We start from the raw sequence: 69,965 nt of genomic DNA, 5'->3' as shown, positions 1-69,965 counted from the left end.
TCGGAATCTTCCAAAAGCTGAGCCTTCTCCGACTTATACATGACCACAGCAACTATGCTAGCTCAACATATATAATGCACTGGCTACAAATAGGTTAACCCCCTCTCACTTTTTTTTTTTATTAGAAGAAAATATTTTCCTGTTCTGTTAGGTTTCCAAAAAGTTAGTAGACTTGTTGGGATCTGACAGTTCTTGGTCCGTTTTTTGTATAGATAGAATTATAGGGGAGGGGGGGGGGGGGGAGTCCAGTATATTGTATATAATATTGTTTCTTCTTACCCAGGCCTTAAAATGATTTTGCGCTACTGCATTCCAAGGATTTGTTGTCTGCTTGGGGGGATCTCCTCGTCCCCCGCAATCATGTCCAACCATCAGAACGTTGTGTACGAAAGATTCTTGACATATTTTTTTTCACTTTAATTTTTTTTTCCCGTTAATCATCGAGTTCGCCACAGCGCCAGAGGAAGTGAACGCAAATTTTGTGGAATTGTAGCATCAGTAGAAATCACTGTATTGTATAAAGTAACCAGTCAGGTTAGAGGAGGAGGTTTTAGCACGAAAGAAGATCTCCTAGAATTTTTTTTTTTTTTTTTTTTTTTTTATTTAAAACTTTTATTTTAAAAAAACTAAATACATTTCTAGTTTTCTATAATGAAGATCCCTTAGAATAAGAGTTTTTGCAATCTAAAGGGCGTCCCAGTGGGACCCGGTTATTGAATCCTGACGTCCAGGTTTCCTGGAATAGAGACGCATGAAATATATGAAAGACGGGTTTTAGCGATTTGTGTGGACGACCAGCGAGTGGATGAGAAGGGATTTACCTTGAGGATTTTATTCTTGCTGTAACCATCTTGTACTCATCCAATGAATGGACCTTTTAATCTTTTCATGCAATAAAGGATTTACTTTTTAAACTTTTTTTTTTTTTCAATGTGAGATCCACAAGATGTCTGTGGTGTGTATAGGACTCTGCTGGTGGGGTCACTGTGAACATACATTACTGATCCTGAGTTACATCCTGTATTATATTCCAGAGATGCACTCACTATTCTGCTGGTGGGGTCACTGTGTACATACATTACATTACTGATCCTGAGTTACATCCTGTATTATACTCCAGAGCTGCACTCACAATTCTGCTGGTGGTGGTCACTGTGTACATACATACATTACTTATCCTGAGTTACATCCTGTATTATACTCCAGAGCTGCACTCACTATTCTGCTGGTGGGGTCACTGTGTACATACATTACATTACTGACCCTGAGTTACATCCTGTATTATACTCCAGAGCTGCACTCACTATTCTGCTGGTGGGGGTCACTGTGTACATACATTACTGATCCTGAGTTACATCCTGTATTATACTCCAGAGCTGCACTCACTATTCTGCTGGTGGTGGTCACTGTGTACATACATACATTACTTATCCTGAGTTACATCCTGTATTATACTCTAGAGCTGCACTCACTATTGTGCTGGTGGGGTCACTGTGTACATACATACATTACTTATTCTGTACTGATCCTAAGTTACATCCTGTGTTATACTCTAGAGCTGCACTTACCATGTTTCTCCAAAAATAAGACCTAGCTTTGTTTTGCAGGCTTTTTGGAGTAGACTTGAAGCATAAGTCGTTGCAGACTTACTCTATCCCACCTACTGGGGTGGTGGTGTTAGTGGTAAGAAGATGCACAGTATGTGGGCCAACTACAGAGTGTGGAAGGAGGTATACAGTAGAGGAGCCTAACAATGGGATATACAAGTATGGCGGCTAACTCCCATATAGAGTGGGGCTACAGTGTAGGGGCATACTGTGTTTCTCCCCCAACCACCAGGACGGGGTCCACTCGTGTCCAGCATCCTAGTGCCCGCAAAACCACATTTTTAAAAATTCCTCCTTTCCAGAGGTGGACAGGATGTTCAAAATAGAAAAACTACAAAATGTGTATTGTCTACAGAGCCTCCGCTCCTCCCTCTCGCTGAAGACAAATCATCCTCTGATGTCACAGCAGGTTTGGTTGGTCTCTGAGCTCTAGCCCCACCCCCTGAGTGATGTCATCACCTCTGACCAAACCCTCCAGCCTACATCGCCAGCTCCTGCTCATACATATATATATATGTTTATTGGGACATTTTGGAAGCGTGCAGTGTGATCACAGCAGGCTGTCTTGTGCTGAATGATGCCACTGGCAGAGGAGCAGACAGGAAGTGACTGCAGCAGGTGCTGTAACCTCAATATTTGTGCAATAGATTTCAGTGAAATTAGATGTTCTGCAACAGCTTTGGGCGGGAAACTGGAAGGAGTGCTGGGGAAGGGTGGGAGGACTGTGAGGAACATGAGGGAAAGCAGGGCATTCTGGAAATTATGTACAGAACAACTGCTCAAGAAGGAAATACAGAACTAAGACCTTAAAACATGGAATTTTGGTTTCAGAACTAGGGCAGACGGTAAGCAAAGCTGCTCTGGGCTTCTGCGGCAATTTTATTAATCTGATGTCAGAGTGCCCCTTTAACCCCTAGACGACCCTGGACGTAGGGTTACGTCATGGAAGTCTGTCCCCAGACGACTCATGACGTAACTCTACGTCCTGGGTGTTTCTCCCGCGGAGCGCGCTTCATAGGAGGTGGGGGCCGGCTGCAGTGAGCAGCCGGGACCTCACCGGTATTGACACGCTGCAGCGATCGCGCTGCCACGTGTCATTAACCCCTTAAACGCCGCGATCGCCGCGGCGTTTAAGTGACCGGGGGAGTCCCCTGTCACTTACCGATCGGGACCCCCGCAGTGTGACTGCGGGGGTCCAGATCGTTGAAACGGACCGACGGAGGTCTCTCACCTGCGTCCGTGTGGTCCGATCGGCGCTCTGGTCACTGAGCCTGCACAGTCAGGCTCAATGAGCAGATCGCCGATAACACTGATTAATGCTATGCCTATGGCATAGCAATGATCAGTGTAGAAATCAAAGTAGTGAATGTAAAAGTCCCCCAAAGGGACTTCAAATGTGTAAAAAAAAAAAAAAAAAAAGTTCAAAACACTATTACACTACCCCAAAACCCCTCCCCCAATAAAAGTTGAAATAACCCCCCTATCCTATTATATAAATAAAACATAAAAATAAATAGATAAACATATAATATACCGTAGCGTGCGTAATTGTCCGATCTATTAAAATATAACAAGCGTCATTGTGATCGGTGAACGGCGTAGACGAAAAGAGGGAAAAAAGTGCGCGGATTACCGATTTTATGTTACATTATATATTAAAAAAAATCAATAAAAAGTGATCAAAACGTCCGATCTTCACAAATATGGTATTAATAAAAACTAGAGATCATGGCGGAAAAAATGACACCCCATACAGCCCCGTAGGTGAAAAAATAAAACCGTTATAAGCGTCACAATAGGCCCATTTTATTAATATTTAATTGCCAAAAAAAAGGATTTCATAAAAAAATATATATAACATTAGAGAATCTGTGTAACCTGCATATGGTTGTGTTCGGACTGACCTATAGAGTAATAGTATAATGTCGCTTTTACCATATAGTGCATTACGTAGACACAGGAACCCCCCAAACGTTACCATATTGCATTCTTTTTTACGATTTCACCTATTTATATCTTCATAAATAATATATTTGGAATTCCATCATACATGTTATGGTAAAATGAATGACACCATTACACAGTACAACTATTCCTGTAACAAACAAGCACTTACATGGCTTGTAGATAGAAAACTGAGAGTGCTGGAGCTCTTAGAAGAGGAGGAGGGAAAAACGAAAACACTAAGATCAAAATTTGCGCGGTCCACTGGGTCATTTTGGGCCTGGTCCTCAAAGGGTTAAGCTGTTGAGTATGGAGCTGTCTTATGGTAACATTCTCTCTGTTGCCCATAGCAACCAATCACAGCTCAGCTTTCATTTTACTAGCGCGATGTAAGAAGTAAAAGCTGAGCTGTGATTGGTCGCTATGTGAGCTGCTGGTTGCTCTGGGCAACAGGGAATCCTCCCCAATATAATAATAATAATATGGGCGAGAGCTCTAGTCTAGTGAGAGAGATGCGGCCCCTGACCGGCTGTTTTTAGAAAACTACAATTCCCATCACGCCCTGGCAACCAAATGCTGTCAGGACAATATGGGCGTTGCTGCAGCTAGGGAGCCACAGGTTGGAGATCATCTCTCTAGTGAATTATAAAGAGGAGCCCTCGCCTCATAGAAAGGGATCTGTACCGTCAGATCACCCCGAGCTTCCCCCCACATCAGGAGAGCCCGATGGAAAAGTCCTCCGTAGCTCTATAATGAGCATGAGGAGGGTAAATGGACCACTACATGTGACACGGCGCGGAGGGGTGTTCCTGCACTTCTGCATTCCTGATGCGGGATGCCGGCGAATTGCATTGTGGGTAGTGTAGTGTGTATAGTGCTGGCGTATAGGAACCTCCGAGTAACTAAGACTCCATTTCCCAGCATGCCGTGCTGGGCGCTCCGGTGATGAGCTCCCCCTCCCGGTACACTTCCTTTGTCTTTTCTGCCCGTTGCTTCGGCTCATCCTCCTCGGAGGTGTCATGGCGACCGAGAATCCCGCACAGGTACCGAGCGCCTGAGGTGTGGTGTGTCCGGTGTGCCGGCGGCGGCTGTGAGGAGCCAGCGTCATGTATGTAACGTACCTTAAGCGTCACAGGTGACCTGCTAGAGATGGCATCCCTTCCCCCATAAACGTGGCATCCCCCACAGTGTGTGATTCCTCCACATCCCCCATAATTATGTATGATCCTTTCCCATCCCCTGTGTGTGTTATCTACAGCCCCCCCCATAACAGTGTCATCTACAGCTCCCCCCCATAACAGTGTCATCTACACATCCCCCATAACAGTGTCATCTACAGCTCCCCCCATAACAGTGTCATCTACAGCTCCCCCCATAACAGTGTCATCTACAGCTCCCCCCCATAACAGTGTCATCTACAGCTCCCCCCCATAACAGTGTCATCTACACATCCCCCATAACAGTGTCATCTACAGCTCCCCCCATAACAGGGTCATCTACAGCTCCCCCCCATAACAGTGTCATCTACAGCTCCCCCCCATAACAGTGTCATCTACAGCTCCCCCCCATAACAGTGTCATCTACACATCCCCCATAACAGTGTCATCTACAGCTCCCCCCCATAACAGTGTCATCTACAGCTCCCCCCCATAACAGTGTCATCTACAGCTCCCCCCATAACAGTGTCATCTACAGCTCCCCCCATAACAGTGTCATCTACAGCTCCCCCCCATAACAGTGTCATCTACACATCCCCCATAACAGGGTCATCTACAGCTCCCCCCATAACAGTGTCCTCTACAGATCCCCCCCATAACAGTGTCCTCCACACATCCCCCATAACAGTGTCCTCTACAGATCCCCCCATAACAGTGTCCTCTACAGATCCCCCCCATAACAGTGTCCTCCACACATCCCCCATAACAGTGTCCTCCACAAATCCCCCATAACAGTGTCCTCTACAGATCCCCCCATAACAGTGTCATCTACAGCTCCCCATAACAGTGTCCTCTACACATCCCCCATAACAGTGTCATCTACAGATCCCCCCATAACACAGTGTCATCTACAGCTCCCCCCCCATAACAGTGTCATCTACAGCTCCCCCCCCCATAACAGTGTCCTCTACAGCCTCCCCCATAAGTGTCCTCTACAGCTCCCCCCATAACAGTGTCCTCTACAGCTCCCCCCATAACAGCGTCCTTTACAGCTCCCTCATAACTGTCTCATACAACTCCCCCCATAAGTGTCATATACAGATCCCCCATAATAGTGTCCTTTAATGATCAGTCATAACAGTGTCCTCTACACATCCCCCATAACAGTGTCCTCTACACATCCCCCATAACAGTGTCCTCTACAGATCCCTCCAGAACAGTGTCATCTACACATCCCCCATAACAGTGTCCTCTACACATCCCCCATAACAGTGTCCTCTACACATCCCCCATAACAGTGTCCTCTACAGATCCCTCCAGAACAGTGTCATCTACACATCCCCCATAACAGTGTCCTCTACACATCCCCCATAACAGTGTCCTCTACACATCCCCCATAACAGTGTCCTCTACACATCCCCCATAACAGTGTCCTCTACAGATCCCTCCAGAACAGTGTCATCTACACATCCCCCATAACAGTGTCATCTACAGATCCCCAACAGTGCCATCTACAAACACCCCCCCCCCCCCCCCCCATATTATTGCATTCCCATGCCCAAAGTACATAGACTGTACCTGCAGTCTGGGCGCCACCTCCTGGTGATGGCTGCGGTTGCTGAGCAGTCATGTTATAATCTTATTACAGTTCTTCTCTAGGCTTCGATCAAACTGGAAGCTAGCCAGACCTTCTCCATTTAATTGCTGATGCCTTGCCGGTCCGTGCAGGAGGAGGAGACATCCTGGGGACCGCCTGGAACTCTGTGATCCAGCCTAGGTAATAGGCTGTGTTCCGGAATTCCAGGCGGTCCCCGGGATGTCTCCTCCTCCTGCACAGATCGGGAAGGCATCAGCAATTAAAGGGGTAGTGCGGCGGTAAAGAATTATTGACAGAATAACACACATTACAAAGTTATACAACTTTGTAATGTGTGTTATGTCTGTGAATGACCCCCTTCCCAGTGTCCCACCACCCCCACCCGTGTACCCGGAAGTGTGGTGCGCTATACATACCTGTCACGTGCCGACTCGTCTACGATCTTCAGTCTGCGATGTCGTCTTCGGACGGCCCGGCCGAATCCCTCCGAGCGTCCTGAGTGCTGGCCGCCCTCTGCCGCGTAATCGGCTGCTCAACCGCGATTGGCTGAGCATAACTGTGCTCAGCCAATCGCGGCTGAGCATCTGATGACGCTGAAGAGGGCGGCCGGCACTCAGGACGCTCGGAGGGATTCGGCCGGGCCGTCCGAAGACGACATCGCAGACTGAAGATCGTAGACGAGTCGGCACGTGACAGGTATGTATAGCGCACCACACTTCCGGGTACACGGGTGGGGGTGGTGGGACACAGGGAAGGGGGCCATTCACAGACATAACATACATTACAAAGTTGTATAACTTTGTAATGTGTGTTATTCTGTCAATAATTGTTTACCGCCGCACTACCCCTTTAAATGCGGAAGGTCCGGCTAGGTTCGAGTTCGATCGAACCTAGCTTTTTCCGCTGTTCGATCAAGCCTATTCTTCTCGCCCATATCTTTTCACTCCAGGTCTTGCCGACATTTGATGATGTTGCCACCTTTTTTTCTTGGAGCGATTGGAGGCGCCTGAGCCCGTTTCAGAGGGATCTCTACAAATCGGTCATGGTGGAGAATTACGATTCCATGCTCTCCTTAGGTAAAGACCCTGTGAGCCACATGTGTGGGGATTTGATGATCATTTAGAACATATAAGACGCATCCACCATGCATCTTATCCTCTAAGAACCTCCACCTTTCCTGTCTCAGAGGCCATCTTGTTCTGTTTGTAGGCGATGAGGACCACAAGCCAGAGATTGTGTTGAGAATAGAAGATGATGAGGAACCATGGCCTGGAGCATATCCTGGAGGCCGAGGTAAGAGACACTTCTCCCAAATGGCTGAATCTTTGGCGAATTCCATTTCCATATGGTAACTACTTTTATTTATGTCATGTAGTGGAGACGCTGAAGAAAGAAGATGGAGCAGCTCATGACATCCAAAAGATTGGTCAAAGTCTTCATATGAATTATGAGGTTACTGATCACCTTATAGAACTAGAGCACCAGATCCAGTCACAGTCTCCCCACCATACTGAGATGTCTGAAGGGAAAACTCACATTTGCAGCCGCTGCGGTAAAAGCTTCAGCTGCTATGAGGATGTGGAGAAACACCGGCAATTGTGTGAAGAACACCATAAGGATGTGACCAATCGCCTTAAGGCTCGACAAGAGCTGAGAACGTTCCATTGCTCAGAGTGTAATAAAACCTTTGCAGCATGTTCTGCTCTTCGAAAGCACCAAAAGACACATTCCGGGGTGAAACCCTACAAGTGCTTGGACTGTCACAAAACCTTCAGTCAGAGGTCTTCTTTAACCAAGCATCACAGGAGTCATACTGGGGAGAGGCCTTATTCCTGTCTGGTGTGCTCAAAGGGCTTCATTCAGAATTCAGACCTGGTGAAACACCTTCGCACTCACACGGGAGAGAGGCCATATCAGTGTTCAACCTGCCACAAAAGCTTTGCAGAAAGTTCTGCTTTGATAAAACACAAGAGAACACACATTACAGATCGACCCCAGAACAGGAGTCAAACTAAACGGGTGCAGACGCAGGCAGGGTTACCAGGCAAAATCCAGAATGGAGAGGCGGACTCACTGTACACGTGTGCAGACTGTGGAAAGACCTGGAGGCAGTGGACCTCCTTTGTCAGACATCAAATGATGCATTCGAGTGAGAGGCCCCACAAGTGCAGCCAGTGCAACAAGAGTTTCATCCAAAAGTCTGACCTGGCCAAGCATTTAAGGACACACACTGGGGACAGACCCTTTCAGTGCACACAGTGCGACAAAGGCTTTATCCAGAAGTCAGACTTGGTCAAACATCACCGGACACATACTGGGGAGAGACCGTTCCAGTGTGCACACTGTCAGAAAACATTTGCTGAGAGATCTGCCTTAGCCAAACACCAGAGGACACACACGGGGGAGAAGCCTTACAGGTGCACAGCTTGTGGGAGAAGTTTTACTCAAAAGTCAAATCTCATACTGCACCAAAGAATTCACTCTGGAGAACGTCCCTACAAGTGCTCTCAATGTGATCGGACATTTATACAGAAGTCAGATATGGTGAAGCATCAAGGAGTCCACCAGAGGCAGCAGGGTTTATCTACCAGCCCTAAAGCAGACGAGTCTGCTTACAAGTGCAGCAAGTGCAGTCAGAGCTTCAGTCACTGGGCTGAATTCCAGAAGCACAACCTGGTGCACAGGGAACAAAGCCTTTTTCAGTGTATCGAGTGCAACAAGGACTTTATTCTTAAGTCAGATCTACAGAAACATATCCGCAGCCACAGAGATAAGCCCTACCCCTGCAAGATATGCTCCAAGAGCTTCATACAGAAGTCTGACCTTCTCAAACATTGTAGGACCCACACAGGGGAACGACCTTACTCATGTCTGGATTGTAACAAGACCTTTGCAGAGAAATCAGCATTAATAAAGCACAGCCGGATTCACACAGGAGAAAGACCGCATAAATGTGGTGTGTGCGAGAAAGCATTTATCCAGCGGTCAGCCCTGACCAAGCACATGAGAAGTCATACGGGAGAGAGGCCTTATGCTTGTGATCAGTGCGGGAAAGGCTTCATTCAGAATTCAGACTTAGTCAAACACCAAAGAATCCACACTGGGGAGAAACCCTATCATTGCACTGAATGTAACAAAAGCTTTACAGAAGGGTCTTCTCTGGTGAAACATCGGAGAACCCACACAGGGGTGAAGCCCTATAAGTGTCAGCAGTGTAAGAAGACCTTCACACAGAGCTCAGACTTGATTAAACATGGCTTGGTTCACATTGTAGAAGACCCACCGACTGCCACCGCCTTTAATGAAATAGTCATTGTGGATCCAGAGGATCTGAAAAGTGAAGCAATAGATAAGGGTTCCCCATATCGATGTGAAGAATGCAACACTGTGTTCCCGAACAGGCCTGCTTTTAGGAAGCATCTGAGAAAGCACCATACAGAAAAATGCTACACATGCAGTGAGTGTCCCAGAAGCTTTATCCAGACCTCTGATTTAGTTAAGCATTTGCGAACCCATACAGGAGAGCGTCCCTTTCATTGTACACAATGTGGAAAGGGCTTCATTCAGAATTCAGATTTGGTGAAACACCAGAGAACCCACACAGGGGAACGTCCATTCAGATGTGGCACCTGTAACAGAGGGTTTGTTCAGAAATCTGCACTGAATAAACATATGAGGACCCACACTGGAGAAAAGCCGTACAAATGTGACCAATGTGGGAAGTGCTTTATCCAGAACTCGGATCTGGTGAAACATCAAAGGATTCACACAGGTGAGAAGCCATACCACTGCCCTGAATGTGACAGAAGCTTCACCGAAGGCTCATCCCTGATCAAACACCGGAGGATTCACAATAAACTGCAGCCGTATTCCTGCAAAGATTGTGGAAAAAGCTTTAGTCAGACTTCAAACCTCCTTAAACACATGAAAAGTCATGACAAAGAAAAGCTGCGTATAGCTAATGCAGCTCGGGAAAGTGCAGCAGTCATCTCGGAGAACCTTAGTCATGTGGTTTCCTCAGCGCACAAGAAAAAGAAAAACATAGGGGAAAGGATATATCCTTGTGGGGTGTGTGGAAACAGTTTCACTCACAAGTCTGTGCTTGTGAAACACTTACGTATCCACACCGGAGAACGACCCTACAAGTGTAATTTATGCATCAGGAGCTTCATCCAAAAATCAGATCTTGTGAAGCATTACCGTACACACACGGGAGAGAGGCCGTACCGGTGCCAGGAATGTGGCCGCAACTTTGTAGAACAGTCAGCTTTAGCTAAACACCAGAGAACGCACCGCAGAACTCTTCAACTTGCTGATGAGGGCAAAAGTGCTGTACAGGGGTCTCCGAGACCAGAGCACCAGATCACTTATTGGGGCGAATCAGAGGACAATCCTGGGAGCTTGATACCAAAGTTTCACATTATTAAACAAGAAGATAATTTTCGGGTTATTCGACCATTAGGCGTTTCTAAAAGTTTCTCCACTTTGCTCAAACAAAGGAGAAAGATGACAAAGACGCAGTCTTACTCCTGTCCAGAATGCAGCAAGACATTCAGCCACCGCTCCGTCTTCTTATCCCACCGGAAAACTCATGGAGAACAGCACCATACTTGCAATGTGTGTGGCAAGAAAGTCAGCCAAAGATCAGCCCTAGTAAAACACATGAGACGACACACAGGAGAGAAACCCTATCGGTGTTCAGTGTGTACAAAGTCTTTTATACAGAACTCAGACCTGGTGAAACATGTGAGAACCCACACGGGGGAAAAACCGTACAAGTGTGACCTCTGTGAGAAATGCTTTATCGACCGATCAGCAATGGTTAAACATGTGAGGACTCACACCGGAGAGAGGCCCTACCAGTGTCAGGAGTGCAAGCGAGGATTCGTGCAAAAGTCAGACTTGGTGAAGCATATGAGAATTCACACAGGGGAGAAACCCTACCCGTGCTCCTCGTGTGACAAAAGGTTCAGCTCACGTGCCGCCTCGTTCAGACATCAGCGTATGTGCTCGGTGGAGGCATCATACCAAGACTCTGATTTCTTCTACCCCTCCATGTTAACCTGGGAAGAGCAGCCATCTCCTGATGCTTTTCATAGAGAAGCTGCTAGATTACTGATGAGGGTGTCGGAGGTAGCCGTGTAACCTCAGATGCTGTGTCCAATGCATTTCAGTGACTAAAGTCCTTTCGTGTAAAGTCAGTGCTGTGAATAATAAACCTAAGGTGTATATGTTGTAGATGCCGCCTATAAAATAAAGATTAATCTAAGTTTTGCAAATAAAACATTTACAGTAAAAATCGGGAAAGATGAGGTCCAAAGTTCACTGCCCTACCATGCTGGGTATATACAGCACCCCTCTGTTTAGATCAGTTTGTTACTGTGGAAGATGGTGGATGTAGTAAGTATATCCTAACAAATAATCTATTTACTGGCATACAGCTCTTCAGTTTTAACTTGGCATCGGTAGGAAGAATCTGGTTTGTCAGATCTGTTCTCCCTGTAAGTTTTATCTTCTTTCCTTAAATATTCTAGTAAACAGGTTTGGGCCCATTAGGAAGTAGACGGAAAACATTACTCAATTCCTCACTAGAGAAAGGGGCTTCAAGATTATCCTTTTGCTCCTCTGTCAGTTTTTTCAATGCCAATTTTTCTAAGGTCTTAATTTGGTTTGTATCAGGTATTCCATCTGACCTATAGACCTCCCGAAAAAAATTAACAAAAGTCTCTTCTATACCCTCCTTTGAATTTATAATCCTCCCCTCTTTATCACTTATAGCCATGATCTCTTTTTTCGACTCCTGCACCTTAATAATTGCAGCTAGCATCTTACTAGGGGTACCATCGTACATTAAATTTCTTTGGGTTTGAAATAAGATTTTATTAGCTGCCTTCTGCATTAAAAAAATATGTATATTGATCTTGCGCCTTTTTAAGTTCCTTAAAGGAGAAGTCCGGTGAAAATTTTTATTAAGGTATTGTATTGCCCCCTAAAGGTTATGCAAATCACCAATATACACTTATTATTGGAAAGACTTATAAAGTGCTTTTTTCCCTGCACTTACTACTGCATCAAGGCTTCACTTCCTGGATAACATGGTGATGTCACGACCCGACTCCCAGAGCTGTGCGGGCTGTGGTTGCTGGAGAGGATGATGGCAGGGGGACACTAAGGGACACAGGACACTGGAGGGACACTGAGCATCCCTCTGCCATCATCCTCTCCAGCAGCCACAGCCCACACAGCAGTAAATGCAGGGAAAAAAGCACTTTTGTAAGCATTTCCCATAATAAGTGTATGTTAGTGATTTGTATAACTTTTGGGGGGCAATACAATACTTTAATAAAAATGTTCGCCGGACTTCTCCTTTAAGATTTTCCTCTGTGGCCAATATATTATATTTTTCCTCCCCTAATCTAACTTTATGCTCTAACTCCCATTCCTCACTATGAAATTTTTTCCTTGCAAGGGATATTTCCCCCCAAGAGCATTCCTCTTACAAATGCCTTGCGGGAATCCCACACCATTTGTATAGAGGATGTAGCCTATTACCTTGGCTGAATCCTGGAATTCCAGGTGGTACCCGGGCTGCCTCCTCCTTCCCCACGGACCGGGAAGGCATTGGGAATCAAATGCGGAAGGTTCGACTAGGTTCGAGTTCTATAGAACCTAAGATTTACCGATGTTCGATCATCTCTAGTCAGGGGCTGACCGTATTTGCCTATACAGAGTGTCTGGCCCAGTACAGGACCACCATGGTAACCATCTTCACCTAATGGGGATCTGAATAACGGAAGCAAAAAGGGATAAGGGGGTACGAAGAGTTTGATTTCAGAAGGTTGTGTGTCCTGGAGATAAATTGTGGCTTATTTGTGAGGCCAAAAGATCGATTTCTGGTGTTCATTTTAGAGAACTGGGCAATTTATCTGGGAGAGGAGATCACCAGTAATGTGGATGGCGGATCATGTTCTGTACAGGATATGGGTCGTTCTGACATGATGGTCCTGCTGTATGTGCTGCCATTGCTGATGTATGTATGAACATTCCCGTTGTCTGTTTAGATATGAATAGGACACTTCCTAGGTCTCCTGTCAAAGATGGAGAAAGAAAATTGAGCTGAGCTTTATAATATTGATGGTTCTGAAGACTCCACAGGCCATGGGTAGTGAGGCTCAAGGGGGAAAGAGGAAACAAGTCATAAACTTTCTCATGTTAATAATCCACCCACACAGTGGGTACCTAGACAAGGTAAAAGTCATTTAGCTAAATTAAAGATTATTATTATTGTATTAAATTTTTATTAAAGCAGTGATGGGGAACCTATCACACGTGTGTCCGCACTGACACACGGCTGCATACAGAGAAGTATGGGGCCGATGCCGAGGAGGACATTTCATCCTTGGTTCCGGCACGGCCAGGAGCAGTAGTCGGGGATAAAGCATTTGCTGTAGTGTAGCAGACGCTCTGTGCCACAGATCTGTAAGCCAAAACAACAGAACTGAGGCACAGAGAATCAACAGAGGATAAATCGTCCAATGTGGGACTTCTGGTTAGGTCGGAAATCTTTGACCTCACTTCTACCCGGTGCAGTGGGAAGCAACAGAATACCGCAGGGGACGCATATCTGAAGGCTATGACCAGCAACCGGTCATAACCACAGTAACCATCATCCAATCTACAGTTCTAGGGTGTTGTGGGTTTTACCATCATTACCGAGATGTTAGGTGGAGGCTGGCAGAGGTGACACACTACCAGAGTTATGCTCATCCTATGCAGTTTTCGGCCTACTGGTCCTCTTCCAGAGACGTGCGGCTACTATGTGAAGTACATCCTTCAAGGTGTCAAGAAATGGCGCATGGACATACAGCACCAAATCCTAGTCTTGGAGGCTCTTTAGTGCGCGCCCCCCTCTTGATCACTGGGGGTGTCACTGCCAAGACCCACTGTGATCCGGAGATCTAGCTGGGGAGAAAACACAGCAGCAGTGCAATCCACTCCCCGGCTGGCCACTAATTCCTCAATGTAGCTTTATAGACTTACATTGACGGAATTAGCCAAACAGGAGATACAGCCGGGGGGTGGATAGTACTAGAGGAGCAGCTGATATTAGTCACATAGTCTCTAAGGGTTATATCAGTACTGGAGTGTTATAAGACGAGCAGCTAATATCACATGCCTCTGGAGATTATATCAGTACTGGAGCGCATCAAATAGAGGGGATATATAAGGGGGACAGGAAGGTATCTGCACTCCACATCACTCAGCATGTTATACAACATTCACACAACAGTTGGTCTGTTTGTGGCCTGAAATGGCTGATAACAGTGAACAATAGACAGCAGACATTAGTCCTACATTGACCAGACCGCAAAAGCTTTTCTGAGGTAGAACGTGTTTATTTCATTTTGCAGCCTGATTGCACTTTCTATTATAACCCTGTTAGTGATATGCCGAGATGAGGACAACCACCCACATTGTCCCTCATCTTCATTTGGTGCAGTCGAAGAATTTAGAAATTGTAAAGAGGCGGCATCTCTCTGTGATATTAGAATTTATAGAAAAATAAATAATTAACGAGAAAAAAAAAAATGATGTAGTGTAAAAGTCCTGTGCTCTTGCAGAGTCGACCCTGTGTCCTCGGAGGGGTGAGGGGAGATAGACGCTGCAGATTGTCACACCGACGTCAATATACAACATTTACATAGACACGATAAACTGCTGGGAATATATGTCCAACCATGATGGCGAGTCTATGTGACTACTGTCCAGCCTGCTCACCGCCAGTACAGGAGTGCCCACTGCGGGGGTAGTGAGGTCACTGCACGGCTCACCCCAATGATCCTAGACGTCACAGACGTATCCCAGCTCCCGGTACTGTATAGTCCTTCACCACACATGGAAGCTGCAGAGATGAGCTGTACCTGAAGGAAAGGGGTAATCTATGAACGTGTACCTGTAACGTTAATCTACCACCAGATCTTCAGACCTCAGGTCGTACAACACCCAGTGGGTGCAAAGACCTATGACTCAATCTCCGAGTACTTACTGGGCCAAGGACACCATCCATTTCCATCCGCTACACTGGAGGCTTCATCTCCTTAAGCCAGATCCTCCAGAACCTTTAAGTGCTGTATCTGAACATATCACCAGATCAATACGGGGTGTCTGTGAAGAGAGTGCCCCCTGGGGACAGAAGATTTCTTGCATTTAGGTTACACTTATCATATAGACCAGGGACGGGGAACCTTCAGCCCTCCAGCTGTTGAAAAACTACAATTCCCATGATGCTTTGGCAGTCCAGGCATGATGGGAATTGTAGTTGTGCAACAGCTGGATGGCTGAAGGTTCCACATCCCCGATATAGACCATAGGTGTCAAATTTAGCTTTGGCTGTTGGAGCATGATGGGAATTGCAGATTTACAAGAGCTGATGCTGCAGTGCCGGTTTGACACTAATATGAAATAACGCAGAAGAATCCCCTTAATAGTGTCGGATACTCACTGGCTTACTGGAGACTTGTCTCGGCCGCTCCAATCTGTGCAGCTGCTGTGGTCCGGCCTCCCCCGTATGACCCTCCGCAGCCTCCATACTTAGTTTATTGCATGTATTTGTAAAACCATCTCAGATTCACAGTTTTTGCAGGTTGAGCCACGCGAGCTCCAAATAAACACTGCTGCAAAGACACTTCTCTCCCGCTCCCGTCACTTCTGGTCAACATCATGACGGAAATGGTTTCAAGTTTCTAGAGAGGGAAGAAAATGATATTCTGGTTACTAATGTTCCTGCCATACATCTATAGATACAAGTATATGATCAGCCCACTGTACCATGAGGCGATGTACTTTTAAACCACCAACCCCCGCTCCAGGCCTGTCCGCTGGGTCTGTTTGCAGGAGTAAATGTTGGGACCCCTTTAAGGAGCTTCTCCAGGCCACTAAGATGTTCATTGACTGCAGTAACAGCTAAAGAAACAAAGAACAGACAAGTATAGGACAAGACTCCAGCTCGGCTATTATCTGTATCCATACAAAGCAGCTGTGATAAGTACCCCCTCTGCCTGAGCCCGATGCCCCCGGATCCAGAGGTTTGTCCTGTTTCCCCCTTGGAGTCTTTGGTAAGTTGAGGAAGGGTCTGTGCTTCTCAGGTTGAGGTGGAGTCAGTGTAATACCTAAAGAGAGGAACCAAGGAGATAATCACGGCTACAATCGGGCTGCAGGCAGAAATACTGCACGCATAGTACCCCTGTACCTAGTACTGCACATTTATATCTAGTAGTGCACACATATCTAGTCCTGCACGCATAGTATAGAAGTATTGCACACATAGTACACCTGTACCTTGTAGTTCACATATAGTACACCCATATCTAGTTCAAAATCTTAGTTGACAATTCCATCACATTTAACAACAAAAACAGCACAGCAAACAGCACGAGTCTCAATATCCAAATGAACAGCCCAAAGTTACAGAGATTCATCTGGTATCTACTTTATAGTAACACTTTCCTGATGTCTCGTTGCATTTACCTGTATGACTTGGCTTCCGGGCTATTTCAGTGTTAGATACTTTATGTTTCGTCAGGGTTTCCTCCTCTTCGGTCAGATCGATCAGCTGGTTACAGGGGGTCCGGCTGCTGCCTGAGGGTCTGGCTCTGGGATTCTCAAACCGACTGAGAGGGGGACCTGTCAGTCAAATGCAAAGAAACAGTCTGTGTCACTGTGATACCTAATACTCCTCGCAGAGATGGTTTGTTACGATTGTATCCAGTCTTTTAGAAAATCAGGAAAGGAGAGGTCTGTGGTGGGAGCTAAACACAATTGTTGCACACCCTCACCTCTACCACACCTAAAAAAAATCCAGGAGAAGCCCTGAGAATTCCTGAGACCCGAGAGGTTAAAGCTCATATTGCTGAGGCATTTACCTTCCCTGGTCTTCAGCTTTCTCTCCCTGTCTGGCGCAGCTGTCCTGATCTTGCTGCACATCGTCTCCTCCTCCTGGGTCAGGTCAATGCATTGGCTGCTGGGGGTCCGGGAGCTGGACGAGGAGCTGTGAGAATGTTCTGGGGTATTGTGGCCTGGGGGAAGAATGTAAAAATTCATAATGTTGAATTAATTACTTAACCTCTGCTCAGAAGCAAGACCCCCATCTTCTGTAGGCGTGAAGTAGACAATGACTTACTGGGTGTAGCGATAGCCGTTCTCTTCTGCCTTTCAGTTGAGCATTTCTGTGAAGATTCATCTGTAGGTAAGAACAGTTTAAACACACGTCTTTCAGTCTTAAAGGAAATCACATCTGTCCACCTTGTCACTGGAGCTGAGAAAGGTCTACAGCAGGGGTAGGGAATATTGGCTCTCCAGCTGTTGCAAAACTACAACTCCAATGATGCCTGGATGGCCAAAGCTTTACCATGTGACGGCTCCAATAAACAATCCCGTATCTCATGTTCTCCACCTTCGAGTGGGATATTACACTACACTTCAGGGAATCACTGTGGTTGCGTTTTCTGATAGAAGTTTGAAAGTGATATCCGGAGCCAGAGAGACTATATCAATCGCCTTACAGACAAGGCTTCCAGTGTCGTATGTCTGGCAGGGACATGACCACAGTCATACCTGGAGAAACACTTGCAGGGTTCCTTGTAGTCACAGCTAAAGTTTTGGGTCTCAAGTAGCATTTATTGTAGTGAAAACATGCTGCAAAACATAACAAACCATCATCAGGCCGCTCACATCTCCTCTTTACTGATGGACCAGCATCGCTCTCACTGGACACATTGCTGGCTATGGTGAGGGGGCTCAGGCAGCCGGCATCAGGGACCCCATTGATCATGTTCTTCTGGCCACTGACTGTAGAGGATGCACAATCTGTGCAAAGAGGTAAGAAACACAAGACATTGATAATACACAGAATGTAGTATGGGATTCAGAGGCGTCATTACAGGGTTAATCTACTAACCAGAGAAGAGAGTAAGTGCAGGGTGCATCTCCAGCCTTGGAGGACCTGCTCCTTGGTTCAGATATTGATCCGCCTGTAGGCGCTGGCAACTTTCCTCACCAATAAGAGCCAAGGCTGGAATCTGAATCTAGTAGGGATATTGTACTGCAGATCAGCAGCAATGTTTCCCGTGTATGAAGCTTTATATGATCTAGATTGCACCACCCCAGTATGGAGATCAGAAGAGGACTGTATCTCACCTTGTGTATCGCTCCTCCGCTGCATGGAAACCTCTGCAGTGCCCTCGCTGACAGGGGTGCTGACTGCAGAGAACGGGCTGACGCAGCTCATCTCTGAGAAACCATTCACCACTTTTTGGAGACCGCTGAGAGCAGAGTACGAAGAGTCTATCAGGAGGAAGCAGAGATGCATCAATGTCAGGGATATATGGGTGTTGAGTATATGGGACACCCAGTATAAACAAGGATTTAAGGGACCTACCTGGCTCAGATGGCCATTTTCCAGTGTCACACAGAAAGCGACTGACCGATGCTGGTGACGAACCCTGAAAATGGGGGGATGCAGCTGTGGGGAAGGAAAACACAGTGGTCTTCCTATATGATGTGCAGTGACAGGCATGGCCCAGACCAGCAGTGCAGCGACAGACATGGCCTATATTGACAGATGTGGCCCAGACTGACACAAAGCACCTAGATATATAATCCAGACATGTTGGTAGAACAGTATTGTTACCTTCTTCCTCCTGACAGGTTCTTCTCCCAGGACAGTCTCGGGGGCCGATGTTGGGGGTGTTGTTTCTGACCGCAGTTATAGGACTCACACATTCTTGTTCTACAAATCCATGGACAACCTTCTGCAGGCCGCGAAGTGCCGCAAATGCTGCTTCCCCTGCGGAATGAGACATCAGCATGACGTTGTGAATGGGATGAAACTTCACAGACTTATTCAGGAAATAAGAGCGGTTCTCTATGTGTACCACTTGCAAAAGGAGGGTTGGGGGTTCCCAACGTAGAAAAATATCTGCTAGCCTCTGAATGTTTCTGGTTGGCTAGGTGGAAACAGGATAATTTATGTAATTATTTGGGTTTTTCTTCTTCCTTTGGCAAGGGGGGGGGAGGGTGAGGATGAGGAGGGGTGGGAGAGGGGGGAGGGAAGGGGTGCAAGAGGGGTTTCTGTTTGTATAATAAATTCATTTGTTTAAGGCCTGTGTGGGTAAATGTAAAAAAAAAAGAAGATCGGCTTTCTTACCGTTCTCAGCAGAGCAGGTGTTGGCAGCAACCCCAGCAGCATCCCGGGGTGAACGCCTGATACTCTCATTCAGCCGTGGAGTGGAAGCTGCACAGATTGAGAAACAGAGTGTAACATCAGGGCTACAATATAACTTCAGCAATAGAGATGAACAGGAGCGGTGACGCATTACTTGTGGGATTGTGAATTTGCTTGTAAGGACTGGGATGTGTGGTACGCCATCATATCCAGCCTGGGCCTCACACGTGTCTACTCACCAGTTGACATCTCTTTAGGTTTTTTCAGTCCAATTCCATCTTGGACGCTTGTGGGAGCAGCTACTGCGACAAGGGGACTGACGGATCCTAACTCGGCAAACTCGCTCACCACCCTCTGCAGCCCACCGATAGCAGAGTATGAAGGGTCCACTGGGGATTAGGAAGCAGAAGCCGTCAGTGAGATAATTAACCATCAGGACAACAACAAAGCAGAAGCCAGGACTGTGACCCATTACCGTTCTCCGAGGACCAGCTGGTGTCGTCGCTATACACAGAATCCACCGAGGCTATGGTGCTGTCATTCAGATCCACCTGGAAACTGGAGTCATCTAAAGAGGAGAAAACTGGGACATTAACATGGAGGTGAGGCTGCACTACTGAGAGAGCACTGAAATTTAGTCAATATATACTCCGTCTGAATCGGTTTGTCAGTGTGACATTTTCAAGACCTGCTTGCTGTCAGTGAAAAGAGAAATCCCGGATACACTGTAACAAACCATGCATCACACTGTAGTCTGTGAATTAGGATATTATAGCCAATTAACTTTTTCTCTTCTCACCATTACAGGAGAGGTAATTGGATCTATCCAGTCTCCTGGCCAGCGAGTGTCCCACTGCGATGCTGTACATGGCCCGGGACGAGTTGCTGGAATCTGTACATGGGATCTCCTCCATGAGCCTCATCAGCCCCGTCAGGTGGACATTGGTGGCCGAGGGGCCTGCGAAGAGTTTGACAAAATATAAAAACTAGAGACAAATTTTCAGCTCAGTACTAAATTCCCAGATTATCTGGATTGTTAGGAGAATCCTAAATATATTCAATTTACACTTTTTGCTGATGAAGAGTGGAAACCGTCAACAAGCAGGCAGAACATTCTTCTTACTACTGTGGCTAGATAGTAAATCCGCTTGTTATATTGTGAATATCCAATATGGGTATTATCGTTTATTACTCAAGCTATTAAAACTAACAAGATGTAGGTTAGGAAAAGACTGGCCAGCAGCAGCAGCATCCCTGCTTGATGATTGTTTCCATGAGGCTTGAGGTTTATTATTTGGATTTGACTATATGGAAATACTGTAACATCCCCCTTAGACTGCTATCAGTGAGGCTGCTGACCTGAGTGCTTTGAGACATCAGGACTCTGCGGCGGCTGGATCCACTGTCTGGAGGCCTCCAATGGAGGACCATCCTCTTTTTCCTGTTTTACTTTTATGTCTTTCACTTCAGTAACAACACCTGAAAGAAAAAGAGCAAAGTGTACATAAGCTACTGAGACCTGAGCTCCCATCCTTAGAGTCGTTAACCAGGATTAATAAAACTTGGCTGCGTCTACTGCCACACCTATATGCAGGAAGTGTCTGGTATTGCAGCTCAAGTCCATTCACTTCAGGCGAAATACTAAACATGACAACAGGACAGGAGTGGCAGTGTTTGTAAAAGAAAGCAACCTTTAACTTCTTTAAGACAAAAGTTTCCCACCATCTTATGTCTACAACACAGAAGCAGCTATACACTGCTATAGAGATAGCCACCTTGTGCATTGGTTCGGCCCCAGTCTGGCGTGGATGTAACCTGTATAGAAGGACTGGGCCGACAGCCAGGGATCTTCCTCACGCAGTTCATGACGCTCATCAGATGGGAGTTTCCAATAGGCTGATCTTCAAGATCACAAGGACAGAGATGTCATAAGCAAGAAAAGAAGGACAGCTGTCTGTTACCTGGAGCCCCTCAGTAACACATACCCTCACTGGGGGCCCGGGGAAGCTCCTCCGGAGGTCTCCACAAGTCCCGGTGGCCGGGAGAACAGCTACTGACAACGCGGGAGCTGCTCGAAGCTTCCAGGGCCGGCCTCTTTGCACCAGTGTATACGCCAGGGCGACAGGACAGATCTGAAATGGAGAGAAGATGCTGGAAACCCAAAGTGCACCCCAAACTCTGCCTGAAAGGTCCCGGATACAGCAGTGTTTGGTAAGGAATAGATAACCCAAAGCTATAATGCAGCTTAGCTAACAGTGCACAGACCCAAGGTTATAGGGATTAGTGTAGGGACAGCCAGGTCCTTTATGTGTAGCCCCATACACAGGATGTCTATAATAATACAGTATATAGTATGACCTCCATCTTACCATCAGAGTGGGTTCTCTTCACTCCTAGCTCTGCTCTCCGCAGCTCCTCACTGTTGGGGGACGCACCAATGTTCTGCCCACTGGACACACGGGGGTGGATCTTCTCCAGACACTTCCCCAGTGCTGATAGAGGAACATTGCTTATATGTAACTCTGGAGCAAATATGTTACAGAGGTCAATAATGAAAAATCAGAAGAAGTAGTGACCCCCCTCCACAGGAATCACCGCCATCTACTCACCATCTCTGCTCGCCCTCATACTCTGACTGTCTAAGATCTTTGGCTCCATGCCCCGAAGCTGGGCTGCTCCATTGGTGACTGCCACAGTAAAGGGATTGGGCTGGGGGGCTGGAACCGAGGGCTCCCTGTTCACTCTGACAGAGGAGTCTGTAAGACAACAGCAAAGTGAGGGGGACTGAATGGCCAAATAAGAAAATAGAGAAGAATGTTCATCTCCAACACGTGCATTAAAAAATTGAAGTGTATTCCAAAAAATGTAAAATATAAAAACAAGGATATCCAGGTCTAACGCCAACGCGTTTCAGAGCTTAGCGGTCCTTATGGTGCTTTTACACAGAACGATCATTGTTCGAATTTTCGCAATAATGATCGCATTTGAGCGATCAAACGACAAGCGAGAAATCGTTCATTTTAATCTTTCAACATGTTCTCAAATCGTCGTTTGCAAAAAATTCGCAGATTGCTTCGTGTAAACAGTCTTTCAACGATTTACCCTGTGTGTGAGATGGGCTTAAGTGATCTTAAAACGATCGCAATAACAATTTTTTTAAATGATCAATCGTTCTGTCTAAACGCTGATAGTTATAAAAAAAACACATTGATACTTCAAAATCATAAAACGATCGATTGGGCGAATTATCGCTCCGTGTAAAAGGACCATTAGTCATGGCATGACTTTCTGAACCAGATCATGGCTTGACTTTCTGAACCAACCAGTTATATATACAAACACACACACACAGATAATGGTAACACCTGAGGTTCCGACTCCTGCCCGTGAGAGTAACAACACAGAAACCTCCTTGCAGTCTAAATACAGTATGTGATCAATATTAGAATCAGGCAGGTGCATATATATTGATCTTTGTGTTCTATTTTCTACTTGTACAAGTGGACGGGGAGTCGGCCCGCTTGTTACCGTTCTCCACCGGAGGTATACAGTCTTTACTACCAAGAAGGGTGAGCTGACTTACACTAAAATTTTTGCTGTGCCGGGACTCAATGGCTCCATGATTCAGGAAAACAATATATCGTACTTCAGAGCTACAAAAGGACTGTTCACAACCTCTTTAGCGAAGCTTTTACAGTTCAAGTGTATGTACTGCCAGAACATTTTGCAGCACTACAGTAAAGTTACCTGCACAGACTCTGCTCATATCAGGGCCCCATCGGGTGGTGGGTAATGTGCCGCTGTAAGGTCGGGGGCGACTGGCGGTTATCTCCTTCAGGCAGTTCACCAGTCTGTGTAAGGGTGAGCTTCCCAAGGGGACATCTACAAAAACAGAGGTAGGGTAGGGGATGGTCATTGTTAAAAGGAACAATAAGGGGCTGTTAAAGCCCCCCTCACCGATAATAGCCACAGCAACCTAAGAAGAAGACTGACTTTAGACTGCCTTAGGCTTCGATAGACAATGCAGCTTAGCCAGTCACTGGTTTTAGCTGTATCACAATGGAGCAGAGCTACAGTGTGGAGTGCAGAGAATATACAGAGTAACAGACCATGCACCAAGCAGAAAAGTCCATATAACAATACACAAGGACTATATATACTACCTGCAGGAGACCTTAGCGGGGAAGCAGCCAGCCTCCAGTGCTCCCTCTCTGCATGAAGTGCCATGGAGGACGACACCGGTGAGTGATACACCTTCCTGCCATACACAGGGGACTCTGCCATCTCCCTCTCACTCCCAGAATCCTCTGCAAGATAAGAAACGCCATAAAGTGAACATAAAGTAAGCATGATGAATATTCCACAATAGTAACATATCAGGCTTCCCTCTGTACTGTACTATAGGAGACAGATGCAGTATGTATATAGTGAGTGCAGCTCTGAAGTATAATACAGGATGTAACTGAGGTTCAGTACAGGATAAATAATGTAATATACTAATATATATATAGTATATTACATTATTTATCCTGTACTGAACCTCAGTTGCATCCTGTATTATACTCCAGAGCTGCACTCACTATTCTGCTGGTGGAGTCACTGTGTGTGTATATATATATATATATATATATATATATATATATATATATATATATATATATATATATATATATATACACACACAGTGACTCCACCAGCAGAATAGCGCGAGTGCAGCTCTGGAGTATAATACAGGATGTAACTCAGGATCAGTAAAGTAACATATGTACACAGTGACAGGACTCTTTCTGTAAATTTATTTTTATATCTGAACAGTTATAAAGTGTTTTAATGTGGACATTAGTTTTATAGATACAACCTGACACCTTACTATTCTCTAATATGACGCTTGCTGCAGTACATAATTTACAGACCTTGTTTGATCTTTATTTTCAGATCCCCGGGACCTGTGCAGTTGGCTCCAGGACTGGCGGATGCTGGGGAGAAACTCTGGTTCCTGAGTGAGGCTCCTGTTGAGCGACTCAAGGAGGTGCCACCTGTTAAGAGTGGTTAAGGGTGTATGATATAACATTGAATAGTATTATAACATCATCTCAACCCACAAAGACTCACTAAGTTGAATTAGGTACCATCGCTTCTCTACTACATCACACTGAATATTTCCAATCTTCAGGGACCTATCCTAATGAAAATTCCCTTTTCCACATGGTGGACTCACCTCCAGAGCCGGGCCTCCGGGCATAGTCAGGGATCAGATGCTCCCGGCTTCCTGGGCTGTACAGTGGATTCTTGGGCATGTGAGTAATGATGGGCTTCATAGGGGGGATCGCTCTCTGGTGCCCGATCAGGTGGGGAGCAGTACACTCTTCTGTGAGAGAGAATTTCATCATTTACACAGTGAACAAGTCTTTTACTTAGGGCCGTCTGGAAATTTTGTGCAGCCCCAAACTCAACACGAGATTAGGCTGAAAATTGCCAATTTGCATAAATGTGCCCCCATATTGCAGCAGGAGCATTACCTTGTTTTATCTGCAGCCTGCCGGGTACACTGTCATGGCTGCTGCCCGGGTCACTTTTAATACAGGACGGTGATACAGGGGGATGACTGACAGGCGTGCTGTACCTGGACGACTGACTCACAGGGATCTCAGCTGGAAGAGAAGGAATATCTTACTCATCCTTGGATTGGTGGCCATTGCTCGGTTAATAAATATCCTCCATGGCTGTGATATTTACCTTTCTCTGCTTTGGTCACGATTTTGCTGTTCCGCTGCTCAGTGATCCGATGCACCCCCAGACTGGCCGTGATTTCAGGGGTCTCACTCAGAGAAACGTGGGCAGAAGCTGGAGAGCAGGCTGGGGAACGTTCCTCTGTTTTCACTGAATAAATTAAATCCAAAAATTATTATTTTGTGACAAGGATCACACTTTAGGCGATACAGAAATACATGTCTTCTCCCATGTCTCTAGCACAGAAGTAGGGAACCTTGGCTCTCCAGCTGTTGCAAAACCACAACTCCCATCATGCCTGGACAGCCAAAGCTTTATCTTTGGCTGTCCAGGCATGCTGGGAGTTGTGGTTTGCAACAACTGGAGAACCAAGGTTCCCTACCCCTGCTCTAGCACATAAGCTGGGTGACCACCATTACAGCTCACCCAGTCGATGTCCAGAGCACTGTGTAACTAGGTAGATATGTCATACTTATAATAGCTGACATCCAGGTTTCTCGCAGATACATATACATATACAGTCTAGTTCACCTTCCACAAACGGCCTGCTGCTCCCATGGTCCTCTGTGCTGCGGGCAGGGGAACAGCTCCCATCAGTGACGGAGCTGCCCAAAAGGAAACCGGGGATCTCATTCACAAGTCGCATCAAGGCACCAAGGTGACTACTACTCTCAACGGAGTCTGAAGATTGAAAGGTTAGAATTTAGACCAAGTTATGGACTCATGGTAAATAATGTGTAAAGAGAATGCTCGGTTGTATCTGTACTGATGGCTCAGAGAAGCGTACCTCGTCCGGCACAGGGTGAAGCATCATTATCCTTCGCTAGCACACGGACTCTGTCCATATCCTGCTCTAGGAAGCCCAAGCCCTCCTCTGAAATCAGAGAGCATCCAGCATGAATGAATGAATGAATGAATAAAGCCCTGACCTACACTGTAACAACCTACAGCTGTGATCAATTCTTTCACAATAGATTAATATGTATGTAGAGAAGTCTATTGGTACTTTTACACGGAGCGATAATTCGCCTATCGCACGATTAACGATTTTGAATGAACGATGTTTTTTTATAATGATCAGCGTTTAGATGGAACGATTCATCGTATGGAAAAATCGTTATGCAATCGTTTTGCGATAGCTTAAGCCTATCTCACACATTGGTGAAATCGTTGAAAGAATGTTCACACGGAACGATCAACAACAACGATTTGAGAACATGTTGAAAGATCAAAATGAACGATTTCTCGCTCGTCGTTTGATCGTTCCCAATGTTTACACGGAACGATTATAGCTCAAATGTGATAGTTATCGTGAAAATACAAACGATAATCGTTCCGTGTAAAAGGACCATATGGCTGCACTCACCGTGGTGATGGATTCTTCTAGGTGATTCCTGAATAACCCAGAGATTCTCCTCTTCATTCTCGATGCGTAGCACTAGGTTGGGCTTCTCCTGCAGGAGCCCTAAGGTGAAGAATAAGACTATTAGGGTGGGTTTACACGTACCAGATCAGTCAAACAATGATTGGCTGAGCAGGATGTCAGGGAGCCACAGAAGCAGGCTGGAACACGAACAGTCAAAGTACTGACGACAGCGGGGTAAGAGGAAAAGGGAATGAAAATTCCGCTGCCAGTATGTAAGCCTATACAAAATGACAGTACCGGAAATGGAATCTGAAAATGGAACCGGAAATCTATGTGGAGCAATATGGTAACACTGGTGTGAACAGGGGCAGATCAGCTAATGCACAGTGCAGGATTTAACAACTTACCCAGAGAGACGAGAGCCTGGTAATTGTCAGACATGACCTCCCTGTAGAGAATCTTCGCGCTTTCCCCAAGCAATTCCCATTCTTCCTTTGAAAAATATACAGCAATGTCTTCAAATGTCACCTGAGAGATCAGAGACAGGGGATGAGGATGAGGCAATGGGAAAAGAACCATAAACTCCAAATGTATACAAATCCAGAGCAAATAATCCAGTCATAGTATCAGGTAAGTGGTATTGGTATTAAAGCGATTGCCCGGATTACACAATCACAGGGAATAGCTTAAACAGCAATTTTTTACACAACAAATGTTGTAACCCCTTCAGCTGCAGGAGGTGATGCGATAATGCAGTGCAGGAGGAGAAGACTTCTGCTGCCTATAGGATGCAAAACTACTGAGACTTGTACTGTTCCCAGTAACAGACTGGGACCCCTCTTTCAGTCAGTAAGTCATTGCATGTTGTGCGAGATGTAATTATATAGGGAAAGATCTACCATACCTTACTCTCCAGGCTGCTGCTGCTGACTGCTTGATGGACAGGGCTCCCCTCTTCTTCCTATGCAATATATAAATAGCAGAAATATAGGTCATTAATGGGTTAATCCTTGGGACATGGTTCTGTGCTGACACACAGATCTACACTGATTAGAATGAGCAAGCAGAAGCGCATGGTAAGCACTTCACTCCCTGGCTCATGGCTGCAATCTGCTCCATGACAGATGTCAAATGATTTTTTTTCTAAAAATGGGGACACTTTAAACTTCCCTGCAGCGCCACCACAGGAGAAATGAAGCACTGCAAGTCCCCATTAAAATCAATGGGCTGTCTGTGTAATGCAGGTCAGGTCCTCATTTTCTTGACCAAAAGAAGAGGATCCTGAACATAAAAACGAGAGAGAGATTCCCCTGTTCGGCATACTCATCTCTTGGGAGTGGATAACAGTGTGTCTATCTGGAGGATGTGCCCTGTTCTGCATTATATATAGACAACCATATGACCGATATGAACAGAGTATTGCTTCATTTCATAGTGCTGTAGAAAATCAATATTTCCCGCCAGGGGGTCACTTTGTGATCTGCTTATTGTAGGGACAAAGTGGAGACCGCCTTTTATTTTAGAAAATGCTTTACCCGATTTATTTGCAAGGCTACACCGACAATGAGCACAGGCGGGCAACTCTGACTCTTTGGAGGTCTTAGAGGAGGAGTTTGCAGATTCTTTGGTTTTTCTTTAGGTTTCTCTGGTGTTTGCTGCGGAAAGTCATCACAGGTCTGGAAAGAGAAAAACATCATGATGTCCATATAGAATTTAACATACATTGTAAGACTGGACCAAAGTTTGCACAAAGTGCAAGGTATGTACAGCAGGGGTAATAGCACCAACTTTGCTGGACACGATGAGAGATGTATTTGCAATAGTTTAGGACACAGATCCTCTCTTACAGATCAAGAACCAGATGCTGTGTGTGGTGGAGAGTGCACCTACCTGAGTCTCCTGGTGCTGCCGGGACATGACTCCTGGAGACGATAATTCAGTCGCAGAACAGGGAGCAGGGACGTCCTCACGCACTACCGCCCTCTCCTGTTCCACAAAATTAACTACAATCTGAAAACAGAAAATTTTATAGAATTTTCCTCAAAGTGATAATTCCCATCTATATAGAAGTATCAGGTCTCACCTGCTTAACACGGTGCTGGGATGTGATACAGGAACACTGGACGGAGGAGGCAGAGGCTGAGATACATGGAGGAGACGGCACATTATACTGCTCCAGCAGATCACCGACATACTGACAGTACAAAAGAGAGTGTGGAATACCAGCACATAGTGATCTACTACACAGACACAGGCCATATACACCCTTACATGTACTGTATACACACAGACCATATACCCCCATATATGTACTGTATACACACAGACTGTATGCCCCATTATATGTACTTTATACACAGTCTGTATACCCCCATATATGTACTGTCCACACAGACTGTGTGTACTATATACATACAGACTGTATACCCCCATTTATGTACTGTATACATACAGACTGTATATTTCCATATATATCCTGTATACACAGACTAAATACCCCCATATGTGTACTATATACATACAGACTGTATACCCCCATATATGTACTGTATACATACGGACTGTATACCCCCATATATGTACTGTATACACAGTTGAAACCGCTGACATAATGCTCATATGATTTCCCCTACCTGGTTTATAGATGGATCCAGGCAGAACTGTCTGTGAGGACACTGGGGCGGCTGTGAGGGGTTCTCTGGTGTTGGGTCACATTTCCTGAGATGTCCCGATGCTTGGTCATCAGTACACTGCTGATAAAGAGAGATGGATTATAAGTGATTTCCAGGAAGACTAAGAAAAGGTTATAAAAACCTGCAAAACTTTCATTCTAAGGATTACACTTTGCACATAGGGACATAAGGACATAAGTACAGTGAGGGGGCACATTAGGAGTAGTCTCTTCATTAAGTCAGGCCAAAAGCTGAGACGGAAGTCACGTGACCTTAGTCTCTTGCAGGGTGAGGGCAACGGAGGGAGCCACAGACTAAAAAGATTTCACTTTTAGCATTTCCTTTGTCGTCTAGAGGGATATGCATTACCAGTTCAGTGGAACTGTGCCAAACTGGTAATAGCATACAATTACAAAGTAACAAAACTTGTCAATTACTTTGTAATTGTTAGAAATCTTACTTGACTAGAATACCCCTTTAAGGGTAACTGCAGCTACAGTTCGCCTCCGCTGCACAGTGAACAGTGACAAACAAAGCTCACTGTATAGTGTGGGTGCCAAGTGTCTGCACCCCAACGGTGAGAAATGCCCTGAAAACCCCCTGCAGCTCTGATTTAAGAGGCCTGTCAGTAAAGGCCTAGCACCAGAGTACACAGAGTGGGATAGTCATAGAATACCTGGTAATGGTGCTTCCTTTGTTACCTGAGCCTGCGAGTCGCCAGCAGAGGAGGGAGCCACGCAAGATCCATTCTCCGATTCTTGGTCCAAGCTTTCAAGGGTTGTTTGGACTTTGTCAGAGATGGGGAGTGGATGAGTAACATCGTCTTTTCTGCTGGTGACATCACTCTGGGGGCTGGATTCCTCAGGTTGCATAGGTTCCTGGCTGGTCTGTACAGTTTGTTGGTCTGGTTCACTTGATCTGGACGCCAATAACCCTCTAGATGTACAGATCTGCTCCTCAGGACTAGTGGGGACTTTATCAATTTTGGAGGAGGTGGTCTCCATTGCTTCTGGCAAGCCTTGAACCCCACTGACTTCCATAGAGGTGCTGGTCTCATCAGTCTGTGTGCCTGTGTGGACAGCCTCCTGCCGGGGGGATGAAGGACGGTGGACGGCTCTCTCTGAAAGGATGTGGGCATTGTGCTTGGATTCTCCATCTTTGCCTTCAGTCTGGGTGCTAGAACTTAATGTGGATGGAGATTCCTGAGATGATGAAGATGCTACTGCAGTGCGAGACTCACGGGGGTGATCCAGGAAGATGAGAACAACCTGAGAAAATGCAGAGAAGAGTACTGTGAACTATATGTGGCTTCTCAGGATAAAGTCATGTTATAAAACACACATATTCCCCCCCCCACATCAGAGACAAATATCGGTAATTCCATCTGATAGCCTGTGACATGCCTCATCGAGAGATCAGCGAATCTCAATGATCAGTGGCTAAATAAGTTGGATGCAGCCCTAAGACTGCCTGGAAAACACATACAGCCATAGGCTGTCTCCATCTTGTCTAGGACTCCCTAGGGCTGCATCAAACTTCCCCAGTAATAAAATGCAGAGCCTTTAGGTTAGGATGAACCCAAGCGTGCTCGAGGTTCGCTCATCTCTAGTCTCATCCAGCTTACCTGCTTGACCACTCTCTGAGGGCAGCATCCCCCCGGGCACCGGGCCGAGCTCTCTGCAGGCACATTATCCAGGGTAAGACCCTTGTCTTGCTCACAAAAGTTAAGAACAATCTGGAGTAAGAAAAAGTTACAAGTCAGCAGCCTGACAGTGCCAATGTGTATGTCTCAATCTGTACGTCAGAGCATAATAAAAGAGGTAGCTCTGCAACAGCTGGAGAGCCACAGGTTGGGGGATGCAGCTCCGTAGGGTTTAGAATGATGATGGGACAATGTATACACATCTGGTCACTCACCTGACTAACACCTGGCTGGGGGCTGACCACTGTGGCACCTGTGGGGCAGCTTGACACCGTTGCTCTGGATGATTTCCCACAGGCTGGACCCTGCGACAAGAAACAGAAAGATTTAGGGTCCTATTAGATTAATTGATTTTTAATGATTAATAATCGTAAACGAGATTGTCTATTGGTAACCTGAAATGATCCACCATATTACACAGAACGATAGTCGTTAGTTACGATTAGTGAATGTGGAATGACAAACGATTAAAGGAGAAGTTTGGCCAAAAGTATATTTTAATATTTTATTACTTATGGAAAGTTAGACAAGTTTTTGATGTAAATTAATTATACTGCTATTTCCCTTAATTTAGTAGATCATGGAGTGTTAGAATTCTGTCAAAAACCATGACATCACAAATCAGTTGTAATTCCTATGGAGTGTCCAGCAGGGGGTGCACTATATATAGAAGTCAATGAGTACTATTGACTTCTAAATATAGTGCGCCCCCTGCTGGACCACTCTATGGATTCAATGGATGTCTATGTAAAAACCTAATGTAATGTACAGTATGTTTTACTGATTGAATACATTTATGGAATACTTTGGGGAGCAAGTGTCCTTGCTCCTCAAAGTATTCCATAAATATATTTAATCAATACCTTTGGAGGGCACCGGGCAGGGAAGGAGAGAGATGCCTGTGCATCTAACTACCTCCCCCTCCCTCCCTGCTCGGTGCTGGACACATATACACTGTACTACTACTCCCATTATCTGTTCATAGTATTTTCAGATGATGGGGGAGTAGTACCAGGGCTACAGGGCTATCCCCATCACCTGAACATCCCTGCCGCCGCTGATGCTCTTCTGTTCACATGCCCTGCCGGGGACTGACTGCAGAGCTCACAGCCACCTGACGATTTGTTTCCAGATGTCACCCCCGGCAGCTTGGGTGACATCAGGAAACGAGTCCAGGAGGCTGGGGCACAGCGAGATCACAAATCAGTTGTAATTCCTATGGAGTGTCCAGCAGGGGGCGCACTATATATAGAAGTCTATGGTTTCTTATAATTAATGTACATTAATGTACATTTGTCTAACTTTCCATAAGTAATAAGATATTAAAAAATACTTTTGGCAGGAGTTGTCCTTTTACAATGATTTTAGTAACAATAATTTGAATAATATAACGATAATTTGCACAATAATCGCCCCGTGTAATAGGGCCCTTAGACCTATAACACTCCACCAAACTAAATAAGAAATGTGTTCTGGGTGGGGGAAGGTCAGGTGACCATACGATACCATCTGCTGCAGTAACATCATCAGTCCGTATACAGCCATGGTGCTATAATCTGCTTATAGGACTACAGATCCAGAGTGGACTGGGATGTAACTGTGAATCTGCAACTAACCCGAGCGCTTCTCAGGTCAGGTGCAAAAAAGGAAAACCAAAAAACGTCACCTACCGTTGGAGACTCAGAAGTCCCGGGCTGAGCGCACGTACAGGAAGAACATGAAGATGCTGCGGGTGGCGTCCTGCGGTGCGAGCTGTGTGCGGCCGTCAAAGACGTGTTGACCTGGAAGAGAAGAATGTATCATCACACAGGTGCCAGCTACAGGCTGCGAGGACCCTCAGCATCACAGCCGTGCATGGAGGGAATGGGGGGACCAGCAGTGTCTATAAGTGACATGAAGAAGGAAAGATGGCTGGCCGCTGGTTGCTATGGAAACTATGGGGAGCTGGTTTGGCAGGAGCGATCAGCGAGGTAGAATGAAATCCTCTATGATTTATGATACGAGGCCGGCTCCGCTCCGAGACACCTCAGAGTGAAGGAGCAGGTACAGGGTCAGAGTACTACCGGGAATACAACCCCAATCATCCTCATCACAGAATCTCCGTTGGGCGATCCACTCACTTATACAACTAGATGAGAGAATCGCATATATAACAATTACCTGATATATATCACTATGACCGATCCCGTGGGCCTACAGCCTGGACTCGGCACCACATACAGCAGCCTAGATCTCATCAGCCCTCAGGATGGCTATATCCTCAGCATCACAATGCACACAGGGGTCCAGGAATCCCCTCTAGTGCTTATTAATCAGGGAAGCCGGGGGTCAGTCACAAGACCACAAAGGAAGGGGCCGCAATTCCTCAAGTACCCAGGGAGCATGGAGCAGCTGCCAGAGCGTGGGCCGAGAGCAAACAATGACGGCAGAACGGGGAGGAGATGGGTGCGATGTGAGAGAGCAACGCTGACAGGTGGAGACATGATGGATGGGGGAGACGTCGCCTGTCAGCCTGAGCTGGAAATGAGAAATTGGACTGACGCAGACAACTGACAGTGATGAATGATGGAGTCAGGTGTCGGGATCACTCATCACATACACATCCATCACCAGCGTGATTACTGCTCCAGATAATGGGCTAAAAGAGGAACGTGAGCTGCAGCCCAGAGTGCCATGTGAGGAGACCATGAAAGGTGACAAAACAACGTAAAGGACAATGTACAGCTATATAATATGGTATAGGAGCAGTATTATAGTAGTTATATTCTTGTATATAGGTGCAGTATTATAGTAGTTATATTCTTGTATATAGGAGCAGTATTATAGTAGTTATATTCTTGTATATAGGGAGCAGTATTATAGTAGTTATATTCTTGTATATAGGAGCAGTATTATAGTAGTTATATTCTTGTATATAGGGGGCAGTATTATAGTAGTTATATTCTTGTACATAAGAGCAGTATTATAGTAGTTATATTCTTGTACATAAGAGCAGTATTATACTAGTTATATTCTTGTATATAGGGGCAGTATTACAGTAGTTTTATTCTTGTACATAGGGGGAAGTATTATAGCAGTTTTATATTCTTCTTCATAAGGGGCAGTATTAGTTTTTAGTCACTGGGTCTAAACAAATATTCCTTAAGTCACAGCAAAAAAAAATAAAAGTTATCTTCAAGATATGAAATATTAGGAGTTGCAGAATTTTTCATTATACAATTAAACCAGACTTTTCTTTTAACGTCTGCGCAGCACAGTTCCATTGAGATTGACGGGAGTCATGCCTATGGCGTTTGGGCACTTTTGCTATGTATCATACAGATAGATACAACCAGAGTTGTACTTGTAGTGACGCGGAGCCTGGCCCCCTCTTACCTGAGCTGTGGTCGTGTCAGTCTTTGCTGGGCTCAGTAAGAGCGTTGGCTCCGCTCCCTGCCTCAGTATCACGTTGCAGGTTTTGTCGTCTGGATTTGTTTCGAAGGCTTTTTCCTCAAAGTGCAGAGAACACAAATGGTACTTCCCGGCGCCGCCATGCTCCACATCCTTCAAGAGCTGAGAACATTCCTTGTCAGAGACCCCACACAGACGAGCCCATCTCTCCGCAGCCCTCTGCTCTACTGGGAAAGAATGAAAGGTGACCGAGCTGTCCGTCCCCCCAGAACCGCTCCTGCAGCCTCTCACCAGGCAGCGAGACATCATGGACCTGACAAAAAAAAGGAAGAAGAGGCAGGCCGTCAATCACTGTCACCTTAATATAACACATCATGTCTGCTGGACACAGACACAAGAAACAGGAACAGCAAATGATCAGCAGAACAACACAGGCACGGGGTAACAATAACATTATCATGGGGGAAGGGCACAGAGAGGACCCGACCATAGAGATCACAATGTCAACCAAGCAAACATTTACTCTCACCCTCTATATTCTAAGTCAACCTTCAAATCATCTTGATCCTAAGGGCCCTATTACATTGACCGATAATCAGCCGAATCGGCCCTATCCGGCCGATTTATCGTTCCGTGTAATAAGCACAATGATCAGCCGATGACAACGATCATCGGCTGATCGTTGACATAGTTTTGGACCTTTGATTGTCGGGCAAAGACTATGCATCGCTACGTGTAACAGCGGTGCACGGCCTGCGGCTGACAATTTGCAAAGTGCATACATTACCTATTCATGGTCCAGGGCTCCTCCTGCGCTCTGCTTCTTTTCGGGTTCCGCGCGCTCCAGCTTCAGAGCCACCTGTCTTAGCTGACAGGCCGCTCAGCCAATCACTGTCTGGGACCGCCGCGGCCACTAATTGTCTGAGCGGCCTGTCAGCTAAGACAGGCTGCTCTGAAGCTGCAGTGTGCGGGACCCGGGGAATGCAAGAGGAGCCATGAAGCATGAATAGGTAATGTATGCAGTTTAAGCAAGGCTGCAAGGACATCGGTAACGATGTCCATGCAGCCCTTGTTAAACGATTATCGGGCCCAGTAAACGAGCGCCGATCTAGCAGATCGGCGCTTGTTTACAGTTATTATCGGACCATGTAATAGTACCCTTAATTATACAGTGTGCTCCAGAGCTGCACTCACTTTTCTGCTAACGAGGTCACTGTGTACATACATTACTGATCCTGAGTTACATCCTGTATTATACCCCATAGCTGCACTCACTATTCTGCTGGTGGGGTCACTGTACATACAATACATTACTGATCCTGAGTTACATCCTGTATTATACTCCAGAGCTGCACTCACTATTCTGCTGGTGGGGTCACTGTGTACATACATTACTGATCCTGAGTTACATCCTGTATTATACCCCAGAGCTGCACTCACTATTCTGCTGGTGGGGTCACTGTGTACATGCATTACATTACTGATCCTGAGTTACATCCTGTATTATACTCCAGAGCTGCACTCACTATTCTGCTGGTGGGGTCACTGTGTACATACAATACATTACTGATCCTGAGTTACATCCTGTATTATACTCCAGAGCTGCACTCACTATTCTGCTGGTGGGGTCACTGTGTACATACATTACTGATCCTGAGTTACATCCTGTATTATACCCCAGAGCTGCACTCACTATTCTGCTGGTGGGGTCACTGTGTACATGCATTACATTACTGATCCTGAGTTACATCCTGTATTATACCCCACAGCTGCACTCACTATTCTGCTGGTGGGGTCACTGTGTACATGCATTACATTACTGATCCTGAGTTACATCTTGTAGTATACTCCAGAGCTGCACTCACTATTCTGCTGGTGGGGTCACTGTGTACATGCATTACATTACTGATCCTGAGTTACATCTTGTATTATACTCCAGAGCCGCACTCACTATTCTGCTGGTGGGGTCACTGTGTACATGCATTACTGATGCTGTGTTATACTGCAGAGCAGCACTCAGACACTGCTGCCAGGCCTCTCGCCGTTTTGTGTCTACAGCTCCTGTGCAGACCTATGTTTCGCTTACAAACCACTCAGACAGATCCAGCACTTGTATATTTGCTAAATTCTTATGTTTTTATCTTGTGACGCACTGAAGCACATTGTGGTGTTTATTAATTTGAAACGTGATCAGAGCCGGATACAATATGAATAATATTCCGTCACTATTGTGCACAAATTATTTTTTTTTTTACTTATAAGCAGAATTGATTTCTCATTGGTAAAATAATCAATAAAAAGATAAAAATAAAAACGCTATGTAAAATATTCCAGGCAGGGGTGTACAGCGAGCCCATCATTCTGCAGCAACGGTGATACCGGAGCAGGAGCGGAGAGGCCCTGTGTCCCAGGATCTGCTGATCCTTCTCTGCTGGGAGAAACGTCATGCATTGTAAAGTAGGGCACTTGTCAGCTATGATAAATGCCCCCATTTGTGAGAACTCGCCGCTATAGGATTGGGGGGGTGTAGAGATACCGCGGCCGCCGCTCCTCCTCCCTCCCATAGAACAGACAGGAGCAACAGTGACAGCGCAGGGAAAAGCACAACACAACGCCACACAGCGCAGAGATAAGGGGAACAACTAATAAACAGGAAAAAATATATATATTTACGTACAAGAAGAAACATACATAACAGAAAAATATACAAAGAAAATAAAATACAATAAATAAAGTAATAAGTAAATTAAATATATAAAAAAAAAATCTCTGAAATAAACCTAATTAAAAATTAAATTGAAACTGAAACCTATAATACAATCTAATGCTGCGTTTACACGAAACAATAATTCGCCCGATCGTACGATTAACGATGTCGGAGTAACGTTATTTTTTCATAATGATCAGCGTTTAGACGGTACGATATATATCGTACGGCAAAATTCGTTTTGCGATCGCTTAAGCCTATCTCACACATTGGTTAAATCGGTGAACGACTGTTCACACGGAACGATTTGCAAATTTTTTTCGAACGATCAACGACGATTTGAGAACATGTTGAAAGATCAAAATGAACGATTTCTCGCTCGTCGTTTGATCGTTTGCTGCGTTTACACGTGCGATTATCGTTCGAATTCGATCGTTATCGCGCAAATTCGCATGATAATCATTCCGTGTAAACGCAGCATGAAACATTGTAAAATACAAATAGTAAACAAAAAAAAAAAATTATATACATACAAACACACAAAACACCACAAAATCTCTATTCACATAAAAATGTAAAGCAACAACAGGACTGTCACACCGTAACACAAAAAAAGTGGGAGAAACAATGTATAACATATCAGGCAAGTAAATGAAACAGAGGGGAAAAATAAAATAGGATAGATAGAATAAATATATAACAACATTTTTATGAACAAAATATTTATGAACTATTCTTAGGAGTGAGGTGACATGAGCGGCCTATACACTGCCCCCCTCTGTCATCACCAGGGACCCGGGGACAGCCAGCAGGGCACACAGGGGACCCGGGGACAGCCAGCAGGGCACACAGGGGACCCGGGGACAGCCAGCAGGGCACACAGGGGACCCGGGGACAGCCAGCAGGGCACACAGGGGACCCGGGGACAGCCAGCAGGGCACACAGGGGACCCGGGGACAGCCAGCAGGGCACACAGGGGACCCGGGGACCGCCAGCAGGGCACACAGGGGACCCGGGGACCGCCAGCAGGGCACACAGGGGACCCGGGGACAGCCAGCAGGGCACACAGGGGACCCGGGGACAGCCAGCAGGGCACACAGGGGACCCGGGGACAGCCAGCAGGGCACACAGGGGACCCGGGGACAGCCAGCAGGGCACACAGGGGACCCGGGGACAGCCAGCAGGGCACACAGGGGACCCGGGGACAGCCAGCAGGGCACACAGGGGACCCGGGGACAGCCAGCAGGGCACACAGGGGACCCGGGGACAGCCAGCAGGGCACACAGGGGACCCGGGGACAGCCAGCAGGGCACACAGGGGACCCGGGGACAGCCAGCAGGGCACACAGGGGACCCGGGGACAGCCAGCAGGGCACACAGGGGACAGCCAGCAGGACACACAGGGGACCCGGGGACAGCCAGCAGGACACACAGGGGACCCGGGGACAGCCAGCAGGACACACAGGGGACCCGGGGACAGCCAGCAGGACACACAGGGGACCCGGGGACAGCCAGCAGGGCACACAGGGGACCCGGGGACAGCCAGCAGGGCACACAGGGGACAGCCAGCAGGACACACAGGGGACCCGGGGACAGCCAGCAGGACACACAGGGGACCCGGGGACAGCCAGCAGGACACACAGGGGACCCGGGGACAGCCAGCAGGACACACAGGGGACCCGGGGACAGCCAGCAGGACACACAGGGGACCCGGGGACAGCCAGCAGGACACACAGGGGACCCGGGGACAGCCAGCAGGACACACAGGGGACCCGGGGACAGCCAGCAGGGCACACAGGGGACCCGGGGACAGCCAGCAGGGCACACAGGGGACCCGGGGACAGCCAGCAGGGCACACAGGGGACCCGGGGACAGCCAGCAGGACACACAGGGGACCCGGGGACAGCCAGCAGGGCACACAGGGGACCCGGGGACAGCCAGCAGGGCACACAGGGGACCCGGGGACAGCCAGCAGGGCACACAGGGGACCCGGGGACAGCCAGCAGGGCACACAGGGGACCCGGGGACAGCCAGCAGGGCACACAGGGGACCCGGGGACAGCCAGCAGGCCACACAGGGGACCCGGGGACAGCCAGCAGGGCACACAGGGGACCCGGGGACAGCCAGCAGGGCACACAGGGGACCCGGGGACAGCCAGCAGGGCACACAGGGGACAGCCAGCAGGACACACAGGGGACCCGGGGACAGCCAGCAGGACACACAGGGGACCCGGGGACAGCCAGCAGGACACACAGGGGACCCGGGGACAGCCAGCAGGACACACAGGGGACCTGGGGACAGCCAGCAGGGCACACAGGGGACCCGGGGACAGCCAGCAGGGCACACAGGGGACAGCCAGCAGGACACACAGGGGACCCGGGGACAGCCAGCAGGACACACAGGGGACCCGGGGACAGCCAGCAGGACACACAGGGGACCCGGGGACAGCCAGCAGGACACACAGGGGACCCGGGGACAGCCAGCAGGACACACAGGGGACCCGGGGACAGCCAGCAGGACACACAGGGGACCCGGGGACAGCCAGCAGGACACACAGGGGACCCGGGGACAGCCAGCAGGACACACAGGGGACCCGGGGACAGCCAGCAGGGCACACAGGGGACCCGGGGACAGCCAGCAGGGCACACAGGGGACCCGGGGACAGCCAGCAGGGCACACAGGGGACCCGGGGACAGCCAGCAGGACACACAGGGGACCCGGGGACAGCCAGCAGGGCACACAGGGGACCCGGGGACAGCCAGCAGGGCACACAGGGGACCCGGGGACAGCCAGCAGGGCACACAGGGGACCCGGGGACAGCCAGCAGGGCACACAGGGGACCCGGGGACAGCCAGCAGGGCACACAGGGGACCCGGGGACCGCCAGCAGGACACACAGGGGACAGCGAGCAGAACACACAGGGGCCCACCATCATGAGTGCAGTGATGGACACAGGAGATGGTGACACTACAGGAATCTGGAGGAGACGTCACCAGGTTCAGGACACCAAGGGGATTCTTTGGGGTCACTTAGACATATATTTGGGGGGGGGGGGGGGGGCAGTAATTGTCACCTCCGCAGGTGCCCATCACTTGTATCACATGGTGTCTGGGGAGAAATAATGGGGGGCAAGGGGGAGACAATACAATACAGGGTGCACAGGACAATGAAATGGATATTGGGGTGCAGGCAGGGGTGGGGGCTCATGTTGGGGTGCAGGCAGGGGTGGGGGCTCATGTGGGGGTGCAGGCAGGGGTGGGGGCTCATGTTGGGGTGCAGGCAGGGGTGGGGGCTCATGTTGGGGTGCAGGCAGGGGTGGGGGCTCATGTTGGGGTGCAGGCAGGGGCGGGGGCTCATGTTGGGGTGCAGGCAGGGGCGGGGGCTCATGTTGGGGTGCAGGCAGGGGTGGGGGCTCATGTTGGGGTGCAGGCCAGTCCAGACAGGATTTAGGGCCCTATTACACCAACAGATAATCTGACAGATTTTTGGAGCTAAAGCCAGGAATGGACTATACAGAGAACAGGTAATAAGGGAAAGACTGAGATTTCTCCTCTTTTCAAATCCATTTCTGGCTTTGGCTTAAAAAAATCTGTCAGCTAATCTGTTGGTGTAATAGGGCTCTTACAGTCAGAGACGGCGGGTGTCGGGGCTGTAAACAGATATAAGGAACCGTATATAAGACCGGGATAGCAGTCCCCGGTGTGGGTGGTATCTCCGGGTGGCCGGTATGTCGGGGGGCAGTCCCGGGGGTGGCCGTATGTCGGGGGGCAGTCCCGGGGGTGGCCGGTATGTCGGGGGGCAGTCCCGGGGGTGAGAGGCATGTCGGGGGGCAGTCCCGGGGGTGGCCGGTATGTCGGGGGGCAGTCCCGGGGGTGAGAGGCATGTCGGGGGGCAGTCCCGGGGGTGGCCGGTATGTCGGGGGGCAGTCCCGGGGGTGAGAGGCATGTCGGGGGGCAGTCCCGGGGGTGAGAGGCATGTCGGGGTGCAGTCCCGGGGGTGAGAGGTATGTCGGGGGGCAGTCCCGGGGGTGAGAGGCATGTCGGGGTGCAGTCCTGGGGATGAGAGGCATGTCGGGGTGCAGTCCCGGGGGTGAGAGGTATGTCGGGGGGCAGTACCGGGGGTGAGGGGCATGTCGGGGTGCAGTCCCGGGGGTGAGAGGCATGTCGGGGTGCAGTCCCGGGGGTGAGAGGCATGTCGGGGTGCAGTCCCGGGGGTGAGAGGCATGTCGGGGTGCAGTCCCAGGGGTGAGAGGTATGTCGGGGTGCAGTCCCGGGGATGAGAGGCATGTCGGGGTGCAGTCCCGGGGATGAGAGGCATGTCGGGGTGCAGTCCCCGCTGTGGGCGGTATCTGGGGTGGGCGGTATATCGGGGTGCAGCCGGGGTGAGCGGAATGTCGGGGTGCAGTTGGGGTGCCCTTACCTGGCTCGGACATGCCGCTCTCCGGGCTCCGTCCTTTTGTCTGGGCTCCGGGGATGTGACTGCCGGGAGTGAGGAGGACGGAGCGGCCAGGGCGGACAGGAAGAGGCGGAGAGAGGAGACCGAAGGCCGCACACACCGCCCCGACACCCGCCCCCCGCTATAGCGCGGACCGTGCACGAGCAGAGTCACCCGACACCCGCAAAGCACCTCTGGGAGCTGTAGTTCTCCGACCCGAGGGACGAAAGGGGCAGGACCGCGGAGAACTACAACTCCCGTCATCCACTACCCTCTTGTGTCACACCAATTAATGTCCCCTCATATCTCCCTGTGTCACAGTCATTAGTGTCCCCTCATATCTCCGTGTCACAGTCATTAGTGTCCCCTCATATCTCCGTGTCACAGTCATTAGTGTCCCCTCATATCTCCCTGTGTCACAGTCATTAGTGTCCCCTCATATCTCCCTGTGTCACAGTCATTAGTGTCCCCTCATATCTCCGTGTCACAGTCATTAGTGTCCCCTCATATCTCCGTGTCACAGTCATTAGTGTCCCCTCATATCTCCCTGTGTCACAGTCATTAGTGTCCCCTCATATCTCCCTGTGTCACAGTCATTAGTGTCCCCTCATATCTCCCTGTGTCACAGTCATTAGTGTTCCCTCATATCTCTGTGTCACAGTCATTAGTGTTCCCTCATATCTCCCTGTGTCACAGTCATTAGTGTTCCCTCATATCTCCCTGTGTCACAGTCATTAGTGTTCCCTCATATCTCCCTGTGTCACAGTCATTAGTGTCCCCTCATATCTCCCTGTGTCACATTCATTGGTGCCCTCTTAAATCTGCCTGTCAGTCATTACTGCCACATGTCACAGTCATTGGTGTTCTCCATCTCCCACGTTCACATCCACCACTTTATGTGGGGATCCTAAATAACAAATGTGACTGAATATAGCGCCAAAATCAGACCCTGAACTACTACAGACACCAGACCCCTAAACTAATACAGACACCAGATCAGACCCCTAAACTAATATAGACACCAGATCAGATCCCTAAGATAATACAGACCCCAGACTAGACACCTAAACTAATACAGACCCCAGACCAGACACCTAAACTAATACAGACCCCAGACCAGACACCTAAACTAATACAGACCCCAGACCAGACACCTAAACTAATACAGACCCCAGACCAGACACCTAAACTAATACAGACCCCAGACCAGACCCCTAACCTAATACAGACCCCAGACCAGACCCCTAAACTAATACAGACCCCAGACCTGATCCCTAAGCTAATACAGACCCCAGACCAGACCCCTAAACTAATACAAACCCCAGACCTGATCCCTAAACTAATACAGATCCCAGACCCCAAAACTAATACAGATCCCAGACCCTTGAAGCAAAACTACTTCTGTGCAAAAGTAGGCAGGTGTGCTGTAACTCTGTACAGTAAGAACCTTTCACTAATTAAAGTTATAATAATTATTTATATCAGGTAACACAATTTAAATTGACAGCAGAGAACTCTCTATCTGATCGGTAATGGATGTAATGTCATCATAGACTAATGGTGCGTTTACACAGAGCGATCTGACACATTTTTAAAGCCAGAGCCAGGAACAGACTATAAACAGGGAACAGGTCATAAAAGAAAGACTAAGATTTCTCCTTTTCTCAAATCCATTCCTGGCTTTGGCTTCAAAATCTGTCAGATAAATTTGTCTGTGTAAACGCACCCGGGGGCTATGTTCACACTACGTATATTTCAGTCAGTATTGTGGTCCTCATATTGCAACCAAAACCAGGAGTGGATTGAAAACACAGAAAGGATCTGTTCACATAATGTTGTAATTGAGTGGATGGCCGCCATTTAATGGCAAATATTTGCTGTTATTTTAAAACAACGGCTGTTATATTGAAATAATGGCCGTTATTTACTGTTATATGGCGGCCATCCACTCAATTTCAACATTGTGTGGACAGATCCTTTCTGTGTTTTCAATCCACTCCTGGTTTTGGCTGCAATATGAGGACCACAATACTGACTGAAATATACGTAGTGTGAACCCAGCCTAAGGGTGCATTTACACAGACAGATTTATCTGACAGATTTTGGAAGCCAAAGCCAGGAATGGATTTGAAAAGAGGATAGATCCCAGTCTTTCCTTTATGACCTGATCCCTGTTTATAGTCTGTTCTTGGTTTGGGCTTCAAAGATCTGTCAGATAAATCTGTCTGTGTAAACGCACCATAAGGGAGAACCCAAACCAGACCCAATAAAGACAGATGTCAGGGGGACTTGCGGTGGCCATGTTTAAACTTGGCTCCAAGCATTACAGGACTCGGCTATATTCATAAGTCTCTCAATGGAGCAGAAGCCACAATCATTCTCATGATCGTGAGGGGTCTAGATGGTCAGACACCTGCAGACAGGTGATGGGTTTTAATCTTGGGATACCACATACACCTGAACACCCAATTCAGCCGAGAAATCGTATGTTCGGAATGGAGACTGAACATGGCCCAGCACATCACTTTTCATTGCCTCTAATTCTGCCTGAATTTTTTATAATTTGAGTCACATGACTTGGATGTATCTCCCTTACTATTTATGTCACTGTGTGTTCTTTTTACACATTTATCGTAAGGACATTTCAAGGTGCAGAGACTCATATCCTGACGACCTGTTGGGGCTATGAGGTTTCTTACTACTTGTTTACAGTTTGACACACCTGGTGCTAAACATCAGCCTAACACTTGCATATAGTGTAGCGTTGTTCACTAGTGAGGAGGGAGGTGGCTATCTTCTCCTATTATTTGGCTATCAATAGAAATCAGTACCATAACATTAAAAAAAAAAAAAGCCACACATGGAATTGTGGACAAATAACCGTAATATTTTATTGTCTACCCTGAGACACAGACCATGAACAGTCCTTTCTCGAGATCTCGGCCCTGCTAGGTTTCCGTATCACCTGTATGATCCCGTCGATGCCTAATAAGAGATGACTGGTAGCGGAACGTCTTGTCGCAGGTATTGCACTTAAAGGGCTTCTCCCCTGTATGGATGCGCTGATGAATCACCATGTTGGACTGCTGGGTGAACTGCTTCCCACACTCTGCACACGTGTATGGCCGCTCTCCTGTGTGTATTCGCCGATGGACTGTCAGTTTGGACATCTTGAGAAAACTCTTGCCGCACTCCGAGCACACATAGGGCTTTTCTCCCGTATGCGTTTTTCTGTGCTCTGTCAGACGGGACCACTGAATGAACGCCTTATCACATAGGGAGCACTTAAAGGGACGTTCTCCTGTGTGGGTTCGAAGGTGGACAATGAGCCTAGACTTTTCTAAGAATGTTTTGTCACACTCGGTACAGCTATACTTCTTATCGGGAAGTAAAAGTGCACCTAAATACTCGCTTAGAGGCGAACGTGGAAGATAATCGTCCTCAAAGTCCTGCACACCATCTGGAGGATCTGTGAGGTTGGTTGCTGGTGGCACTGCGGATAGAGATTGTGTCGTTTGGTCTGAAGTTGGTGGCTCCTCGTGAGATGACTTTTCCAGCTCATCTGCCAGTTGCGGCTCATGAACTTTAAGATGGAGCTTGAGGCTGGAGTGTTGAGTGAAGGCTTTCTCACACTGAGTGCACTTGTAAGGCTTTTCCCCTGTGTGGGTTCTTTGGTGGACCATGAGAGTGTAATGGTAGCTAAATGTCTTCTTGCAGTCGTCACATTTAAAGGGTTTCTCTCCTGTGTGAGTCCTTTGATGAACAACGAGGTTGGATTGTTGGCTGAAGCTCTTGTCGCACTCTGTGCACTTATAAGGCCTTTCGCCAGTGTGAATACGGAGATGGACAATGAGTTTGGACATCTTGATGAAGCTCTTATCACATTCGGTGCACTGATAGGGTCTGTCACCGGAATGTGTCCTCTGATGCTCCACCAGGTTGGATGGGTAATGAAACGTCTTATCACACTGGTCACACTTATGGGGTTTCCCTCCCGTGTGGATCCTCAGATGTTCCTTCAGGTGGGACCTCTTGGTGAAGCCTTTCCCACACTCATTACACTTAAAGGGCTTTTCTCCAGTGTGTGTCCTTTGGTGCTCGATTAGCTTAGACTGCTGGGTGTAACTTTTTTCACACTCGGTACACTTAAACGGCCTCTCTTCTATGTGGCATCTCTTATGCATTACCAGCTGAGATCTCTTTGGGAAGCTTTTGCTGCATTCAGGGCATTTGAAGAGTTTCTCTCCGGTGTGTGTTTTCTGGTGCAGAGACAGGACAGACTGGTTACTAAAGGATTTATCGCAGTTATTACATTGGAAGATCCTTCCTGTTGGGGGTGCAGACTGTGGGGTCACCACAGGAACCTTTTTTACAACTTCACCCCCATCTTGCTTCTGACCCTTTCCTTCCTTATGGGTTTTCTTATGCGCTTCAAGGAGGGACCAGCTCCCAAATACGGCCTTACACGCCGAGCATCTGTGTGCCTTCCTACTGTCTCGAGATTTTCTCAGCTCACGAACCTCATTGCCATTTATGAGATGTTTCGGAAAGCTGAATGTGGTTTCTCTTTTGTCTTCGGCATCCCTTCCTAATTCTTCCTCTGGAATATAAAACAGAAAAAACAAACAATAAATGGGTGATGCCACCAAGGAATGCAACCCTAGTATTCAATATTTCTCCCTAAAAACAGGATTAAGAATGGTGCCAAGTGCATCTAATGCCAACCAAGAAAACAGCAGTGTAGTCATCCTAAGAGCTGAAAACAACAATGAAGTAGGGCAGATTCTCTACTCCAAACGTGTCCGAACTTTGGCTCGGTCTGCACCAATTGGTACCACTTTTATTATGAGTTCTTATGCTTCATATGACAAGGAGCTTGGCTTTGTGTGAAGATGGTACAGATTGAAATGCATTGAAGTTTTGTAGAGAGAAAAAAGGGATAGAGAAGGAAGGAGAAACACCAGAGAAGAAAGAAAATAAAGATAAAAAAAAAAGAAGTAAAAAGAAGAAGAGAATAGCAAGAAGGGGTAAAAGAGCAAAAAAGAACAAAAAAGAAAGAACAATCAAGAGGAGGAAAGGGTGAGAAAGAAGAGAGTAAAGAAAAAAAGAGAAAAATAAGAGGAAAGAGGAGGATAGAGAGAAACAGAACAAAAAAAGCAAGGTGTAAAACAGTGAGAAAGAACAAAGGAGGAGAGCAAAAAGGAGGAAGACAGTAAGATGGAGATGAAAAGCACAAAAAGGAACGAAAAAAAGAGTAAAAGAAGATGAGAAACATAAGGAGAAAGGGAAAAAGAAAAAAGGAGAAAGAGCAAGAAGGAGTAAAAAAGTGAGAAAGAAGAAAGAGGAAAAAGGTGGAAGAAAGAGAGGAAGAGAAAGAATGAAGAGCAAGGAAAAAAGATTGAAAAATAGAGTGAAAAGAAACTAAGAAGAAACGCTAAAGGAAAAAGAGAAAAAGCAAGAAGGAAAAAAACGAGAAGAAACACAATAAAGAAAATGAGAAAGTGTGAGGGAGAAAGAAAAATTAATAAGGAAAAAGTGACAAAAAAGAAATATTAAAGAAAAAAAGAAAAATAAGAGGAAAGAAAGGAGGAAAAAAGAGCGAGGAGAAAGAGAAAAAGAGTAAGAAGAAGCAAAAGCGAGAAGGAGGGAAAAAAAAGAGTAGTATAAAGAAGGAATGAAGATCAAGAAAGAGAGAAACAGAGCATGAAGGGATGAAGAGAGAGTAAAGGAAAAAGAAAAATAAGCAAGAAGGAAAAAACTGAGAAGAAAGAGCATAAAAAGAGAACAAAGAAGAGAGGAGAGACTCCCTGTGACTGTCTGAAAAACTGGCAGGATCGGAAACCATAATGGCTTATAGTCTTAGGGCCCTATTCCACGGGCTGAGCAGGGCCCAATCAACTATGTAAATGAGTGCCGATCTGCTAGATCGGCGCTCGTTTACTGGGCCTATTCCACGGCCCGATGATCGTTGAGCGAGGGCTGCAGGGACATCATTACCGATGTCCTTGCAGCCCTTGCACCATACATTACCTGTCCGGGCTTCTCTTCCGCTCTGTCTTCCTCCCCGGGTCCCGCGCGCACTAGCTTCAGGATGGCCTTTCAGCTGACAGGCTACTCAGCCAATCACAGGGCACGGCGGTCCCGGCCTGTGATTGGCTGAGCGCTCTGACAGCTGACAGGCCATTCTGAAGCTAGTGCGCGCAGGACCCGGGGAGGAAGACGGAGCGGAGGAGAAACCCGGACAGGTAATGTATGGTGCTTCTTAAATCGTCGGTCGTGCACCGCTATTCCACTGTAGCGATGCGCCGTGGGGGGACCAATATTTTTAGGTCTGGCCCTAAATAAACGATCAGCCGATGACACGATCATCGGCTGATCATTTTCTCTATTCCACCGAGCGATAATCAGCCGAATCGGGCCGATTCAGCCGATTATCGCTCCTGTGGAATAGGGCCCTTAGACTGAATGCACATGTCTGTAATATATGGTCCACAAGCGCACTGTATGTCACAGACTGAACTCTTGACCTCCTTTGGAAATCTCGGCATTATGATTTATTATGATGCCGAGAGCTCCGAAACAGCTTAATTTCTTTGCTGCTGAACTGACACGACTGTGTCTATACAGGAGCACAATGTTTTAACTGTTTTGCAGCTCCTGGCATCATTAAAAAATCATAATGCCGAGATTTCCATAAGAGGTCAAGAGTTCAGTCTGCGACATACAGTCCACTTGCGGACCATAGATCATGGACATATGCCTGCAGCCTTATCCTTAGTGAAGATGATTCGCTTCTTAATGTTAGTTTTATGTATATAAGTTATATAGGATTTACCATACATCTGGATATAGTCATCCAATCCTTAGTTTTCATTACTTGACCATATGTGGAGAAGTTTAAAAGTTTAACTATATAAATGTTCATTTAAAAGCTTTCCCCCCTCGGAATTATGTCACTTACCTAAACGGAATCCAAAATAATTGGTAATAGATGTTTGATGGTCAGGAAGGATCCTCGGCGGAGGAGGGGACCAGTGATACTGATATCCTGCCACAGAGAGACTTAGAATTACTAGCCAGAACAGAAGAGTCATTGGCCAACCATCAGGATCACCACACTGACAGCCACCTACCCAGAGACATAACCACTTCCAGGTTCTCCTGCATCACCTCTCTGTACAGCGTTTTCTGCCACTCCTCTAGATGGCGCCATTCGTCTTCTGAGAAATACACTGCCACCTCATCGAAGCATATGGGGACCTGTAATGTGACATCACATCCTTATTACACATCATCATATATTATAGTCCAGCTACATAGCATGCAGGGGCTATAGTTTATGGGCTATCTTAACCACATCATATATATATTGACGTGGCCATATAAATAAGAGGTTTGGCTATGCTGGGTGAGGTGTAGGTAAATAAAACCACTAGCCGATTAGTACAAATAATTAACTCTGGCCAAACAATCCCACACTTTGTGTTTTCCTTTACGCCTAAGCCATTGTCCTTCTAGCCTGTGGACAGTCAGCGTTTAGTATGTGCTGTCACCTGTTTCATAATGAAGTTTCATAATTCTAAACTTAAAGGGATTAGAAAAACACAGCTACTTTCTTCCAAAAACAGCGCCGCACCTGTCCTCAGGTTGTGGGAGGTATTACAACTTGTCTCTGTTCACTTCAATAGACCTAAGCTGTAATACCACACAGAACCTTGTGACAAGAGTGGCGCATGTTTTTCTAGTCCTGAACAACCCCTTTAAAGTCACAACCACCCGCCAGCCTGAAGGAGATAATAACAGGGAACAACACATGGCACACCACTACACAGACAGCAGAAAGAATACACCCATCCCTGTTAGCCTTATCGGGGTCTTTGACGTTCCATGTTTTACTCAGCCTGATCGTCGTTCCTTCGTACACTCATCACTTGTAATCGCAGGCAGTTAAAGGGTTAATATAGCTACTCACCACCCCCAACGTCCCGTCAACCATCATGCACCGCCTGCAGGGCACACACAGGACATTGTAGGAAGGGTTGAGGCGCCCAGCACTGGTTCCACTCCTCTGTACTGTGCACTGCAGCCTGTGGACTTTACATCACATGACCAACCACATCCTGCCAGCAGAGCAGCCAGAACTACATCTCCCACAATCCCTTGCAAGCTGGGACTTTTCACTGGTCCAGCTCCGCTGCTGCACAGGACAAGGTCAGCTGGGAATATATGGAAGCTTCTTCCCATACACAGCTCAGGGTCTCCTGCAACCCTGAGCTGCTCTGCACATATGTTATTTCTGCAGTGTTTGAAGCATTTTTTAATAGTATTTTTTGGTTGCATTTTAGATTTTCAAGATGAGCGAACCTGGAGCATGCTCGACTCATCCGAACCTGAACTTTTGTCATTTGATTAGCGGTGGCTGCTGAACTTGGATAAAGCCCTAAGGCTATGTGGAAAACATGGATATAGTCATTGGCTGTATCCATGTTTTCCAGACAACCTTAGAGCTTTATCCAAGTTCAGCGGCCCCCGCTAATCAAATACCGTACGTTTGGGTTCGGATAGATTTGAACCTGACCCTGGTTCACTCATCTCTAGTTTTCAAACATGAGAAACTTGCATTTCATAGTGTTTTTTAGAAAAAGGATAGAAAAATCCCCGTACTCAGAGAGTGCTACTAGGGAAGGAAAGACAAAGCACAAAAAGGGCAAAAGAAAAATATATAACATTTTAAAGTGTATTAAAAAAAAATATATAAAACAAACAAAAAAAAAACTTACATTGTTAAGGCATGCTGGAAATTGCAGTTTCTCAACAACTGTTAAAGGTCACTGGGTTAGGAAAACGCAGCTGCTTTCCTCCAAAAATGGCGCCACTCTTGTCCTCAGTGTGTGAAATTGCAACTGATCGGAGGGAACAGAACCAAGTTGTAATACCACACTCAACCTGAGGGCAGGGTGGCGCTGTTTTGGAAGAAAGAAGCTGTGTTTTTCTGATCTTAGGTAAAATAAAATAAAAAAAGGAAACTATAATAATAGACTAAAAGCTTCTTCAAAAGTACCTCCTCCCCTCGATATCACATAGTAAAGTGTGCACCACGCTTTATCATAAAGTGACAAAATGCAGCAAGTGCAATGGTAAGGATATCATCCGCTTGGTTATTATTATTCAAACAAGATTACAGTAAAGTGACAGACAGACGTGCACTTTATGAAATGCTACAATCACCCAACAACAATGGCTTTTTATATTTCAGGTGTCCATGTGATGTGTTTGCCACCAAGTTACTGAAGATGACGTTACATTGGTTGCAAAATACTGACCAAAATACTTGGCAAAAAAACTGTATGTGAACATAGCCTAATGCTGAAACCTTATTCTGACCTAGTATTTCTCACAGCTGAGGGTTTGTTACAGTTGTGTCTGATCTAGACCACCCTTTGTGAGTTTAGCGTTCAGGACAGGAGGGAGGCTTGTGCTGTTGTCTAGACTGGATACAACTGTAACAAATCCTCAGCTGTTCGCAGTATTGGTCAGACATGGCCTTTTCAGCCTCTTGAAGACTTTCCACAACATCTTGAGGGCTCTTTTTAGGTGTTGGGTGGGGTTGAGCTCTAGGCTGGATGCGGACCCCTGAGTTCCTCCACCCCAGACCTGTATGGGAGAGCTGTGTGCACAGGAGCAAGACAGAGTCATCCACAACTCATCCCCATTCTACACTCATACAAGGTTATACGCAATATGTAGCTTTACTATTGTTACATCTTGTTATCATTTGGAAAATTTATATTGTTTTCTATGCAATTGCTTTGTAATACACATCATTTTGTTGATGCTGTAGTTTTATATTGTTTAATAAAAATGATAAAGATGATATATAACAAAAATTTGGCCCTGAAATCCTAAGGTGTGAGGCCGATGCCGATCCTTGTTTTCATCATAAGATATCTGCAGTGTATCCTGCTGCTGCTGTCACTGACCTTATGTAGTTAGGTTATCTCCACCTAGCAGAAGGCATAACTCTAAAGAAGTCAGCATTGTCTGACATAAAATGTGGGTTCAGCGGTCCTCAACTCCACATCATCCCATGCAAACATTGGTGATACGTAGAGATGAGCGAACCTGGAGCATGCTCGAGTCCATCCGAACCCGAACGTTCGGCATTTGATTAGCGGTGGCTGCTGAAGTTTGATAAAGCCCTAAGGCTATTATGCTATATATAAATGGCAGTCATAGGCTTGTGATACCAGTACGGCCCTTGTGGAGTTGTTTTGAATACATATATCTGTATATATTGTGAGATAGTGACTGGGGAAATAATAGATTGCAGGTATGTTTCTCCCAGATTTCTATCATATGTGTTATAGCTCCAGGGAGTGCCCAGTGTGTTTGTAGGAAAAACCTTATCTGGCTTTGTAAGGAAGCCAAAATAGGGCCTGGAGTTTTCTGGATTGGGGAAGAGTTGGGTGGGTTCCCCGATCCATAGTCCACTTCTGGTAGTGGACAAGGCTGAGGCCAGTGTTCAGTCTCCTCCTCAGTCCTGTGTCATGCTTGGAGGTGCCAAACCGCTATGTGAGTAGCTGTACCAGTGCCTGGTAGTAAGGTGCTGGAGTTAGTTAGAAGTTTCTGTTTAGTTAGTGCTCAGACGAGCAGGGTTTTGTTTTGTGTTTTGCCATTGAATCTGCCTGATGTGTAAAGGCTGTTTATTTTCTGTTGCCGGCAACCACAATAAACTGGACTTCTATTATTGGACTTTATGCCTGTGTGTCCCTGTCTCTGTCTCCAAATGAGTCAATCCTGGGTATACCACAGCTAATTCTCAATATATATATATATATATATATCTATAGTTCAAATCATGAAGCAGCACTCTGGACCATGTGATTAACAAAGTAAAAATATTCCGCTGCACTTCCATTTAGGTGAAAAAATTCAAATTCATTTATTCAAGCATTGAAAATGACAACGTGACAACCTGTTCTTTATATGATTTTTTTCATGGAAGTGCTGCGGAATATTTGTGTGTATATATATATATATATATATATATATATATATATATATATATATATACACACACACACACAGAGCCAGATATATTTGTATATAATTAAAAAAAAAAACTACTCATAAAGTTTGTAAGATTCAGAGTGGTGTGACGGTTACAGCTCTCTCTTTTGTGGTCAGTTACACGTTCAATTGCTAGTATGCTTTGATTTTGCACCCCTATCATCAAAATGGCACTTCATAGCCTTGTATTTTTAGATCACCATGTCTGTTCATTCTTCCACCATCTTGTCGATTGAGTGACCTCCTGTCATTATAATAATTCTGTATCACACTTGACTGGCTGCACGTTACCTCCTGTTCTCTCCCATTACCTAATAGATTGTAAGCCCTCGCGGGCAGGGTCCTCTTCCCCCATGTATCAGTCTGCCATCTGCCTTCATGTAATGTGTTTTGATCTTGTAATGTTCTTGTTTGTTACCCCTGTTGCCTGTATAGCACTCTGGAACCAAGGGCGCTTTATAAATAAAAAATAATAATAATTATCACATCCGGGTGCGGTAATATTGGCAGAAGGCAAGAGAAGCAACTAGACCATAGATGTCAAACTCAGGCCCTCCAGCTGTTGCAAAACTGCAATTCCCATCATGTCTGGACAGTCAAAGCTTTGGCCGTCCAGGCATGATGGGAAGTGTAGCTTTGTAATAGCTGAAGGGCCTGCATTTGATATATGTGAACTAGACCATGGGTGTCAAACTGTTGCAAAACTACAGTTGCCATCATGCCTGGACAGCCAAAGCTTCAAGCATGATAGTAATTGTGGTTGTGAAACAGCCGGAGGGCCACAGTTTGACACCCATGACCTAGTGCAGATTGCTGGAAGCCTCATAAGAGCCCAAAGTTTCAGGTCGGAAGATATATCATGGTGGTGGATTCTATGTGGCCAATCCCAGTATACGGAAACTCCATACTAAGGCCTCATTCACACCTTCAGTGATTTTTCTGGTCCGTATAGAAGTCCACTATTTGTACTCTGTGTTTCGTAAAAAATGGTCCATAATAGTAACCGAAATGCACCCACACCCGCAAAAATGTTGAACTGGTAAAAAGAAATCTCAACTAGTTTGCTTAGATTTGATCTGTGTTTTTGCACCGACGTCACAGATGTGACATTTTTGATATCAACAAAAAACACAAGATTCCATAGAGTTCTATTGGCTAATCCGTACCGCAATCCCAATCCGCACTAGGACATGTCCTACTTTTTTCACGGCACGGGTTGCGGAACTGTGAAAAAGTGTAATGTTTGAATAGCACAATAGAAATCTACGGGCAACAAGTTTATCTGTGATTGTGGATCTGCAATCATGGACAACTTTATAGGGACATGTGAATAAGGCCTTAGAGGCCATAGGTCTGTTTGCACTGGGGAGCTGTATGGCCAAAAGTGGTCTTCGGTAGAAGCAATGGTTCCTTTTACTATATGTATATATATATAACATCTGATGGGACATGCCACAATTTTTGAGACGCCATGAACCTCACGAACCTCTAGGCAACCCTCGAGTAGAGATATATTAGTTATTATCTAAGGATATGACTGATCCCATTAGATCTTATGTTTCCTTGATTGAAAGAAAAAAAAAATGGCAAAAAACGAGCAATAAAAACAAAAGAACAGCCTTTAATGTACTAAGTTACAGCTAGCCATAATGTGATATCCCTGAGCTGCTGGAACCTCCTCCCCCATAGAGAGAATGATTCCCGTATACAGTCTGTCATGTTTGCGTTTGGTCATTGCTTCCCGTCATGAACACAGGTCATATTTTTTGTGTTTGAGAAGACCTGTCCGGTAGCGAAAGGCTCTGTTACAGTCTGTACATATAAATGGCTTCTCTCCCGTGTGGATTCGTTGATGGACGACAAGATTAAACTTCTGACTGAACTGTTTGTCACACTTCCCGCAGGAATACGGCTTCTCCCCCGTGTGCGTCCGCTGATGAACAACTAGTTGTGAAGCCTTGCCGAAGACCTTGCTGCACATAGAACACCTGTGCCGGCCGCTGGTGTGCACTTCCTGGTGCTCCACATACTTCTCCAACTGGGAAAAACAATCTTTGCAGTGCTCACATTTATATTGTTTTTTGTCAGTTTTCTTGCTGTGATCGACAGATGTCTGATTATCTAGGGATGGTAACTTCTCACCAACGTTCTCGATTTCTGTCCCTTTCAACAATGCAGACTTAAGTGCTCTGTGGTTAGCTTGGTTGACAGCAGGAGGATACGTTGAGATATGACAGTGAGAAACAAGGGAGGGCTTGACAGAAGATCGAAGAGTGGAATAAAGAGTGTTGGTGCCATTGAATGGTTCTTCGGTCACCAAAGGTTCCACGCTAATGTTAACTTTATAGGATGCCAGACGGCTTGACCTCTTACGGGACAGGTTTCCAAAAATTGAAAACAGAGCTTTTTTTGACTTGAGATGCCCATCTAATGGAGCCTTACATTGGATGCCTTGCCAACGTTCCTGTGGTGGTTCTCTTCTCAAATTTTTGCTTAAATTAGGAACATCAGAACTACTGACTCTACAAGATCCCTGAGAAGCAGGTGGAGAATTTAGAGATCTATGAATTGTAGGGTTTGACTTTGCAAGGTGTAGGTTAGGTGCAGGAGAGGTTTCTATTGGTGGCTTCTTTGCACATGGTCCATGCTTCTGATGACGAAGAAGACCTGTTCGGTAACGGAAGGACTTATGACATTCTGTACATACGTATGGGTTTTCTCCTGTATGTATACGTTGATGCACCACAAGATTGAACCGTTGGCTGAACCTTCTTCCACATTCTGTGCAGGCAAAAGGTCTCTCTCCTGTGTGAGTCCTTTTGTGAAGGATGAGAGTGGATTTCCTAATAAAAGTCTTATTGCATTCTGGGCATGTATTTCGGGATCCAGTGTGGGATTTCTGATGTTCTGTCAGTTGACTCAAATGGACAAAAGTTTTTTTGCATTGACTACATGGAAATGGTTTATCAATCGGACAATGTGAACTGGCAGGTGACAAGGCTGCAAGAGATGTGGTCAACCGGCCAACGGCGGTGGTTGATTTAGGAGAAGGTTTAGTGCCAGGCAGATGAGAAGCTGCCAACAAGGACAATGAATGTTTAGTCTGAGGTTGATTTACTGAAGAACGATGGTTGGTGGAATGCACCAATGAAGAGTATTTGCCAGCAGATGCATCATAGTTGGAAGAGGTATGTTTCATATGGGAAGCTTGTGGACACAACATCATGGATGTAGAGGAAACTTTGTGGGATAATGTAGAAAACATTTTTAAATCCAGTTTCTGACAAGAGTTGGAGGAAGGTGATGGAGAATTTTTACTCAATTGACAAATGTTGTAGGGTGGTTTGGAGGAGAGACACTTCATAGCTGGTGCATGAGATCTCAAAGAGCATGAGGCTAAGGTTAGCTTCTTATCTGATGAAGAACATATAGGGGTGGAGGAGGAAAATGGAGACTTAAAATATAGTGAATGAGCTAAGGAGGAAGAGGCTGATGGAATTTTAGTATACACTAAAGGATTGATGGAGGAAGATGAGGCTGATGGAGGTTTGGTGTCCACAAAAGGAATGATGGAGGAAGATGAAGGTTTAGTATCCAAGGAATGAATGATGGAGGAAGATGAGGTTGGTGGAAGTTTAGTGCCCACCAAAGGAATGATGGAGGAAGATAAGGCTGATGGAGGTTTTGTATCCACTGAATGAATGATTGAGGAAGATGAGGCTGGTAGAGGTTTAGTATCCAATGAATGAGTAATGGAGGAAAATGAAGCTGATGAAAGATCAGTATCAGGTGAATGATTGATGTAGGTGGTTGAGACCAATGGAGGGATAGTGTCCAGTAAATGATGGATGGAAGCAGATGAGACTAATGGTAGTTTAGTGTCAAATAAATTATTCATGGAGGAAGAGGACACCAATGGAGGTTTAGTATCTAATAAACGATTGACTGAGGAAGGAGAGGCTGATGGAAGTTTAGCATCTAATGAATGACTAATGGAGGGAGTTGAGACCAATGGGGACTTACTGATGGTGGAAGGCGAGGCCACTGGAGGTTTAGGATCTGATGAATGACCAATGGTGCGAGATGAGGCCAATGGAGGTTTAGTATTAAATGAATAACTATTAGAGGGAGAGAAGATTGTTGGTCTTGGGAAAGATGAGGCTAACTGAGTTAACTGAGTCTTAGTATTCAATGGATGAGAGATGGAGGAAGTTGAGACTGTGGGTTTTTGTCTACTTGAAAGCTTGTAGACAGAAGAGGGAGAGGCTGAAGGAGGTTTGTTACCCAATAGAGGACACGCTAAGGAGGGTGCAGCCAACATAGTCTTTATGCTTGATTGACCATAAGTCATTGTCAAATCAGGAGACATAACAGTTGTAGATGTTGAGGGATCTTCACCACCGGCTCCATGGTGTAAGGAAGAAGGTGAAGTCACCGAGTCTTTAACGCCTTGTAAGTCACAATTTTTGATAGTTTTTGAAAGTTTTGATAGATGAAGTTTGGAATCTACTGAATCATGGGATGAGTGTTGCAAAGAAGAACATGGAGAAGTCCGGGGTGCTTTAACTGAGAGTTTAACATCTGTGGGGGCAGGGAGACGTCTGATGGACTTGCTCTCCACCACCACTTGTGTTTTCGACACACTTTTCGCACATTTTCCCTCCTTTTCGTGCCTGACAAGCGCTGGTTTGTAGCGGAAGCTTTTCTCACATGTAGGACATCTATATGGCTTCTCTCCTGTGTGAATCCGCTGATGGATCACAAGATTAAATCTCTGGCTGAAACATTTTCCGCAGTCGGTGCAGGCATACGGCCGCTCTCCTGTGTGCGTCCTCTGGTGAAGCTTCAGTATGGACTTCCTTATGAAGGTTTTCCCACAGTCAGGACACGTGAAGCTCTTGTTTTCCTTGTGTGATTTCTCATGCTCACCCAGGAGACTGTGGTCGGTGAAGACCTGCGAAAAATGGACACATTGACTTTTCTCTGTCTCTGACTGCTGGATTCCAGGTGGGAATTTCTTACCTTCAGAATTTGATGGCACTTTGTGGCACCTGGTTAATTCTTGCTGAACTTTTTTTGGATCATCTTGGGCCTGTATGGTGCATGTTGCCTGAATTAGATCCCTTAAAGAAAAGTACTGAGTATCGAGATGTCTCTGTTGCTTGAATCTCTGGTTCTGAGGATTGGGGATAGTCTCCTCAGCAGTCAGCCATGGTCTGTGGTGGTCTATTTTATGGTCAATAAGCAGGGACCAGCTAGTAAAGTCCTCGTGACACTGGGAGCACTTGTGGTGTAAATCCTCCAGTACTCCGCGGGCATACTTTTTGTAATGATCACGCACTTTCTCAGTGATTTGGTTGTCCCTCTGGGTTCCTTGTACTTTTCTTCTTACTGAATTACTGTGGAATGTAGAGAAATTTTCTCTGATATCATCACAATGGAGAAAAATGTCCTCTGAAAAAAAAACAAGCATAAAGGGTTGTTAATGACTATCACAGTACTGGATCATTACCAACTCAGGCATGGCCTCCACTCTGCTACTACAGAACCAACTTAAGCATGGCCTCCATTCTGCTACTACAGTACCAACTCAAGCATGGCCTCCACCCTGCTACTATAGTACCAACTCAAGCATGGCCTTCACTCTCCTACTACAGTACCAACTCAAGCATGGCCTTCACTCTCCTACTACAGTACCAACTCAAGCATGGCCTCCATTCTGCTACTACAGTACCAACTCAAGCATGGCCTCCACCCTGCTACTATAGTACCAACTCAAGCATGGCCTTCACTCTCCTACTACAGTACCAACTCAAGCATGGCCTCCATTCTGCTACTACAGTACCAACTCAAGCATGGCCTCCATTCTGCTACAACAGTATTAACTCAAGCATGGCCTTCACTCTGCTACTACAGTACCAACTCAGGTTTGGCCTCCATTCTGCTACTACAGTACCAACTCAAACATGGCCTCCATTCTGCTACTACAGTACCAACCCAAGGATGGCCTCTGCTCTACTACTACAGTACTAATTCAAGCATGGCCTCTGCTTAACTGCTACAGTACCAGCTCAAGGATGGCATCCACTCTACTAGTTCCTTAACCAGCTCAAGCATGGCCTCTACTGTTTTACTACAGTACCATTTCAAACATGGCCTCCGCTTTACTACTACAGTACCAACTAAACAATGACTTCCGCTCTGCTAGTTCCTTAACAAATTCAAGCATGACCTCCGCTTAACTATACTTGCACACTAATTTAAACGTGGCACCATGTAGCATAGCTTCCATTGCACTTGTTCTTCACTAATCAAACATGGCCCTCAGTCTTCTATTTTTCCACCAATCAAGCATGGCCTCCATTAATTAGTTCTTTACCAATAAAAGCATGGCCTCCATTTTACAAGTTCCCCACCAATTCATTATGGCCTCCATAACTGTACTCCGTACCAGCTGACATGGCTTCATTCTGCTTTTTATTAATCCAGTCAGGCTTGGCCTCCGCTCTACTACAAGTTCTTAACTACTTCAACCATGGCCTCCATTGTACCATTCCTAAATAATCCTGACCCCAGCCTTCACTTCACTAATTTCTTACCCAATGAAAGGAAGATTTCCAGGTTTTCCTCCATGACCTCCGCATACAGTGTTTTCTGCCACTCCTCTAGATGGCGCCATTCTTCTAATGAGAAATATACTGCCACATCATCAAAGCTGACAGGAACCTGAAAAAAGAAATAGCTTGAAAGGTGAACATAGCCTAAAAGTGAAAATCTATAAGTAGAGAATGACGTTTTCATTATATAAACTTTAGTTACTTTGTTACATCCTGCATTATACTTCAGAGCTGCACTCACTATTCTGCTGGTGGGCTCACTGTGTACATACATTACATTACATTACTGATCCTTAGTTACATCCTGTATTATACTCCAGAGCTGTGGTCACTATTCTGCTGTTATCATTGAAATCCCTGCAGAGGGGAGTTATTTTCTAATTTTCTCTAGCAGAATAGTGAGTGCAGCTCTGGGGTATAATACAGGATATAACTCAGGATCAGTACAGGATAAGTAATGTAATGTATGTACACAGTGACCCTACCAGCAGAATAGTGAGTGCAGCTCTGGAGTATAATACAGGATGTAACTCAGGATCAGGAATGTATGTACACAGTGACCCCACCAGCAGAATAGTGAGTGCAGCTCTGGAGTATAATACAGCATCAGTAATGCAATATCATAACAATCTGGTTATATAGATAAATTTATACATAAACTGTATATTAAGGAAAGTACTGACGATGTGATCTGACTGTATCGGTACCAATAATGCTGCAATCTAAGTGGCGGTGGCTCTGGATTGGTTGATCATTATGACTGGCGGCTACTGTAGGACCTGGACCCCTGTATAAGCGGAGACCGCTCTCTTTTCTATCAGTAGGTATTAGGTGATATCAGACATCACTTATTATTACAGACTTTCCCTGACATGATTGAGTTAGTAAGAGTAAAGATAGGGGTGTGAAGGGTTAATGATGAGTACATACCTGCCCAGGGGGCACAGTGATGCCAGGGGCTGGGATGCTGCCGAGTGACATCTGGGTGACATGTGAGCAGGAAGCTCTGTGTCACCTCTGCTGTTCCGCACACAGAAGCACAAGGGTTAAATGCTATGGCTAGTGCAGAGCCAAGGATCAAAGCTTCTACCCAGCATGCACTGCTTCCACACAGCTGTCTACTTCCTGGTTGGTTCAATGAAGCTGGAAAACTACAATTCCCAGAGTCCTTAGGGCTGCCCCCTCTGGTGGCCATTAGAAGTACTGCAGGGAGCTCTGTAACAAGCAACAATTTACTTCAATCAGCATCTGGTTACAATGTTACAGATTCTGGACAAACACTGGAGATGATGTATCTAAGTGTGATGTGTCTACTGTCTGATGAGATTGTGTATCTAAGCCTATGATATGTGCAATACTGTCTGATGAGATTGTGTATCTAAGTGTGATGTGTCTACTGTCTGATGAGATTGTGTATCTAAGCCTATGATATGTGCAATACTGTCTGATGAGATTGTGTATCTAAGAATGTCAAATGTGAGGCTGTCTGCTAAACTGTGTAGCTAAGCCTATCATGTGTGATACTGTCTACTGGGCGGTGTATTTAATTCCATTGTTTGTCATTTTGTCATCTCAGCCATGGATCTAATCCTTTAATGTGTGAAACTGCTGATCCAGTGTATCTAATCCGATCATGTGTGATACTGTATGTAATCATACTTTCTTCTGAGCCACTGTATCTAAGTTTTCAGATGTTATACTGACCACTAAGCCAATGTATCTAATGGTAATGTGTAAGACTGTCTGCTGAGATTTGTATCTAAGCCTATAAAGTGTGATACTGTATGTCGAGTTGCTGTATGTAATACTACTATATGTGATACCTTTTCTGTCACTCTGTATCTAAGCCTTTCATGTGTTATATTGACTGATGAGCTGTTGTATCTAATCATATAATGTTTCATATAGTCTGCAGATCTGTGTATCTAATCCTTCATGTGTGATACTGTTTGCTGAGTTTCTGTATGTAAACCTTTCTTTTAGAGAAACATGCAGTCTGCCCCCATATATACACCCTGTGTGGGGGTGGGGGTATGCAGTCTGCCCCCCTATGTACACCCTGTGTGGGGGTATACAGTCTGCCCCCCTATGTACACTCTGTGTGGGGGTATACAGTCTGCCCCCCTATGTACACCCTGTGTGGGGGTATACAGTCTGCCCCCCTATGTACACCCTGTGTGGGGGTGGGGGTATGCAGTCTGCCCCCCTATGTACACCCTGTGTGGGGGTATACAGTCTGCCCCCCTATGTACACTCTGTGTGGGGGTATACAGTCTGCCCCCCTATGTACACCCTGTGTGGGGGTATACAGTCTGCCCCCCTATGTACACCCTGTGTGGGGGTGGGGGTATGCAGTCTGCCCCCCTATGTACTCCCTGTGTGGGGGTATACAGTCTGCCCCCCTATGTACTCCCTGTGTGGGGGTGGGGTATACAGTCTGCCCCCCTATGTACTCCATGTGTGGGGGTATAGAGTCTGTCCCCCTATGTACACCCTGTGTGGGGGTATACAGTCTGCCCCCCTATGTACACCCTGTGTGGGGGTATACAGTCTGCCCCCCTATGTACACCCTGTGTAGAGGTATACAGTCTGCCCCCCTATGTACACCCTGTGTAGGGGTATGCAGTCTGCCCCCCTATGTACTCCCTATGTGGGGGTGGGGGTATACAGTCTGCCCCCCTATGTACTCCCTGTGTGGGGGTATACAGTCTGCCCCCCTATGTACTCCCTGTGTGGGGGTGGGGTATACAGTCTGCCCCCCTATGTACTCCCTGTGTGGGGGTGGGGGTATGTAGTCTGCCCCCCTATGTACTCCCTGTGTGGGGGTGGGGGTATACAGTCTGCCCCCCTATGTACTCCCTGTGTGGGGGTATACAGTCTGCCCCCCTATGTACTCTCTGTGTGGGGGTATACAGTCTGCCCCCCCTATGTACTCCCTGTGTGGGGGTATACAGTCTGCCACCCTATGTACTCCCTGTGTGGGGGTGGGGGTATGCAGTCTGCCCCCTATGTACTCCCTGTGTGGGGGTGGGGGTATGTAGTCTGCCCCCCTATGTACTCCCTGTGTGGGGGTATACAGTCTGCCCCCCTATGTACACCCTGTGTAGAGGTATACAGTCTGCCCCCCTATGTACACCCTGTGTAGGGGTATGCAGTCTGCCCCCCTATGTACTCCCTGTGTGGGGGTGGGGGTATACAGTCTGCCCCCCTATGTACTCCCTGTGTGGGGGTATACAGTCTGCCCCCCTATGTACTCCCTGTGTGGGGGTGGGGTATACAGTCTGCCCCCCTATGTACTCCCTGTGTGGGGGTGGGGGTATGTAGTCTGCCCCCCTATGTACTCCCTGTGTGGGGGTGGGGGTATACAGTCTGCCCCCCTATGTACTCCCTGTGTGGGGGTGGGGGTATACAGTCTGCCCCCCTATGTACTCCCTGTGTGGGGGTGGGGGTATACAGTCTGCCCCCCTATGTACTCCCTGTGTGGGGGTGGGGGTATACAGTCTGCCCCCCTATGTACTCCCTGTGTGGGGGTATACAGTCTGCCCCCCTATGTACTCCCTGTGTGGGGGTGGGGTATACAGTCTGCCCCCCTATGTACTCCCTGTGTGGGGGTGGGGGTATGTAGTCTGCCCCCCTATGTACTCCCTGTGTGGGGGTGGGGGTATACAGTCTGCCCCCCCTATATACTCCCTGTGTGGGGGTGGGGGTGTGTAGTCTGCCCCCCTATGTACTCCCTGTGTAGGGGAGGGGGCATGCCCGCATTAGTCTGGGTTGTGCCCCCTGCTGGGGGGGTGGCTCTCTGCATTCTCCACAGATCTGTGACCTGATAAGAAGCTTAATACAAAGGGGGAAGGGACAGAGGCATTTCGTGCCCCGCGGCTCCATTCACAGGAAGAGGGGGAGGAGGGAGCTGCTGCTGCCTCCCAACTACTTGGAGGAGACTTCTTCATTGTTGATGTAGTGGGGAGCAGCCATGAGGGTGCTGCTGGCTGTGGGGTGCTGTGCTCTGGCCATCTTAGTGGTGGCAGCGGCTCACCAGGACCTGGGGGAGACTGGCAGAGAGGCCAAGGATGGCAGAGGCCAGGTAAGCGGGGACAGGATGCCCCCTCACCAAGAGAGATGAGAGAGAGAGAGAGAGAGAGAGAGAGAGAGAGAGAGAGAGAGAGAATGTGATGGTCAGAGAAAGAGTGAGACTGCAGAGGGGGATGGGAGCAATGTGACTGACAGAGAGAGAGAGAGAGAGAGAGATGGGAGCAATGTGACTGAGAGAGAGAGAGAAAGAGAGACTGCAGAGAGGGATGGGAGCAATGTGACTGACAGAGAGAGAGAGACTGCAGAGAGGGATGGGAGCAATGTGACTGAGAGAGAGAGAGAGAGAGAGAGAGAGAGAGAGAGAGAGAGAGATGGGAGAAATGTGACTGACAGAGAGAGAGAGAGAGAGAGACTGCAGAGAGGGATGGGAGAAATGTGACTGACAGAGAGAGAGAGAGAGAGACTGCAGAGAGGGATGGGAGCAATGTGACTGACAGAGAGAGAGACTGCAGAGAGGGATGGGAGCAATGTGACTGACAGAGAGAGAGAGAGAGAGAGAGAGAGATGGGAGAAATGTGACTGACAGAGAGAGAGAGAGAGAGAGAGAGAGACTGCAGAGAGGGATGAGGGCAATGTGACTGACAGAGAGAGAGAGAGAGAGAGAGGAAGACTACAGAGAGGGATGAAGGCAATGTGACTGACTGACAGAGAGAGGGAGACTGCAGAAAGGGATGAAGGCAATGTGACTGACTGACAGAGAGAGGGAGACTGCAGAAAGGGATGAAGGCAATGTGACTGACTGACAGAGAGAGGGAGACTGCAGAAAGGGATGAAGGCAATGTGACTGACAGAGAGAGACTGCAGAGAGGGATGAGGACAATGTGACTGACTGACAGAGAGAGAGAGAAACTGCAGAGAGAGTTGGGAGCAATGTGTGTGTGTGTGTGTGAGAGAGAGAGAGAGAGAGAGACTGCAGAGAGGGGCTCTCCTCTGGATAGAGAAAGGTGAGTGTGTGTCTATTTGTTTAATAGGAGATTAGATTGTGAGCTCCTGGGACAAGGAATGATGGGAGTGATACATTGTGTGTGATACCAGATTAGATTCTTTATGACTGGTAGGAAGTTTAGTTTATGAGATTTTTTGCCTATTTTCAGAGATTATTTGTCAAGGACGGAGAGAGCCAGCGCAACAGGGGCCACCGAAAGATAAGGAAGGAAGGAAAGACTGCCGGTGAGTTCACCTCCCTGGGCCGTGCTCCCAGGACTCTAGAGAAGAGGGTGAGTATACACTGTATAGGATAAGAAATGACCAAACCCAGAGCCTCCTCTTACTACTACTCCCATCATCTGTTGCAGAGTGTTGTGGAATCTCCCAATAATCAAGGGAAACGCAAGAAGTGTCCTGGATGTTACACTGGCTTGGTAGGTACAATCTGTGAATATTCTGCAGGGGGATAGAGGAATAATGCTATGGTCATGTGACTTACCCTCCGTCCCTGCAACAATGGGTCATGACAGATCTGATTTACGGTAGCGACTGAATGATAGCCACAATCGGTTGATAGAGGGAGAACCGGCCTATGAAGGGAGAACCGGCTGATACAGGGAGACGGCTTATAGGGTAGAGGAGGACGACTCCTCAGCTCTGATAAGTGACTCATGTGTTTTGTCATCTTCCTTAATATTTCAGTTTCATCTAGACCACGAGATCCCCCTGCGAAAACAAAGGGTAAGTGAGAAGTGAAGGATCGATCCCTCTGTCACCCATTGGCAACTGATAAACAGAAGGCGCTGATGGTGCGGCCTTATCTAGTGTTATCGCAATTGATAAAACACAAATAATAAAGTTATTAGGATAAGTTTCATAGGGCCCCCTGTAGTCTGCAGAACGGGGACCTTTTCCCATTCATTGTGTATGGCACTACCAAAAATTAACCTGTCACTGTTCTCAGCTACAGATAATGTGGACGCATGCACAAGGACTTGGCTCCCTGTTCTTAAGATCACAAGGGTCCCAGCCGTCGGACCACTCTATGATCTTATACCCACCATTCCAATAAATAAAATTGCCCAAGTTTATCAATAAGTCGCCTATACCCCATAATTGTTAATCTAATCCCGCAAAAAACAAGTCTTATACGGCCTCATCAATGAAACAAACAATTTTTGCTAGTTTGTTTTTGTAAGAAAATTGTAAAAACTTAAAAAATAAACAAAAATCAACATACATAAAGGGAATCACTATAATAATATTGACCAATAAAATAAATGTAATGCGTCAATTGCGGTCAGTGCGGTAAATAGAGCTAAATTAAACAATGGAGCTAAGACTTTGTTATTTCCATTCTTTACCGTTATCAAAATCAATCTGTTCCATTTACTCTAAAATAAACCTTGAAAATGACAACGCATCCCACAAAAAACGAGCCCCCATACAGCCACCTTTCAGGGACAGCTCATGGCAAGGGTTAGGGTCCTGTTAGATGATAGTTACGATTGTAATTATGATCTCTAGTTTACGAATGCTCGTAAATTGATTTGATTTGATTGAAAGATTTGCGAATGATTAACGAGTGTTTAACCATGATTAGTCGTTAGTCGTTTGATCATTGCCGGCATACACACAGAAAGAGAATATTGCTCAAATTCAACCGATATAACGATTTTTCGCCCAATATTCTTTCCGTGTAATAGGGCCCTGAAACTTTAAACGTTTTGTTAAAATGTAGCAAACGCTGAGTACTAATCATCCAATCAGGAGTGAAGGGTGAGGCCACGCCCCCTTGACTGGAAACACTGACATGGTTGTCCTAATTTTGAAAGTAAAGTCTACTTAATGGTGCGTTCACACCTACAGGATCTGCAGCTGATTTTCTGCAGCAGATTTCAGTTAAATAACTGAACACAGCATCAGATTTGATGCGGTGTTCAGTTATTTAACTGAAATCTGCTGCAGAAAATCAGCTGCAGATCCTGTAGGTGTGAACGCACCCTAAAGGGGTATTCTGCCACTTTAAAACTTAATATAATGCTCTCATTGTATACAACATAATAAACATATTACGTTTGTAAAAATCCCCGAACCCAGAGCCGCCACTTACTACGACTCCCATCATTTGTTGCAGAGTATTGCCGAATTAACCAATAGCCAAGGAAAACGCAAGAGGTGTCCTGGATGTTACTCTAGCTTGGTAAGTACCAATCCCTGAATAATCTGTTGGGGGGGGAGCAGTAGTGGATTATAATAGGGGCGTTTTGGGCGGCAGCCCGTGGCCCTGAGCTCCTGGGGGGCCCATGACCACCTAAAAAGACTTATACTTTCAGTGGTGTACTGTCTCCTGGCTACACTTCTGCCATGATTTGCAAAAAATCAGTTTTTTTATGGCAATTTTGCACAAATCAGGACATCATGACATTATCTGTCCTGTACTATGAACGCCAGGCTAGTGCCGCCATAGTTACAGTGGGGTGGGGGGGCCCAGGCTTGGTGAACAGCCCAGGGCCTATGGTAAAGTTTATCCGCCCCTGGGGGGGAGGGGATAGAATATTAATGCTATGGTCATGTGACTAACCCCAGCCAATCAATGAGTTATTACAGATCTGATTTGCAGTAAAGAGCAAGATAGAGCGGGGGCTGTGCCCATAGCTGTAATATCCTGCACAATCTAGTCAGGTTCTTAAAAGGGCAGACTGTAGAGTACAGCTCTGCTAAGTGTTTCCATGTGCTTTGTTATCTTTCTAGCTTACGCGGAACAGGCCAGAAGAGCAAGTCCTGGTTCGACCACAAAGGGTAAGTGAGAAGTGAAGATGTGAGAGGCAGAGCCATATCTGTAAAAAAAAAAAAAAAAACCAAGCCTAATATATCATCATTAATGAAAAAGTTTTTGTGAGAAAATAGTAAAAACTGAAAAAAATCTATATTAGGGTCGGTCATAATTGTGTCGACCAAAATCGATCAGTTCTATTAACCTAAAATCAACCATGAATATTACAACTCATTCCACAAAAAACGAGCCCCCATATGGCCAACTTACAGGAACAACTAATGCCAATGGTGTAACTTGTATCCTTTAAAGGAGTTATCCAGCGCTACAAAAACATGGCCACTTTCTTCCAGAGACAGCCCCACTCTTGTCTCCAGCTTGGGCGGGGTTTTGCTGCTCAATTCCATTGAAGTGAATGGAGCTTAATTGCAAACCGCACCTGAACTGGAGACAAGAGTCGTGTTGTCTCTGAAAGAAAGTGGCCATGTTTTTGTAGCACTGGATAACCCCTTTAAACGTTCTGTTAAAATGTAGCAAATGCTGAATACTATTTGTCCAATCAGGAGTGAGGGAAGAAGCAAAGCCCCTTAGACTGGCGATGGAAGATAGCACCAGTAGGCGAGACACGCAGGTCTCCATGGAGAGATCGACTGGAAGCAGCACTGTTTCTTTAAGATTCAAGAGCTCTTTATTGGTTATGTGCTGAGAATAGCGCCCTCCTACTAGGTTCATATACACCCTTATAGGACATATCCAGTACAGGTCCTGGAGCCCCAGAGGCCATAGACAGCAGCCGGGCCCAGAGACCATCCTATGTCTGTGTCTCTTGAGCAATAAGAAGCCCCGGGGACATTCCTCCCTTATTTCTTATGAGAGAACAAGGCTGCACATGACAAGCAGCTGGTTCCTGAAAAGAGACATCTGGACTTCTGTAAACAAAGGGGCGAGAGATGGGAGCGTCTCAGATTAATGGGAGAAAATAGGACATTAAGCATCTCCGGCCTTGTAGTTATTGTGCGTCAGAGTTCTGGAATCCTGTGAAAACACGATCCAGGGATTATATAGACAGGGCCTTAAAGGGGAAGAACACCTGGAACATAAGGAGCTGTGGTCAGAGGAGTGATGGGAAGTGATTACAGCTGGGGGGCGCTGTTCTACTGGTGTCTATGGAGAAAACAAAAGGTGTTGGGACAGTGGTGAAGAAAGGTACTGCACCTTTAGACGTCTCCAAGAAATGACAAACCCCTTATTGATCTATGTGCAGCGTATCCTGACATGCTCTGTGCTGCTGGGAACCTATATCCGTACCTGTTTCCATTTCACATCTGCCACATGACACTGAAACTGTCATGTGAAGCTAACACTACTAGAACTAACACTATTCTAGGATCAGCATACTACTGTCCTGTAATACTCTGTGCTGCTGGGGCGCAGTTTTGCTATAGACAATTGTTTTCCTGCACAGGACACAGAAGAACATGAAAAACTGCGGAAGAAGCACAAACATCTGAAGGAGAAGAGTAAATCCAAGAGGAGAAGAAACAAGAACCACAAAGAAAAGCATGCCCACCATCTTCAGGTACCCGTCACCCACCCCATGGAGTTGTCTTCTCCTCCTCTGGCGATGTGCTGGTCATGTGATCAGGGTCTGTGGTGTTCTTAACACCTGTCCAGCTCCATTGTGCACCGCTGCTGTATAACCACACTCACACACACGTCTAACATATATAGAGAAAAAGTTATAGAAATGTCACAAAAAAACTCATTATTGTCTCCCATCACAGACAGAGGAGCCAGAATTTGGCCACAACAACAACAAGAGGCGCAAACATCACAGAGGAAAGAAGGACAAAGAACAGCGCCATTACGGGAGGCACTCTGCCATTACCGCCATGGCACCAGAGAAGACACGTACCAACAGTCATGATACGGAGGTAACAATCCGCGTGTATGATGGAATATTATAGTAGTTATATTCCTGTATATAGGAGCAGTATATTAGTAGTTATATTCTTGTATATAGAAGCAGTATATTAGTAGTTATATTCTTGTATATAGGAGCAGTATTTTAGTAGTTATATTATTGTATATAGGAGGCAGTATTATAGTTATATTCTTGTATATAGGAATATTATAGTAGCCATAGTCTTGTATATAGGAGCAGTATTATGGTAGTTATGGAGAGAAGAGTGCAGCTGCACCTCACACCTATGGCTGATACTAAAGCCGCTAAGCTACTTTAAAAACAAACACCAGGAATTTGGTATACAATTTGATCAAACCAATACGCCCCGTGTACCCCACGCAGGTATCCTGGTTCACACGGGTCCCTACGCTAACTCTGTAGTGTGTCAGTCAGTGACTGCCTCCCCCGCAAGGCGTGCACATGCTGGGAAGTGAGGCCATGGAATGGCCCTGCAACCCCACTGTCACAGGGCCAAACCCCAAATGCCCCACACAGGCCCTGCCGGAACCGCCGACGGAGAAGGCTGCCCCCAAATAACACAAGTATGAATAAGGTATATTCCCTGCATGTGCACGCTTTGCAGGGGTGGCGGTCGCTGACCGACACATTGTGGAGTTAGCGTAGGGACCTGTGTGAACCAGGAGACCTGCACGTTGGTACACGGGGCGATATGGCTTGATCAATTCATATTCCAACATCCTGAAGTTGGTTTTTTAAAATAGGCTTAGCAGCATTAGTATCAGCCATAGGTGTGATGTGCAGCCGCTCCTCTCTCTCCATGTCGGATTATGGTAGTTTATTCTTGTATATAGGAGCAGTATTATAGTAGTTATATTCCTGTATATAGGAGCAGTATTATAGTAGCTATATTCTTGTATATAGGGGCAGTATTATAGTAGTTATATTCTTGTATATAGGAGCAGTATTATAGTAGTTATATTCTTGTATATAGGAGCAGTATTATATTAGTTATATTCTTGTATATAGGAG

At 46.4% G+C, this 69,965-nt stretch overlaps 6 protein-coding genes across 12 annotated transcripts in view; 3 read left to right on the top strand and 3 right to left on the bottom strand.

Moving 5' to 3' along the window:
• The window catches only part of LOC138783915 (uncharacterized), a 9,909-nt gene extending 9,676 nt beyond the window's left edge, over positions 1-233 (top strand). Inside the window, exon 4 of the mRNA XM_069959235.1 lies at positions 1-233. This exon is cut by the window's left edge and continues 1,094 nt beyond it. Within this exon, the coding sequence (XP_069815336.1) occupies positions 1-21 (21 nt within the window). The 3' untranslated portion in view covers positions 22-233.
• A 3,809-nt stretch (positions 234-4,042) lies between these two features.
• Positions 4,043-11,589, top strand: LOC138783912 (zinc finger protein Xfin-like). Of its 2 annotated transcripts, none has more exons than XM_069959230.1 (4): positions 4,043-4,594; positions 7,255-7,381; positions 7,515-7,598; positions 7,681-11,589. In XM_069959230.1, exons 1-4 carry the CDS (start codon positions 4,571-4,573, stop codon positions 11,448-11,450), a joined length of 4,005 nt encoding a protein of 1,334 aa, XP_069815331.1. In that variant the 5' UTR covers positions 4,043-4,570; the 3' UTR covers positions 11,451-11,589. The 2 variants fall into 2 exon arrangements, with proteins under 2 accessions (XP_069815331.1, XP_069815333.1); XM_069959232.1 differs by lacking the exon at positions 4,043-4,594 and adding an exon at positions 4,709-4,770.
• Positions 11,590-14,680: 3,091 nt separating this feature from the next.
• On the bottom strand, positions 14,681-42,090 carry LOC138783909 (uncharacterized). 5 transcript variants are annotated; one of them, XM_069959223.1, is made up of 42 exons: positions 41,513-42,090; positions 34,373-34,700; positions 32,668-32,778; positions 31,213-31,302; positions 30,920-31,030; positions 29,997-30,563; positions 29,257-29,376; positions 28,707-28,817; positions 28,514-28,633; positions 28,159-28,299; positions 27,528-27,584; positions 27,031-27,151; positions 26,624-26,722; positions 26,045-26,131; positions 25,789-25,938; positions 25,264-25,407; positions 25,047-25,178; positions 24,746-24,895; positions 24,441-24,563; positions 23,691-23,834; positions 23,275-23,409; positions 22,137-22,283; positions 21,897-22,049; positions 21,513-21,659; positions 21,303-21,428; positions 20,887-21,006; positions 20,327-20,485; positions 20,003-20,095; positions 19,767-19,916; positions 19,510-19,596; positions 18,994-19,149; positions 18,742-18,825; positions 18,501-18,647; positions 18,018-18,170; positions 17,485-17,544; positions 17,228-17,380; positions 16,833-16,988; positions 16,355-16,474; positions 16,134-16,268; positions 15,808-16,048; positions 15,352-15,488; positions 14,681-15,226 (listed from the first exon to the last, which is right to left on the bottom strand). In XM_069959223.1, exons 2-40 carry the CDS (start codon positions 34,694-34,696, stop codon positions 16,041-16,043), a joined length of 5,391 nt encoding a protein of 1,796 aa, XP_069815324.1. In that variant the 5' UTR covers positions 34,697-34,700; positions 41,513-42,090; the 3' UTR covers positions 14,681-15,226; positions 15,352-15,488; positions 15,808-16,040. The 5 variants fall into 5 exon arrangements, with proteins under 5 accessions (XP_069815324.1, XP_069815326.1, XP_069815327.1 ...); XM_069959225.1 differs by having other exon boundaries at positions 16,149-16,268; XM_069959226.1 differs by having other exon boundaries at positions 18,036-18,170.
• A 2,312-nt stretch (positions 42,091-44,402) lies between these two features.
• LOC138783916 (oocyte zinc finger protein XlCOF28-like) lies at positions 44,403-49,646 on the bottom strand. Its single transcript, XM_069959236.1, has 4 exons — positions 49,500-49,646; positions 48,661-48,787; positions 48,489-48,575; positions 44,403-46,127 (listed from the first exon to the last, which is right to left on the bottom strand). The coding sequence occupies exons 1-4, from the start codon at positions 49,524-49,526 to the stop codon at positions 44,476-44,478; spliced, it is 1,893 nt and encodes a 630-aa protein (XP_069815337.1). The 5' UTR covers positions 49,527-49,646; the 3' UTR covers positions 44,403-44,475.
• Positions 49,647-54,198: 4,552 nt separating this feature from the next.
• On the bottom strand, positions 54,199-64,934 carry LOC138783911 (zinc finger protein Xfin-like). 2 transcript variants are annotated; one of them, XM_069959228.1, is made up of 3 exons: positions 64,733-64,934; positions 59,197-59,323; positions 54,199-58,051 (listed from the first exon to the last, which is right to left on the bottom strand). In XM_069959228.1, exons 1-3 carry the CDS (start codon positions 64,916-64,918, stop codon positions 54,342-54,344), a joined length of 4,023 nt encoding a protein of 1,340 aa, XP_069815329.1. In that variant the 5' UTR covers positions 64,919-64,934; the 3' UTR covers positions 54,199-54,341. The 2 variants fall into 2 exon arrangements, with proteins under 2 accessions (XP_069815329.1, XP_069815330.1); XM_069959229.1 differs by lacking the exon at positions 64,733-64,934 and adding an exon at positions 60,145-60,264.
• LOC138783919 (uncharacterized) overlaps positions 63,071-69,965 on the top strand; it is a 7,378-nt gene continuing 483 nt past the window's right edge. Inside the window, exons 1-8 of the mRNA XM_069959238.1 lie at positions 63,071-63,298; positions 64,401-64,523; positions 64,602-64,667; positions 64,936-64,974; positions 66,371-66,436; positions 66,988-67,035; positions 68,475-68,588; positions 68,794-68,943. Of these exons, the coding sequence (XP_069815339.1) occupies positions 63,188-63,298; positions 64,401-64,523; positions 64,602-64,667; positions 64,936-64,974; positions 66,371-66,436; positions 66,988-67,035; positions 68,475-68,588; positions 68,794-68,943 (717 nt within the window). The 5' untranslated portion in view covers positions 63,071-63,187. The remainder of the gene's footprint in view (positions 63,299-64,400; positions 64,524-64,601; positions 64,668-64,935; positions 64,975-66,370; positions 66,437-66,987; positions 67,036-68,474; positions 68,589-68,793; positions 68,944-69,965) is intronic.

This window comes from Dendropsophus ebraccatus, chromosome 2 (genome assembly GCF_027789765.1).
Source record: "Dendropsophus ebraccatus isolate aDenEbr1 chromosome 2, aDenEbr1.pat, whole genome shotgun sequence".
NCBI classification, from domain to species: domain Eukaryota; kingdom Metazoa; phylum Chordata; class Amphibia; order Anura; family Hylidae; genus Dendropsophus; species Dendropsophus ebraccatus.
This window is presented reverse-complemented; position numbering and strand designations above follow the sequence as displayed.

Coding starts and splice junctions, on each gene's coding strand:
- LOC138783909 (XM_069959223.1), bottom strand. CDS start 34,696: ATGATGTCTCGCTGCCTGGTGAGAGGCTGCAGGAGCGGTTCTGGGGGG. Junction 28,818..29,256: donor TGGATCCATCTATAAACCAG/GTAGGGGAAATC, acceptor TTGTACTGTCAG/TATGTCGGTGATCTGCTGGA. Junction 16,269..16,354: donor ATCGGGCTCAGGCAGAGGGG/GTACTTATCACA, acceptor TTGTTTCTTTAG/CTGTTACTGCAGTCAATGAA.
- LOC138783912 (XM_069959230.1), top strand. CDS start 4,571: ATGGCGACCGAGAATCCCGCACAG. Junction 4,595..7,254: donor CGACCGAGAATCCCGCACAG/GTACCGAGCGCC, acceptor TTTTCACTCCAG/GTCTTGCCGACATTTGATGA. Junction 7,599..7,680: donor AGCATATCCTGGAGGCCGAG/GTAAGAGACACT, acceptor TATGTCATGTAG/TGGAGACGCTGAAGAAAGAA.
- LOC138783916 (XM_069959236.1), bottom strand. CDS start 49,526: ATGATGGTTGACGGGACGTTGGGGGTG. Junction 48,788..49,499: donor TTGACGGGACGTTGGGGGTG/GTGAGTAGCTAT, acceptor GTCACATTACAG/GTCCCCATATGCTTCGATGA. Junction 46,128..48,488: donor TTATTTTGGATTCCGTTTAG/GTAAGTGACATA, acceptor TTTATATTCCAG/AGGAAGAATTAGGAAGGGAT.
- LOC138783911 (XM_069959228.1), bottom strand. CDS start 64,918: ATGACAAAACACATGAGTCACTTATCAGAGCTGAGGAGTCGTCCTCCT. Junction 59,324..64,732: donor CATTGTTGCAGGGACGGAGG/GTAAGTCACATG, acceptor TTCTTTTTTCAG/GTTCCTGTCAGCTTTGATGA. Junction 58,052..59,196: donor GGAAATCTTCCTTTCATTGG/GTAAGAAATTAG, acceptor TTTTTTTTTCAG/AGGACATTTTTCTCCATTGT.